General features: G+C 32.1%; 4 protein-coding genes across 6 annotated transcripts in view; 2 read left to right on the top strand and 2 right to left on the bottom strand.

Annotated features, from left to right (window-relative positions):
* Positions 1–5,042, top strand: part of LOC134682097 (uncharacterized) — a 6,427-nt gene extending 1,385 nt beyond the window's left edge. Inside the window, exon 2 of the mRNA XM_063541694.1 lies at positions 2,652–5,042. Coding sequence (XP_063397764.1) covers positions 2,655–4,343 — 1,689 coding nt within the window. The 5' untranslated portion in view covers positions 2,652–2,654 and the 3' untranslated portion in view covers positions 4,344–5,042. The remainder of the gene's footprint in view (positions 1–2,651) is intronic.
* Positions 5,043–15,178: 10,136 nt separating this feature from the next.
* LOC134727935 (uncharacterized protein K02A2.6-like) lies at positions 15,179–16,027 on the bottom strand. Its single transcript, XM_063592331.1, has one exon. The coding sequence runs from the start codon at positions 16,025–16,027 to the stop codon at positions 15,179–15,181; it is 849 nt and encodes a 282-aa protein (XP_063448401.1).
* Positions 16,028–34,531: 18,504 nt separating this feature from the next.
* Positions 34,532–45,510, bottom strand: LOC134681347 (fructose-bisphosphate aldolase-like). Of its 3 annotated transcripts, none has more exons than XM_063540930.1 (8): positions 45,370–45,510; positions 43,736–43,862; positions 41,992–42,258; positions 40,962–41,122; positions 40,409–40,492; positions 38,351–38,525; positions 37,553–37,752; positions 34,532–35,120 (listed from the first exon to the last, which is right to left on the bottom strand). In XM_063540930.1, exons 2-8 carry the CDS (start codon positions 43,845–43,847, stop codon positions 35,028–35,030), a joined length of 1,092 nt encoding a protein of 363 aa, XP_063397000.1. In that variant the 5' UTR covers positions 43,848–43,862; positions 45,370–45,510; the 3' UTR covers positions 34,532–35,027. The 3 variants fall into 3 exon arrangements, with proteins under 3 accessions (XP_063397000.1, XP_063397002.1, XP_063397001.1); XM_063540932.1 differs by lacking the exon at positions 45,370–45,510 and adding an exon at positions 45,143–45,161; XM_063540931.1 differs by lacking the exon at positions 45,370–45,510 and adding an exon at positions 44,388–44,505.
* A 3,577-nt stretch (positions 45,511–49,087) lies between these two features.
* On the top strand, positions 49,088–65,040 carry LOC134681349 (SWI/SNF-related matrix-associated actin-dependent regulator of chromatin subfamily B member 1-A-like). Its single transcript, XM_063540933.1, has 10 exons — positions 49,088–49,215; positions 55,534–55,639; positions 56,323–56,449; positions 57,075–57,215; positions 58,230–58,357; positions 59,037–59,203; positions 59,807–59,915; positions 61,335–61,416; positions 62,181–62,312; positions 63,685–65,040. The coding sequence occupies exons 1-10, from the start codon at positions 49,120–49,122 to the stop codon at positions 63,722–63,724; spliced, it is 1,128 nt and encodes a 375-aa protein (XP_063397003.1). The 5' UTR covers positions 49,088–49,119; the 3' UTR covers positions 63,725–65,040.
* Positions 65,041–72,089: the final 7,049 nt, after the last annotated feature.

The following is a 72,089-nucleotide window of genomic DNA, read 5'->3' on the forward strand; positions in this document are numbered from 1 at the left end:
TTTTAGTCAAACCAATAGTAAGAACAAAAACATACGGAGAGAGACGATTTGATAGGGCGGCTGCCGTTTTATGGAATGACTTGCCGAAAGAATTGCGAAACACTGAATCTGTGAATGCTTTCAAGAAAAACATAAAAACTTATTTATTCAGACAGGCTTTTCCACATAATTAATACTCGGACAGTTGTAGACTTTTATTCGATCTCAGATTATATTTTTATGTATCATATTAACTTTTTATGTATCATATTAACTTTTTATTGCATTTTTATTACCTTTTACACTTTTTAATTATTTTTTTTTTAAAACGTTTAAATAAAAACGAGTCCTTAACCAATCCAAATATCTCAATCCAACTCCTAAGACACAATCTCCTTTTCTTGTTACAAAGTAAATCTTTAGAGATGTTGAAATAAGAACGAGTCCTTAAGCAATTCAAACATCTCAATATTATCTCTAGGACACACTCTTCTATTTTTGTAACAGTATATATCTTCAGAGAATCAGTGACCTATCGTATCATTAAATACATATATAGTTTATTTTCATGTATTTAAATATTTGAAATAGTCGGTCAATATTACTATAAGTTTAGTTTTGAACCAAACTATGTAGGCAAGTATCTATTTATTATTTCTTCAATAGTAAAATCATACACGCATATATACGCATATATATTGGTATGAAATAATTGATTTCATGATGTAATTTCACCTGGTGTTTCGGTTTAGGTTTTATATTACCTAGGCATTATCCTCATCAGGTACCCTAGCCTTACAGCAACATGATAAAAATAAACGAAAATTCTGGGGCACGACACTCAGTGAATCATCTTTCTGTTTTCTTTATATTAAATTGCGAATATTGTGATATAGCTTAATCTCCTACATTCTTTTTAAGTTTAGAAGGTGTTAAATATTCTTTCAAGTTCTTGTGTTTCTGGTATGCAATAATGGGTGATTTCATCACGAGACTTGATGTGTCTGTTTTTCATAGACATTATCTCAAGGTTCTCACGTTAATCAGTTTACGTTTAGTAGTAAGTTCAAAATGACCTTTTAGCAGGCAATATAATGAATAAGTGGATTCTGTATTACTGATCACTGTCTCTGTTGGAGAGATAAGTGTAGCAGTATTTGTTACAATAATTAAACTCTATTGGAGAGATTAATATGTAATTTAGTTGACTGGATAATTAACCCCTATTGGAGAGATTAATGTATAATATGCGAAATATTCAATCTCTATTGGAGAGATTAATGTTTGCATATATATGTTGCAGTTAACAGTTCCGGCTTTAAAAGTATACTGAATGAAATAATTATTAAGAAACAGAATGACATCGAAACCGTCATGCGCAAACACTCTGCATTCTTATTGGTTTTTAATGTTCGGCGACACATTGAACTCCCAAATATATCTGTTAGAACCGCCCTGTAGGTGTAAGATTAGATGTTTATATGTACTTGTTTCATTGTTTTTTATGCATTGTAAAGCGCTTAGAGTAAATGTTTATTTAGATAAGCGCTATATAAGCACTGTAAATAATAATAATAATAATAATAATTTTTTACTCTTTTCTTATCATTATAAAATGTATAAGATTTGAAAGAGTACTTTTTATCCTTTATCCTTTTAATCATTTCTTCCCAACTATAATCTGATTTTGAGACATCTGTCTATGTGTTTCTGTTGTAAACTAAATCTGTCAGCAACTTTCTGATATATTCAAACAAACCCCTTGTTTTTTTTAATATTTTGGCAAAATTAGCATAATGAATCCATGAATATATGTAAATTAGAAATTTTTAAAATGGTAATTTTATTGCCAAAATTGCAAGGAATATATTTGCAAAATGAAACCTGACCAAATTTTTACTGTAGTATGTAATGTAACATGTTCGGTAACTGTAATAATCCATTTCGGATTGATGTTCAAATTCAACATCAAGAATATACTGCTTTATACGTGTTTGCATATTGTCCTACTAATGACCCAGCCAGAATATTTGTTTTGTGCATAATATTACATTGGTCATATATAATATAATGAACTAGTTGCAATTTATGATATATATTTAGTAATTTATGATGTTGAGTTAAACATGTTACAGTGCATAACAATAGACAAACCCTGCTACTTTGACAAAACGACACTAAAGTCGAATGTAGAAATCAGAGATCAATAGTTTTTTTTTTTTTTTTAAACTGGGCATGTCATTTGGAGATTATTTTAAACATAACATGTTTTACACCAGATGAACAAAAACAAGCAATAGAAGATTCCGAGTAAGTATATAAATTGACACTTTTCAACCAAACTCCACATGCTCTTACATCATAGTAACTCATATCAGACCACAATGCATTGTGGTTCTTAAATGTCGAATGGTTTATTCACCTCATAATATCAAAAAGGTGTTGCGTACATAGCTGATTCAAAGTCAAATGATAGGCCAATATTTAGAACACATTTATTATTTTTTAAATTTTGGCATGGATAGTCACTAAAACTTGATAATTAGTTTAAGGTTAACACGTATTATATAAGTCATCAAAACGGACGCTGTTCTACCTTGACAATAATATAAAAAAATAAAAAAAGTTTCAATTTGAGTACATTACTACATTTATTTGATATAACATTACAGAATATGGCCAGTAACTTCAGTGTGTGTGGTGTTTGTGATCATCGTCACGTTACCAAATCATCAGTAGTCTGGTGTTCCGAATGTGATGAAGGACTTTGTGAAGACTGTAAGGAACATCATAGCTTTTCAAAGGCAACAAGAAATCATGAAATAGTTCCCATTGATGAATATATGAAGCTCCCGGTAAAGATTTTGCAAATAGCACAATTTTGCAACAAGCATAAAGAGAAATATGAACTCTTCTGCAGAAAACACGACTGTCCATGCTGTCGGAAATGTGTAGAAGATCACAACGAATGTAAAGATTTAACAGATATAAGAAACATGATCGGCAATGTCAAATCTTCAACTGCTTTCCAGGAAATCGAACGCAGCTTGTCGGAAACTGCCGAAAACATGAAAAGAATCCGTATAAATCGTGAGAAAAACCTTGCATCACTTGCAGAGAAAAGAAAGATTGTTGAATTGGAAGTTCAGCAATTTCGACACAAAATTAATGAACATCTGGATAAACTTCAAGATGAGATATTGAAAGAAATAAAAGTCGAGGAAGATAAAGAAAGTAGCAAAATTCGACAACTTGTGACGTCATTAAGACAGAGAGAAAAAGAGATTTTGCAATGCAAAGACAACATTGAAAATACAAAGCGGTATGGCTCTGACCTGCAATCATTCATTGCAATGAAGCACATTGAAAAAGATATTATTAAAGAAGAGAATTATATTCAAGCGATCAGCAAAAGCGAACAATTGCAACAAATCGATATATCGTGGACGATAGATACAGCATTGCAGGAATTAACCACTACCATGAAGATATTCGGAGAAGTTAATGTGAGTTTTAGTGAATGTGTGATATCCATCCAGAATAAAGGGAATATACAAGCTCAGATCATTGTACCCCCGCAAACAAATAAGTTGGATAATGTTAGTCTCAAGTTAAAACAAACAATACAAACAAAGCTGTCAGGCGTCCGAGGCTGTATCTTCCTCCCTGATGGTAAGATGGTATTAGCGTGTCGAAATCCTAGTAGTCAGATGAAGGTGTTCAATCCAGACGGATCAGAAGATTTCAATCTGAAAGACATTGGATCTGTTTATGACGTAGTGTATATAGGAGATAATTCTGTAGCTGTAACATCAGGTGAATCACGCTTTGGAGGGAAAATCAATATTATTGAGATTCAGAACAAAAAAGTGAAGAAGACATTGAACGTCGGTTCTGATAACTACGGAGTAACATTCAGTGATGGAAAGTTGATTTATAATGCAGGAAAGAATGGACTAATGATGATCAGTCTCAGTGATGAATCTATAACCTGTATCACCTCTAGTAAAATGTTAAGTGGTGATAACGTAGCAACCCATGGTGACAACCTGTTCTACACAAACGCAGCAAATCACAATGTCACCTGTTGTGATATCCATGGTAAAACACTCTGGACATTTAGTGAAAGCAGTGTTCTGAGCTATCCCTTCGGTATATCTGTCGACAACGATGGGAACGTATATGTAGCTGGAAAATGGTCTTACAATGTGGTTGTTATTTCCCCAAATGGCCAACATCATAGACAACTATTATCAAATAAAGATGGACTGGAGTATCCAATAGCTGTGGAGTACGACCGATTACACAATAAACTTTTAGTTGTTAATCATAATGGAAATGCATTTGTGTATGATGTTGTATGACTGTTTGATACATTGAGTGATAGTCAGCTTTCTTTGTAAATTATAGATAGGTTTTGTAAAGTGTATACCATGTCAATTCAGTCGAAAGATTATAAAATAAAATTCTGACAACTTTTTTTATCATCACAAAGACGTAAAGTAATTATAAAGACGTAACATGAAACATGTTTATATATCGTTTTGAAATATGTCGGGGATCTCTTTTTGTATGTTTGTTTATTAAGACATATAAATAAATTAAATGTTATTTGTGCGAGATACAATTAGATGTATCTATGCTTGCAAATTGTTCTTGAAACAATCAATGATTGCATATAAATTGTGCAAAATAAATACTTATTTTATTTGACTCTACGGCAAAATTAAAAATGGTTGAACTTTTTTAAACGTCTTTATTTTGATCTTGAAAATAAAAATAAAAAACTTTATTATATACTTAGACTTAATAACATAAATTTAACCGTATGATAATAGCGTTAAATTTACGTAAATTCCATATTTTTGGCAATGATGTTTAGCGGGCTGATATGAAAAATTTATCACATGCCTTTCCGTAACGTTATCGCATGGCATTCCGGTAATACTCGGCAAAAATACACCTCAATGGTACATTTTCAGTGAAAAACATAACAAGGTAGGGTACAAAACAATTATTTGGATACTGGAAAGTATATTGCGTAAAACATGTTAAATGCAGAGAAAAAACACAAAAAACAAACAGATGATAAAATAAATGCATTTTCTAAAGTTTCAAACATAATTTTGAAAGTTACTTTAAAAATGTCGACATTTCCAAACAGGGAGTGTTTATTATGTATATTGTTGATTTTTTTGTAATCGTCCTTATTAAAATATATATTTACTGCTGTTATTCTTCTTTGTTGCGGCATAATATGTTAGAAAGATTTCATATCGAACATACTACATTTGGGGTGCGACGTCCGTGGACTTTTCACTCTTTGAAATTCTATTTTAGAACCACGTAAAAGGATCAATTAAACATTAATCTGCTATTTTTCTCCATTGTTGAAGAATATGATACATGTTATTTTTCATATACCATATGTACTATCAGCCCTCGATAATATCAGCCCTCGAGCCATGTAATGGTTAATATAATATTATGTCTTCCATTCAGAAATAAATATTTTGTGAGCATATTTGTGTGTCCCTTTCATACCCTTGTGAAATAATGTTTCGTTTATATTTATGTGACATTTAATTGTGGCCTTGGTATAGTCAATGATTTGAACTCTGGTGAATGGTTGTCTCATTTACAATCCTATCTAATGTTCTCATTTTTATTGAATATCCTCGTGTGTTGACTTGATAAATTAATTATAAGTTCTCTTTTTATACGGTCTCTTTTTATAAAATTAGTTTGTTTCATTAATCTTTAAGCCATGGTTTGGTTAGCCATTTAAGCAGGTTCTACGGGGCGCCGAATGGGACTCTTGTGGTTTTGTACTCGAAATTCAATTTTGTACGGACAAAAGTGATTTGTGTTCAACAAAAATGAGTTCAGTTTAACAAAATTTGTAACATACTACAAATTTAATAATTTTTCATACAAAATTATCTTTCAGTGGACAAAACTGTCGTCTTGACAAAATTCATTTTTGTTACACAGACTTGACTTTTGTAACCTAATTTGAAAATTGGGCGACAAAAGTCATTTTTTTATGCAAATTAGTTTAGTTTGGATTCTGTGAACCAGTTTGCATACAAAATCGACTTTTGTTACACAAAATTGACTTTTGTGTTTTAATTTCCATATCAGGTAACAAAAGTCAATGTTGTATGCAAATAAGTTTATATTTGTTTATACAGTAATGAATTGTGTCGTGACAAAATCGAATTTTGTCGTCACAAAATGTTCATTAAACAAGTCTGTATCACATAGTTTTGTAAGACAAAAATGATTTTGTTATGACAGATTGAATTTTGTACAAAACCACAAGAGTACCATTCGGTGCCCCGTAGGTTTAACCCAACATTTTTTTCTGTAAAAGTCTTGTAACTATTCCGTAATATGGCAGTTGCTATCAAATAGATATAGGAAGATGTGGTGTGAGTGCCAATGAGACAACTCTCAATCCAAATAACAATTTGAAAGAAAGTAAACCATTATAGGTCAATGTACGGCCTTCAACACGGAGCCTTGGCTCACACAAACCAACAGGCGATTAAGGGCCCCAAAATCACTAGTGTAAATCCATTCAAACGGGAAAACCAACGGTCTAATCTATTTTTAAAAAAAACGAGAAACGAGAAACACGTATATATAACATAAACAAACGACAACTACTGTACATCAGATTCCTGACTTAGGACAGGTGCAAACATTTGCAGCTGGATTAAACGTTTTAAAGGATCCAAACCTTCTCCCTTTTTCTGAAACAATAGCATAACATCACAACATAGAAAAACACATGATAAAATATCAATTGGCAGACTTAACTCAATCAAAAACGTAAATTCATACATAATGAAACGCCAATATACCCAAAACAAACGCTAACATACATAGTTTTTATGTTGGCGTTTGTTTCTGTTGCACTCCAGTGTTCATTTTGTTCTTTTTTTTTCTAAAAGTTCATGGTTCCTTCGGTTTTAGTTTGCAACCCGTGTTTGTTTTTTCTCATGCAGTCGATTTATATGACTTTTGATAAAGTAGCAATAAACAGTTAGGAAAAAAATACTAAAAATTTACCCTTACGAATTTTACCATCCCCTTTTCATTGCTTTCTTGCAATATCAAGCTTACTGTTTGTGTCATATATGGGCTTATGTATGTAATCAGAATCTTCCATAGATATCCAGTATATAAAATGTTAAAATATAATTTCTTTTTGGTGTATCCATGGCAACAATCACCATTTATTTGTTATAAAATATTGCAAAAGGGGGGAAAGATGTCACAGATTTCGCCAAAATTTGGCTTAAAGTTGAATTTCAATCGCTAGAAGTAATACCTTTTCTGAAACTGTGTACATATATTATTCAGCAAATCCAATGAAAATCATATGTCTTTTATCTCATTTTTTTGTAGAATTGCTTCAAAAACTTCTCGTAGAAAAAGAGTGCTCTTATAAACCATCTCTGAAGGTTAAATTAGCACTCATCTGTCTAAAATGAAAACTCATGAAAAATGCGAAACTAAACTCCTAACTGTGTATTGCTACAGATATACTACTGTTGCCTTCATTTCTAATGCCTTTAATGGCAACTATGGTACGCACGTCTTCTAATATTCCGACATCCTGAGCCTTAATTGTTGGCGGTTTTGGCATTCCCGGATCAGATTCATCGAGAATTTCGCTTCGGTAGTGACTCATTGTCATAAGGTTAATTTCAAAGACTTCAATATTTGGTAAATATCCGCTTCAAGAAGATTTCGAAAAACAAGACAAAAAAAGGCTGGATTTTACGAAAATTAGATATGTATTGTTTACAAAATTTAGAATTTTTGAAATACTAAGTGTTTTTTTTTACCTCAGGCATAGATTACCTTAGCTGGATTTGGTAAAACGTTTAGTAATTCACAGTGGTCCTCAATGCTCTTCAACCTCTTACTTTATTTGGCCTTTTTAACTTTTTTGGATTCGAGCGTCACTGTCTTGGGGAAAATTTTTGAATATGCATTATTAGAAAAAATGCCTGACTTGAATGCTAATCAGACGGAACTCCAATTTGGCTTTACAACACGTCTCTCACCAATCATGGCAGCTCTTATTGTTTCTGAAGGCATACTTCATGCAAAACAACAAAACAAAAACCTATTTCTAGCAACCCTTGACAGTCAAAAGGCCTTTGATGTAGTACATCATATGATCCTGCTAGAAAAATTATACTATGAAGTTCCAGCAGATGTTTGGAAAGTAATTCAAAATCTGTACTCAAATATGTCAACGGAAGTAAAATGGAATAATCACTTCAGTAAAAAATTTCCAATAAAACAGTTATAATATCAATGAATTACCAAAAGAACTAGAAAAAAGAGCCTTAGGACTATCAATAGGACTAGAATACTGTGGCAGCCCATTATGTGCAGATGATATAGTGCTGATGTCTACAGATGAATCAGAGATTCAAGCAATGCTTGATATAGCATATAAATATTCCTGTGAACACAGGTACAATATCCATCCTCAAAAAAGCACTCTTATACAGACAGAAAGAACGAAGTCGAAATATCAACCAGAAATAATCAGATTAGGAAATGAAGCAATACAAACTGATAACCAAGCAACACATTTAGGAATCATAAGAGCATCTAAAAACGAATCAAGAATAAATATACAAGAACATATAAGTATTTCAAGAAAGACTCTGTATTCTCTAATTCCAGTGGGACTAAATGGTAAACGAGGTCTTAACCCCAAAACATCTTACAAGATCTACCAAGCTTACGTACTTCCAAGACTGCTATACGGACTTGAAATACTGCCTCTGAATTTGACACAAATAGGAGAATTAAGGCAATTACACATCAAAACTATCAGATGTTTCCAATCCCTTCCAATAATAACTTCAACAGCTGCTGTATATATGCTTATTGGCGCAATACCAATTGAAGCTGAACTTCACAAGAGGCAACTTAGCCTGCTATATTCTATCCTAGCAAGTGAAAACACCAAACTGAGGAATCTAATGGAAAGACAACTGATTGTTAACTCAGAAAATCCAGATAGTTTCTTTCCAAGGGTGCAAGAAATCTTACAGTACTACAGCTTAACTCCAATTCACGAGCTAAAAGAAAAACTTCCAACAAAATTTCAATGGAAAAAAACAAATTAATATAGCCATAGCCGATAAATGGACAAGTAAGCTACAAACCGATATGAAGGAAAAATCCACTTTGAAATTCTGCAATACAACAGATCTCAAAATACACCAGACTCACCCAGTATGGAACTCTCTACCATCAGTAACATATGAGGTAAAAAAGGCACAAATAAAGCCAGATTACTGACTGGTACATACCTTTTAGAATGTGACATACAGAAATTCAAAAGGGAACAAGAAAAAGCACACTGTACTCTGTGTCAGCTTGAAACAGAAACATTAGAACACTTCCTACTCAAGTGCCCAGCTCTGCACGAAAAAAGGCAAAACATTTTCCCTGATTTGAAAAAAATCATTATACAGTCTGTTGGAGATAACAAATGGAATGATACTTTCAAAGGGAACCAGTCCTTAATAATTCAAATAATTATCGACTGCACAAAAGTAGCCAATGAAATGAACTTTAGTCCAGAGACAACTGTGCAAATTGAAAATATTAGCAGAGATCTATGCTATGGACTTCATACAAACAGAATACTGCTACAAAAGAGGATTAAGACTTTATAAAATGGTAATCACCCAATGGACACAAACTCTAATGGTTGTAAATTTTTTTATATTAAATTTTATATTTTAAATTTTAATGAATTTAAGCATTAAAAGTTTAAATCATGTAATATAAGGCTTGATAAGGACCACAGATTAAGGACACTTACATATATCAAGACCAAACCTGTGGAAGCTTTTATTATTATTTATTTTCTTTTTTGTCTTTTACAACCATTCGTAACCATTTTTAAGGATATAGCCAATTAAAATAAATCACCTTTAACGGACAAGGTATGATAAGGGCTATTTTTGGCCCCCTCTCCAAATAAGTTTAAATTGATATCAATGATGGTCTTAGTGTAGACACTAGAAAAAAACAATGATTTTATTGTGTTCCGGTGAAAGGAAGATTGCCTAGCAACGGTTTTTATGAAGAATGAAAATTATCACATATTAATTGCTTTATCAGTAAAAATTTTAATATTTGCAAATGATATTGTTTGTCCAAGAAGAACTTGAAGTCACAAATGAAAATACCCTTTGATTTTGTTTATTATATGCTTAAAAACAACCTTGGCAACAGTAATGTTGCCTAGCAACGGTTAAAAAATTGGTGCTTGCCCCTCTTAAGTATGAATTAAGCTGTTGTTTGAAGATTTTTTTTCCAGTTGGTGTTTCATTCAATATTTTTTCATATACATCTTTTTTTTATTCTTTACAAATTCCATATTGAGCATAGCAACACAAGTGTTGCTTAGCAACAGCAAACCATGTTTGAATTAAAGCCAACTACAAATCAATAAGTCATTTCATTGAACAAATTAAATTGAATGCAATGCTCATTGTCCTTTTCTAAACATGTTTAGTTAGAAATGAAAACTTAGTTCAACTGTAGGTCACTACACGCTGATCAACAACTAAATCACATAACAAGTGCATATCAACAATGCAATAATAGTTTTTTTTTTATATTTTTTGAAGTATTAGCTAAGTTATTTTTTAAGAATATACTTCTTATACGGTGTTACACTATAATATACACATCTAGATTATCATTATTTTTGGACGAATTCTATATTGAGTATAGAATCCCACATCTTACTAAGCAACATCAAACATTTTGTTTAATTTGTAGACCAGTACAAAATCTTTGTTTCAATGTGAAAGTCTTTTCATGAAAACAAGAATATATAAGATTTAATAATTTGAGATGAGTTTAACAGTTTTTAAAGATATTTAACAGTTAATGGAATAAAAGAGACGTGACTTGTACCGCATACAGACATTTTGCGGAATAAAATGTCTAATCCAGGCAATTACAAATTAATATGATGTACATATGTAGGGGTTGGAATAAATGTGTCCTCTGCATGGGTACAAACCTATGGTGGATTAGAAACGACTCAACAAGGCAAAAAGGGGGGTGTATAAATCATTTTTGGAGTTATTAACGAGGCATTTAACCATGAAAGTTAAAGGTCAATTAATTGGACCTTGAGATCAACGGTAAAAGTCATAATGATATTGAAATTGAGAATAGAAATGGAGAATGTATCAAAGTGACATCAACCCGACCAAAGAAAAAACAACAGCAGCAGGTCACCAACAGGTCTTCAATGTAACGAGAAATTCCCGCACCCGGAGGCGTCCTTCAGCTGGCCCCTAAACAAATATGTACTAGTTCAGTGATGATGAACGCCATACTAATTTCCAAATTGTACACAAGAAACTAAAATTAAAAAAATACAAGACTAACAAAGACCAGAGGTTCCTTATTTGGGACAGGCGCTAAAATGCGGCGGGGTTTAACATGTTTACGAGCTCTCAACCCTCCCCCTATACCTCGAGCCAATGTTGAAAAGTAAACGCATAACAATACGCACATTTAAAATTCAATTCAAGAGAAGTTCGAGTCTGATGTCAGAAGATGTAACCAAAGAAAATAAACAAAATTAGACTGTTATGATATCTGAGTCATGGCTATACACTGTATGCCAAATATCACAAGTCAATGTATAAAAACTAAATAAGTGTAGACCGGGACAAGTGTGTATGAGAATAAAATTCCAAAAAAGAAGAAAAAAGTAATATGTTTAACAAAATTAATCCATTCATTTCATTTGAAGCCTATAATTGTTTACTTTTTACATGTTGTGTCCTGAAAGGAGAGTAGTATCATTGGCACTCATACCACATCTTCTTATTTCTGTAAATGTTGCAAAAGTTATTTCTTTTGGGTGGATGTGTATGTTTAAGCGCGGATTCATATAAGATGGATTCTTACAGTATGCACCCTTTTATTCATTCATTGTACAATTTTATAAATATAATAAATGAATTAAAACGCCTGATATCGTGGGTTCTGACACCGGCCTGGTCAAACTTAAGACTTAAAAATTGGTATTTGCTGATTTCCGTCAATCAATTGGCATTAAGGGGTAAGAACAAAAACTAGTTGGATCGGAGTGTCAAGTTAGGGTAATATGTCTTCCAACGGACTGTAACCTTTTAAGCTATAGCACACTAAAAATTAATGAAACAAACAACCCATTCAGCAACATGATGTCCAAAAGTGAGCACTTTGTGTAAACATGAATTATTATTGAAATAGTAACTTTTATGAATTAACTGTTAACAAAACTTTATATTCTTTGCAAAAACTACGGATAATATATTCAGGAATAAATAACTTTTATTCACAAAATAAAATCGGAATTTTTAGCCTTTTATGGTCCTTTGACATTTTTTTATTCGACCGTCACGGATGAGTCTTTTGTACGCGAAACACACGTCTTACAAGCAAGATATCTTTAATTATGATGCGTTTTTATTCCTTTCATATTCAATACTTGTTTTATTTTCTTCGACGTGTAAATATCTGATTAAAAAATAAAAGAAGCTTTAAATTTATTCTTTTGAATATGTTTAAATTCATAATACATGAAGTGCTGTTATTTTAGAAGATATATGATTGATTGAATGTTGTTTCCTGACCGTCCAGTGACAAATACTTTATGCATGCAAATTTTAACGGAAAGATGTGAAGAGAATGATTTGCAAACAAGAAATACGAAGTAGCACCAAGTTGTCGTCAAGACAGAACAACGGGAAGGCGGGTGACAATTACAAATAATAAGTCCAATAAATTCAACGCCATGACCAAAAAAAATAACCCAAGATACATAATTTAAATCATAAAAGTGTTGGATAGTTTTGTTTAATTTTGATTATTGTTACACTTACACAATTAACTAATTAAAATGGTCACATGTTGTCTTCTTATGTGAGGGTGAGGACAGGGGTACCATTCTCCCTTCTCCCAACCCTCATCTCCTTCCTCCTACTAGGCCTCTTCTCCTTTCTCCTACCCCTCTTCTCCTTATTTTTTTTTTTAATTTACCGGTAAAAAGAGAGATATTTTATTTTTTCATATTTTATTTTTTTCTCCAACTTTTCTCCTTTCTCCCAGCCTTCCTCTCCTTTCTCGTACCCCCTTTCTCCTTTATCCTACCCCTTTCTCCCTGTCTCCCTTACCCCCCCCCCCCCCCCCCCCCTGTCCTCCCCTCTTAAGTAATATGAATTACAGTGTATGTTATTATTCACAGTTCTGTAGTTTATTTTCGCCATCTGTATTTTTATTTAATGATTGTCTAAAATGTTAACTTGGCATGCCATACTTGGTAGAAATGCGGACTTGAAAGAAAGCTCTTTTCACAAAAGTGTCAACGGAGAATAAAACATTCCAGGGCGACGATTTCGTATTATGAAACAAAATACGTATATATGCAAATTTTGAGTATGAACCAGTTATTATATTCATTCACAATTACGTTCCCAGTATTTCTCTGAAGTTTATCACAGTTCCGTTTATTTTTGGGTCAAATTTCGACGGTCTGCTAAAATGTCACTTTAAATTCAAGAATAATGAGTAAAGGAATATCCTGTTTTCCTGTCTCGAATATATGTTTATTTTTCGTCCTAAAGAAACTAGCTATTATCATAGCGTAGCAGGAATACTTTTCCGTCGTCAGATCTAGTAAATACCGGAAATCTTCTCCGGTCCGCAGTTCGGTTAAAAATTACGATGATTCAATGAAAACAACGACGATTTTTTGTCACTTTTTTGAATTTTTAACTATGAGCGTACTTACGACCCACTAAAATATTTGAACTACATCAGCATTAATGTTCAAGGAATGTCTGGTATAAATATGATCGTGGGTCGTAGGTACGCTCATAGTTTAAAATCCAGAAAAAGTTTTGGAAACTGCCATTTTTCTGCCCTTTTCGCGAATATTGAGGTCTTTACAGCAACAGAGCATGAATAATATCAACGGAAGTTGAAAAATCTATTGATGTTAACAAAAATATAGGTTTTAAACTTTAAGAATAATGTATTATAATTAATGGCAAGTCACTTTTAATTTGAACTAAATTAGGGGGCCGTTCTCTAATGCTTATCGTACCTTGTCCTTTTATGAGTTACCATATACATGTAAATAATGCAATAATTATTATTTAAACTTGTAACGTTGGTAGCCTATATATATATTAAGTGAGAGACAAGCCATGTGTACTGATTAACATACTTTAATATAATGCTCGAGCTAACTAATCAACACAAATACATAAAGCAATAAGACGCGACCTTATCTGCTATATAGATATAGGAAGATGTGGTGTGAGTGCCAATGAGACAACTCTCCATCCAAATAACAATTTTAAAATTAAACCATTATAGGTTAAAGTACGGCCTTCGACACGGAGCCTTGGCTCACACCGAACAACAAGCTATAAAGGGCCCCAAAATTACTAGTGTAAAACCATTCAAACGGGAAAACCAATGTCCATCAACACAACACGTGCGTGAACTCTGAACTCTATAGATATTTATGAATGAATGAAAGTTACAATATTACATCTCTTCTTTTCTCAGATTAAAGTTCTACTTTAATTAATTATATTACTGTCTGTGTAGTCATAAAATCTTTAACTGTCTGTGTAAACAAATTAAGTGATAAGAAGCATAAAATTGTATCAATAGAAAATTAGAACTTTATAGTCTGTGATAAATGTAAATTTTTCGGTACGCGTACTGTAATGTCAATATAATAAGTGGATCGTCTGATCAATCTGATTAGGCTATCATTACGAGTGTGAATAGTAAATTCCACAAAATTGATTTGTATCATAAATTCACAAACATATAAATCAACATCAAACATAACTGATACATCAGAAAGAGCACAGGATTATTATGCCTGTAACACAGCTCTTTAACGCACATAATCATCGAGATGTTTCGATCGGTGTTTGTTTTTCTCGTGATGATCTTCTCAATGGTGTGTTTGGTATGTCATCATCAATGATTTCTTCTATTTCCTCATCCGTCACTATTTTAGATTTCCCAACCTTTTTGAAGTGTGACGAATTGCGAGTGATATCTTTTTGTTGTTCGTTCGTTGCCGTAATCATACTACCGTTTTTATTCTTGATTGTTAAGGTTGAGGATTGTACGGGGTAGATAGTATATCTTTCTTTTCCTGTTTAACTAGTACGGTATCTCCTACTGTAAAATCGGGTACTTTTACTGAATGTTTTTTCTCGAAGTATGTTTTCATTTTAATTTTGTTCTTGTGGTCTTCTTTTCGAACTTTACTGTCGGCTTGGTTATTTATTGAAATGTTCGGCATTTTTGTATTGATCTTCCTTCCAAATAAAAGTTCTGCCGGGGACACGTTAGTTGTTGAGTGTGGTGTTGCTCTATAATTGCGAAGAAATGTGTGTATTTCTTGCTTCCAACTGCGATGTTCCGTTTGAGCTGCACGAATTGCTTTCCCTATAGTTCTCATGAATCTTTCACTTTCCGCGTTAGCGCGAGGCCATAACGGAGTTATTTTGCGGTGCTTAAAACCCATGTTATCTGCAAAATTTCGGAACTCTCCTGAATTAAACGGCGGTCCGTTGTCTGTTTTCAGTTCTTTCGGTATTCCAAAAATTGAGAAAGTTTTGTCTAATAGAGGTATGACAGATTTTGCGGTTAAACTGGTTAAGGTTTCTATTACAGGATACCTTGAGTATTCATCAATTATTACCATAACGTAATATCCATTCGGAAATGGTCCACAAAAGTCCATGCTGAGATTCTCCCATACATTATTCGGTATCTCAGACATTTGTAACGGTTCGAAAACATTTTTCGGGGTTGACGCTAAACATGGTATACATGATTTACATGTTTGTTCTACTAGTTTGTCTATTCCAGGGAAGTATACCTTTTCACGTAATAACTGTTTTGTACGTACTATGCCCTGGTGTCCTTCATGAGCAAGGTCAATTACACGCATCTGTAATTCTTTCCAGTTGAACGGCAAACGATTTAATGGCTTCTAAGGTCAAGACATTGGTCACGTGGTAAAAGGTCAGAGTTTACGATTTTTTGGTAAACGTGCACGCCTCGTGGTTTTTGGACTCGTATTGTCTTATTTGTACTCGTACATTAATAAAAACCAAAGAGTTCAATTCTGGATTGAATAAGCTTCCTTATTTTATATAATTATCATTAAAAAGTGTTGTTAAAATGTTATAAATTCACGAGTGAAGTGAAACTTTTTTTCTGAAAATTTGCGTAGGTCCACGGAAAATCATTTATAATTCCTCAAATGGGTTTGGTAACGTGTTGAGGGGTATAAAATATGAAGTAAAACCATTTTTTGCTTCTAATTATACTATATCAGATCACAAAAACCCCGGATACGCAATTGTGTCAGATTATTCGTTGCGAAGCGGAGATCAAAGGGAGATAACTCGGTACGCGCATCGTAGGATATTGCAAGTTCACAACAGTAAATTCGAGTAAAATTAATGATTGCAGATATATTTCGACGATTTCTTCAGTAAATTTTCAATATTCCATGTTCCTCTACTGTTGTAACATTAAAATAGTCATGGAAAGGTTGAATATGACATTTTTTTCAAGTACTTACAGGTTATTGAACACTTCCAAAGAAGAAAATTCTGAACTTGGACTTACTGTATTTTCTCAAACACCCTTTTGGTAGATAGAAGGATACAAGAGGGGTTTATCAGTTGTCAGTAGAACCTGTTTTACAATAGAATTGAACTTTTCATTGCATGAAAGCAAACTGAATATGGAAACCAAGGAAATATAGTCTTTAAAATTGTGAACATTTATACTTTTGAATGAAAATAATATGAATTTGCAGTGGACAGAAGTACATGTACAATGCTTGTTTTATTGTACCTGCTTTAAGATACAGTGGTGGATCCCAGATGTTCTGGTGACCTTCTCTTTTTATGGAAGATTAATGCATTTGAATTCAGGGATCATATAATTAACTCTCCTTTTTATCCTTGGTTGAGAATACCACCACTTATGTTTAAAATTGTCTGGATTCACCCTGAGATAAGAACCTTTATAAGATGTACAAGTTATGTTGCTTGCCTTAATCAAGAGAAAATATCTGAACCCAAAGAACCAGAAAGGGATTTAGAACATAATAATCAACACAAAGATAACTAAGCAAAAGCTGTATTGCAACCTGATATCATGCAGTTCTCACCATAATTCCTATTATATGTATTATTTCAAATTTTGCTTTATTTTTCTATTTTTTTATATATTTGAATTCAAAAGTCCTGTAACCGACTGTTGAGTGCATTCAATTAAATTATTGATTGAATAATAAGCTATAAAGCTGACCAGTAAATAAAGTTTGAAAATGCTTTGTTGAAATACAATAGTGGTATTATATCATAAAATATACTGAATCAACTTCAAATTTAATCCAAATTCATACCTACCTGCTCTAAAATGCATAATCAATTGAAAAATAAAAACCTGAGAATACTACAATGTATAAAATAGAGATTGCATGGACACTTCCCATGTTATAGTAGTCATAGACAAAAAAAAACTGACTTAAATAAAGTATGTTCATGTTTTTATTTGTTAAAAGGACAACAATAAGATATTTATTATTCTGATATCAGAAATAATCTCATAGTATCAAATAAGAATGTCAGTTCTTTTAATTGAGATAATCAATTTAATCACATTATTTACTTTTATAAAAAAGATTAGAACAGTAGTTTGAATTATTTCATATTAAGGTATGGTGGGGAAAATGAACATTTATAAAACACTATTGCTGAAAATTGCATTTAGGTCTTTAGAAAGAAACTTGCTTTTCCAGTATGAGGATAAATGAGCTCAAATCAAATAATATGGTTCTCTAAATTTGCACAATTTTATTTAAACTTCAGTTTATATTTAATCGAAATTATGTTGCTGGTTCTGAACATGTTTCAAAAAAACAAAAAAATGCAAAAATTCTTCTTGTAAATGTTACCAAATATCCTTGTAAGACATAAATTTAGACCAACAGCTAAAAGCTTTAAAGTGCCAACAAAAATAATCTAAAAATTTTGTTTTGGGGCATTTTGTTAGTTGAAACAGAGGTTATATAGCATTGAAAATTAAAAGTTTTAGAATGCCTTTTGATCAAATTTGCATGTATTTTTCAACACAGGGCATTTTCAATTTTATTTTTCAACATAAACTTATCAAAAAAACCAATTTTATTAAAATGTGGAATCTTTCTTGATTGCAAAAATATATTTACTTTTAATAAAAATTCAAATGACTTAAATAGACATAATGATTGATGGAAAATAAACTAATAAACAATGGTTTGTTATAATTAAAAGTTTATGAATTTTAAAACTGTTTCAAGCCAATTCCTGATTAAAAAAAAGTGAACTAATCTAAATTGTTGATTAATTACAGATGATTATTGGAAATTTATCAAGTAAATTATAGGCCATACTTGAATACCTTTTATATATTCATATTCCTATTCATATTTCATTTTTTAAAGATCTTGTTAATCCATTAATCATTTATCTTTCAGATATAATTTACAGAATTACTTTATGTAATGTAGATCAAAAGTAACTGGCAATTAATAAATCTATCATCCTTATAAATATCAAACAAATAATACACACATTTGTGTAATCAATTATGAGGTCAAATACTTGTGTATTAAGAATTAAATGCATATTGGAATGATCTGTATAGTTATGTAAGACTGAGGTTGATAGGTAATGTGGTCAATTTGATTGGCATCTTAGGAGGTGGGGCATTGTAATTAAAGGTCCACCTGGTCTCTGATTGTTTAGTGAAAATGACAGTTGTCAATCATACTAGTTGAATCAATACCCACTTACCTAATCAAAATGTTTTTAAAAAAAGCTTGCACATCAACACACCTTAATGACATACATTCTTAAATGAACTGCTCCAATAATATACCCAGTTTTTTTCAGTTTATTTGTGTATTATGTGCACATACATGAGAACTATAGGGAACTATATTTTAGTGTGAATACATTTAGTAACAGTAGCTAACCTGTCCTGTTGTTAGGGAGGGTGGTGCCTAAGTAAAGATTTAGAACAAGTTCTAATCTTTCCAAAAAAACTCATGATATTATCTGTATTTACAATCATGGACTATATAAAAGCTTGTCAACATCTCACTTACTTCAAATGTTTTTAAAATTAACCTGCTAGTACTAAAATAAAGAGATGTGGTATAAGATAAGATAAGATATTTTATTCTAATTAAAAAAGGCCATGAAGAGCAAAGTAATGTGTTACAATGATTTATATAATTGACACAATAATGTTGATATAAATCAGATAAACATGAATATAACCAACTCCATTCTTAGATTTTAAACCACAGCCAGACCAGGGCCACACATATATTAGAAAAAAAGGGTATAACAATTATATCTTCTGTTATCATGATTATTAAACAGGCAAATATTCTCAAAGTCTTAATTAAATCAATATCTGTACTGTATTTATAGTTTTCTGAGTGCAAAACATTTATTTTAAATTGCAACATTTTTCAATACTTCTAGATTTTCTTGAATAAAATGCCAATTAAATTTTGCACTTGTGCTAAACATTTCAAATTTTTTACAACTTATTATTCTATCATTAAATTCTTTTCTTTAAAAGTTATAAAGGTGAAACTGACATTTAAATATGGTGTATAATTGCCAATAAGATAACAGTCAAGAAACTTATCACCAGAGTCCAAGTGCCTGTTAGCAGTGACAGTTAAATTACAAGTCACTTTACATACATCAACAATGAATAAATTCCATTGTTTTCAGGCAAATGAGGAAAATAAGAGTACCAATAGCTTTTGTCTTGCTACATGTACAAGAGAATATAATAGAAATGATAATATAAATAAGGAAATATCAGAGACAAAAAAGACAGGACTTAGCCATTGGACTATATGTAAAGTATTCCCTTACTAATCCTTGGAGGAGCTGCTGTATACTTTATAGAAAAATATATGATGAGGATTTGGCCCCATCAATCAGGATTTTAGACATTTAATACAGAATAATGTCAATTGCAATCTGTTCTATTTGTTCCAATGTATAATGAGTATAATATTTTATACCTAGGGTGGGAATTAAATGTCTTAAATCCATGCATGATTATTTACTCTATTGTTCTTTGTGTACATAAAATGTACATGTATATGAAATATATCAAATGCAAAAAAAATGCTGTAATGTAAATATGGTAATTTGTAAACATCATATTACACCCTCACTATTTAAAGACCTAGTAAAGGAAGTCCCTGCACCTCGCTAGACCTGTTTCTTAGACAAGATGTATTATATAACTCTTGAAAGTATAACACGATAAAGGTTATTGCTAAGTATATAGTAACATCGACGTGCAATTCAGGTAAAGCAAACGGTCAAACATAAACAATCTACCACGTGTTAGTCGGCTGTACTTGAATTCAAAACGACCCATCAGGCCTTATTTACACGAATTTTTGCTAAAGCAGACAGTTAAAGATGTCTGTTTACCTTATGAGGTCTGTAAAGAATGGATTTGGTGGTATGACTTGTGTATGCATGGAAATATAATGAAGAAAACATTGATTTTTACCGTAACTTTTGAATACACAACATTCCCAAGGTATCCCCACAAAACACATGGCTACTTTGTAACGATGGCTGGTAACGTATAGCCACTTTCTAACGGCAAATCTAATTGGATGATCTCCAAAGATCAATAATAAAATTGCTAATAAATGATTGGATACGAAATTGTGTCAGATTATAAATAGAGGAAAAAATGTAAACATTGAAATCCGCCATTTTGACGTAGGAAACAAACTAATTTTCAATCTTCGATTAAAGGACATTGCGCACATTGCCAGCGTATCATGCATAACCAGTCATCTGCAAATATATCTTTCAATATGTTTTTTACACCTACTTTTCTATGTTTTAGTTAATTTAATGTTTTAATTTACTACAGAACGGGACATCGTTCTCAAAGATGCCGTAGAAAAAAATGTAGGTGGCGCTGTTTGTGGGCGTAAACCTTTTACATACGGGTCCTTTTTCTGTCGACAAATTGACCTTTAACTGTCAGATTCAGGCGTTTGCCTTCCAACTGTTTCGGAATGACAATTCTATTATCATGCAGTATGTATGGCACGCCTGAACCACTTTTATTAATTAATCTTAGATTATCTCAGATAAATTAGGTTTATCTGAGATAATCCCGGTTTATCTCAGATAAACTAAGATTATCTCAGCTTAATTCAAATTCGAAAAAATCCTAGTTTATCTCAGATAATACAGAAAATTCATTATCTGGAGAAAATCCCGGTTTATTTTAAAATATTAAGAAAATCTAGGTTTATTTGACTGATTTTCATATAATCCTAATTTATCTCCAGATAATTAATTATCTGAATTTCAGATAATTCATTATCTCATTTTCCAGATAATCTAGGTTTATTTCGGATTCTAAATATACCAAAGGACGATATAACAAGTGTTTTAATTGGACGGCAATTTTTCGACGTTTTACTTTCGTTTTGAAACCGACAACACTGTTTATGATTGTACGATAGAAAAGGTAAGAATCATTTTTTTATTTAATAAAAGATGTAACAATTTCATCAATGAATTATTATATGGATTAACAGATATTTCAGGTGACAAGTCCTTGTCAAAACAGTTGAAAATTGATTAATGAAATGATTGCATATTCTATTATTCAATTTCAAACAAACAAAAAACCCAACCACACAGTTAATATTAATAATAATGTGTGTACCTATGCACCTGTCATTAACTAAAGTCATTTATTGTAAAGGGTATTGTAAAGGGTCCTCTGCCGACTTGATAATATTGTCATTAAGGATACTAATTAGCAATTATAGCACCTTTGAACGTCCTCTTCCATTGTTTTTAATTGACACTGGTTATTTTGAGTAAAAAGGCCAATAAACAAGTCATTACAGGGGTATGGCTTCATTACCTATATAAAATCCCTGTTATTCCAAATAATCATTAAACAGAAAAAAGCAAGATGAATAGTGGTGAGTTTTTAAAATTTCTTTACCATTTTCAAGAATGTGTATATAGATTTCTTGTTAAAATTTATTTAACACTATATTTTTATAGTCTGATTCAAGTACGGGAATGCTTTCTGTTTTAACTGTTTTCTTGGAGATACTTTAAGTTAACTCATGTTTAAAACTGTATTATTAAAATCAAAAGATCAGTTTGATGTAGAAAATGATATATTTTATAGACTTAATATTAAAACATGTTTACCAGTCAATGGTTGTATGCTCTATGGTTGGGTTGTTGCTGCTTTGACACATTTCCCATTTTCAATTATAACTTTAAAACAATGCCAGGAGGTCTAACTTTGAAAGCAGTTTTAGGTTATTATGGTCAGGACATTTATATAAATTATATATAATTCCTTGCCTTTGCAAAAAACTCATGATTTAAAATTTTGGTCCAAGGTCTTGACTCTGAGCACTCACCTCACTTGCAGTAAAGAAGAATGTGTACCTAATATTATTATTCTGTTCGGCTAATAACCAAGAATTATGGATTTCTTTCTCATAGAATCTAATATGAATTTCTCTTGTTCATATTCATGAGGAAAAGCCTGTTTAAATCATTCCCAGTCTCTTATTTTAGTCACATACCCTCCTTCCTTTCTTTAAGAATTAATGCACCTTTTAAGCAAACAAAAACTTTTATTATAGATTACATAAGTATATATCTTTATTTCTGAAACATAAGCACAATGCTACATTTACAAATTTATAAACATATTTATAACCATTTATTCAACTTGATATATCAAACACTGATTTAACAAATGTAAACCAACCTTTATCTTGTAGTAATATATATATATTCGATAAAATGGTAAACAGACTGAATTATGTCATAGGACAAAAAGTAACAGGACAAGAAGGCACAAATAATTTATTGACAATTGTTTGCACAAATAAGAGAAAGATCTTTAAATATTTTCATTTTATAACATATTCATTTTTATCTTAAGCTTTGATAAATGAACATTTATTAAATTTAAATCATGCAAAGGTTATATTTCTTAGCACCATGAAGCCATTCAAGTACCAAGCTACATTGACATTTTGTTTTCATAACAATTTTTCAATCATTATTGATATTTATTGAAAAAAAATTAAATACAAAGTTGCTTTATATATATAATAGTTCAAGAAAACAGTAAAGTTATATTTCCATAATTATTTTTTTCTTGTCCAAAGGAAGATAATCTAAAAACTGAATTGTGGCTTTTGTCCTGTGACTTTCTGTCAGTCCTATTTTCTAAATAAAATAACAGGGAGTTGAATTTCATTTCTGGTAACAACTTTACCAAAAATTAATATATTTTATTTGATGAAATATACAACGTGTATTTTAACCAAGTTCCACATATCTATATATGTTAGCGGCAATAAGTGAAATTAGACATTAAGCTTAAATCCTAGGCAATAAGCTAACGCCTAGGCAGTAAGTCTAATGCCTAAATGATGTTAGGCATTAGTCTTAAATCCTAAAAAATATGTGCAGGCATTAAGCTTAATGCCTAAAATATAAATGCGAGTAAATAAAAGACATTTATTCATTTAAATGAACGAAAAAATATGTGTTTCACCATAGCATTATGAGAACTGGGGCCTGTTTATCAAAACTGTCCTAAAATCAGTCCCATAATATACTCTGAGAATAGAATTTATAATAAAGTTACAAAAAAAAGTAGGACCTACCGACGACATGTCTCAGCATGCACATTGGATCTATCTTAGGATTATCTTAACTTGGATGTCATAACCGCTGTCAATTGTATTGGCGCGAAAGAAAAATACGAAATGAAAAAAATGAATTAATGTATGAAGTGTCACGGTTTCATACTTGTACTCAAAAGTTCAAAGTCAAATCTCGTGCATTTTTCATATAAATTGTGAGTACTTCAACAATTTTATTTTATTACTGCAAATAACATCAAATAACATACGTGTTAATATGAGCAGAGATCTCCACAAGAGAACGGAAATAAAATCACTAATAAAATATGTTTTTTGAATTAAAACGAATCAAATAATAAATTAAAAAATATGAAAACTTGATAGAAATTTGTGATAAAAAAATTTATTTATCCAATACAAAAATTTGAAATCTGTGTGAACAAAATATCTTATCTTAATTTTGTCTAATTTTTGCCAGCTCAAAACAGCTTGACTTTATTTTCCAATAAATATTTAAATTATTTTATAAAATCTCCCCCTTTTTGAATTAAATACAATAACTTTTTTAAAATCGATTTAATATTTTGTTATACCACAAAAACATGAAAAAAGTATGAGTTAATTCTGTTTTTAAACATTTTAATTGCTAAAATTAATTAATAAATTACTAAACATGCTTAATTTGAAGATCTGTCTAATGGATTTTTTACACATGTAATACAAGAAACTTTTATATCAAGTATAAATCACCTAATATGAATAAATTTCAGAGTTCACTTATTGCCTAAAATAATTTTCAGCAATAGGATGAATAATCATCATCAGAATTCAGGCAATAAGCTTAAGCTTGCAAATCTGTAGAATAGATCCAATATCCAATATTTGAATTATGAAATATTGTACACACTAGCTTTAGCCCCTGTTGCTTTTTATGCTCTTGGCTTTTTTCACTCTTTGGAACTATGTACATTGTACCAATATTATTTTTTTTATCAATCTTTACATTTAGATAAAACTACTTGTTTAAAATTGGACAATTATACAAGTGTCTCAGCTATGACATGTATGAGGTTAGTTTAACCTGTTTTATTGTACAGATTTCAAGATTGTAATATTGTTATAGTTTATTCAAAGTACATGAAGTAGACTGAAATTATTAATTTTACTTCAAAATGTTATTAAGATATTCGACATTAGGTAACTTCCTATTATTTGGTATATGGGGATGTGCCAAAAATAGGGCTCATAATTTTGCGAGATTTTATATAAGAATGACCCTCCTTTTTAATGACATCCTATATTAAAATGCATTTACGCTTGATAACTGTATATTGATTTGGAGTATGATCTACACACCAATCCAACAATCATTGCGTATATATAACGATAAAAGTTATGCACCAAAAGAAAAATTAGTTTTATGGTTCAATAAAATCAAAATAAATTATTGCCATTCATTATAGATAAATTTCTATCAAAAATAAGGCTAAAATTTATTTATATTAACAATAACAACGTACACACATGTTGGCGTATGAATACACAACGTCAGAGTGAGCAAAAATCTAAGTACATGTTTAGATTCAGCATATCAAAGAGGCCCAAGAATTCAATTTTTGTTAAAATCAAACTTAGTTTAATTTTGGACCCTTTGGACTTTAATGTAGACAAATTTTAAAACGGGACCAAAAATTAAGAATCTACATACACAGTAAGATTTGGCATATCAAAGAACCCCAATTATTCAATTTTTGATGAAATCAAACAAAGTTTAATTTGGACCCCGATTTGGGCCAACTTGAAAACTGGGCCAATAATAAAAAATCTAAGTACATTTTTAGATTCAGCATATCAAAGAACCCCAGGGATTCAATTTTTGTTAAAATCAGACTTAGTTTAATTTTGGACCCTTTGGACCTTAATGTAGACCAATTTAAAAACGGGACCAAAAATTAAGAATCTACATACACAGTTAGATTCGATATATCAAAGAACCCCAATTATTCAATTTTTGATGAAATCAAACAAAGTTTAATTTTGGACCCTTTGGGCCCTTTATTCCGAAACTGTTGGGACCAAAACTCCCAAAATCAAAATACCAACCTTTCTTTTATGGTCATAAACTTTATGTTTAAATTTCATAGATTTCATTTCTATTTATAAATACTAAAGTTATGGTGCGAAAACCAAGAAAAATGCTTATTTGGGTCCCTTTTTGGCCCCTAATTCCTAAACTGTTGGAACCAAACCTCCCAAAATCAATCCCAAACTTTCTTTTGTGGTCATAAACCTTGTGTCAACATTTCATAGATTTCTATTAACTTTAACTAAAGTTATAGTGCATAGCCTTGATAACTAATTTTTAATTTAATTAATACATTTTTTATTTACCATGCAAAATCAATGAAACAAGGCTATTAATTAATGGATAAAATTAGCTGTGATAACAAGACTCCGCTATTTAAGGAATGTAACTTATTATATAAAACCCTTGGGAATTAATGCGAATCTTGGTCAGAACATCAGTACATGCTCTGGTCATTATTTCTTACAATAAATTAAAATACACTGTAATTAAGCATGATGTATATCTGAGCAACTGCTTTGAACTGATAACACCCTTAAGTTATTACAGGCATATTTTTTTCTGTAATAACAATTTTTACATATATAGGTGTACCATGCAAAATTGGTAAACAATGAACTGTTATATCTTTCAACAGTAAAGTAAACATATAGACAAAAGTAATATCAATGGAACTTTTATCCATTTTAGCTAAACTAATCATGTATATTGTCCCTTTGAAACATGTATTAAAACATTATACATGTACTCCAGTCAAACTAAGATTTAACCTCAAACTAATTGCATCAGAAAATATTTAGTTCTTATCTGTAGCATTTTTTGCCCTTTATATACACAGAAAAAAGTCCGATAAAATCTAACTTGAGGAAAACTCAAAATCAGCATTTTTAATTTCCTATGGAAATCAATATTGGAAGGGGAGATAAATCTAGCAAAAATGAGTTTTTTTGGTCAATTTTGGGTTGTATTTCTTGAAATTTAAGTGTAGTATGATACTTTGATGGGGTTATAAGTTTGTATTTGACTAAATTATATAATCTTCTGCTCATGAAATGTACAAAACCAAAGTGTTATGGGTTATATTATATTATGTAGATATTATCAATATATACAATGTATCCGGTTATGCAAAAATCCATTACTATAGCCAGAGACATATAATATATGTCTCTGCTATAGCTTGTATAAGAACAAAGGGCATTCAATAGTGTTAACTGCTAAAGCATTATGTATACCAACAAAACTTGTGAACATGATCAAGACATTGTATCAGGATTGCATTCAATAAGGTAGAATCTACATAGATTTCATGACTATTGAATGTGTAGGTTGCCTAGCTGCTAAATAGATATTGATAGCAGCAAGGCTGGCTACTTTTTCAGAAGACAAAAATCTAATGAGCACTATATGGCTGCTACAATATTGAATAAGCCTGATTTTTGAAACAACAGGTGACAAAGTTTTTAGTAAGAGAAGCAAGCATTGTAATATTTATTATAAAACGAAAACAGTAGAAATTTATCACCATGTGAAATTTAACATGAAGCTGTTTCTAAGGTGCAGTATCTGAAGTATGTCATGTATGTATGTATACGTGATTTATACTTGTTGTAAATTATCAAACTATAATAATACTGAATATTCATTGTATGTATGAATGTACTGGAGATGCCGCCAATTTAGACACACCCCCTGATTGTCTGCAAGGGTACAGCAGATCCATGTACACTCCCTAAGGATTAATGGAGATACGCCTTTACAATATTATCCCACAACCAGAACAATCCCCACCCAACACCACCCAAGGGAGCGTGTAGGACACCGGGAAGTCTGTTATTATGGTGGAGGAAGCCCTGGTACTTGGACAGAACCACGGGGTCACTCAGTGGAAACAGACAAACCAGAGAGATATCAGAAGATTGATTTCCAGGTCAGAGAAGGGGACAACTTTGACCATCCGAGCCCCCAAAGTACCCATTCTAGTTTAAACTCCAGTCTAGGTTCCAGAGATGTGTGAGAGGTTGAAAATTACCCTTCTGATGTTCTGGTATTTTTAGCGCCTTGAGTGAGAATCGAACTCGAGACCTTCAGCACTGTAGCCATCGGTCATAACCACTAGACCACGAAATCAAATAACTTAAAGGGGTCTCAGTGGGGTTCTGATCCAGGTCATTGTTTCGTTGGATTCCCGTATCCACCTTTTCACTAAAAAATCACTATTGGGTAAGCAATTCTCCATTTTTTGGAATTTCCCATGTCCCGCTAGTCCGGCTTCATAACCAGATTTCACGGCACAACAATTTAATTTTTACGCTTACAAAAAATCGGAAATCCCGCATCATGCTAGACCCCACTTTAAACACTGAAGCCACTGTGGCACTGACAAATTATCTAAACAATTATTTAACCGACTTACCTCATCTACTTGTCTATGTGCAGCTTCAGGTTCCAATGTGTTGGCAGAATATTGTCTTTTAATACCTCTTAAAGTGTTACTGATACGATCTAAGACACTGCTTACAGTAGGTTGATGAGATCTTTGGAGACGATTCATGGCGACTACAACATGTTTTGGTTTTTTTAAAAATGGCGCTTGTTTACCGATGTGTCGTGTCTTTCTATTGGTCGAATTATTGATTCGGAGTCTCTCTTTTTCCCCCAGATAATCGTTTTTCTCAGTGTTTTCAGATAATCCCGGATTATCTCCAGATAATTATTTATCTAATATTTGGAGAAAAATATTGAATTATCTCAAAAATGCATTAAGCTCAGATAATCCCTGTTTATCTTAAAATTGTGAGAAAAACCGGGATTATTTGAAAAAAATCGAGATAATCCCGGTTTATCTGAGCTTAATGAAAAAAAGTGAGATAAACCGGGATTATCTCAGATAAACCTAATTTATCTGAGATAATCTTAGATTATCTATTAAAGTGGTTCAGGCGTGCCATAAGTATGATCTCCATATCATTAACGGGAACGATTGTTAATTCGTATCTTAATCTTGAGAATGTATCTAGCGTATTAATCTCATACTTGTCCCACCTGTTTGATTTTAATGCAGTAATTACGGTTTGCAGATCTTTATCTTTTTGTGTACTTTCAGCTATCTCATTAAGGGTCATTGCCTTCGGCACAGCGTTGTCAGTTAAATATCGGACATATTCTTCAGCTAATTGAGAATGTTTACATGCGATTGATGTATTCGGTGTCGGATGTCTTGATAAATAATCAGCTGCGTTCACCTTTCCTGGTTTATACTGTACTTTGAAATTATATCCCTGTAATCTTAATCTCCATCTTTCAATGCGTGCTGGTGTTTTTGCCTTTGGACTGTTGAGTATAGTTTCAAGCGGTTGGTGATCGGATACCAATGTAAATGATTGTCCGTACAAATAAAGGTGAAAATGTTCAATTGCCCATACAATTGCTAATGCTTCCTTTTCTGTTTGCGAATAGCGTGTTTCAACGTCTGTCAATGATCGGCTTGCGTATGCGATAATTTTTCCATTTTGTGTTAACAATCCAGCTAATCCAACGGGACTTGCATCTACTATCAACATTGTTTCTTTGTAAGGGTCAAAGTATGACATCACACGGTCAGCAACAAGTTCATTCTTTAGCTTGTCAAATGATTCCTGTTGTTCAGATGTCCATTCCCACTTGGAATTCTGCTTTGTTAATCTGCGGAGCGGTTCAGTAATAGTTGAGTAATTTGGAATGAAACGTCCTACATAATTGGTCATTGCTAAGAAACTACGAATTTCACTTACGTCTTTCGGTATTGTCGTGTTCTTGATAGCGCTTATTTTTCTTGGATCGGCTGATATGCCATCTGCACTGAAAATATGACCATAGAATTCAAGTTTGTTCTTATTAAATTCACATTTTGCCTTATTCAATGTCAAGTTCTTCTCTTTAAGTCGTGCAAATAATTTTTCCAATCGTTTATCATGTTCGTCCTGGTTCCTTCCAAATACGATAATATCATCGGATATATTTCGGACTCCATCTAATCCTTCAAGTGCATTACTCAGTGTGTTTTGGAATAACTCTGCGGCTGATGAAACACCAAAACTGAGTCGTTTATATCTCCGTAATCCTACGTGTGTCGTGAAGGTTGTGATGTTCCGGGATTCCTCGTTTAACTCCAATTGATGATATCCACTTCGAAGGTCCATTTTCGAGAATACTTTAGATCCGTTTAAATCCAAGATCATATCATCGAGTGTTGGTGTAATATGACGTGAACGCAAAATAGCTTTGTTCGGTTCCCTCATATCCACGCATAATCGAATTTCGTTCTTGTTTTTCGGTTTAGGGGCCACAACTATCGGGGACACCCAAGGTGTTGGTCCATCCACCTTTTCAATTATATCCTGTTTTTCGAGTTTCTCGAGTTCTGATTCTACCTGCTTTCGAATGTGAAACGGAATACGCCTATGTGAAAGAATTACAGGTTTGATACTTCCATCAATATGAATTTTCACTTTTTCATCTTTTAATTTTCCAATTCCATGGAACACATCGCTATATTTATTGCATAATATTTCATGTTTATTTGCTACTGCCGAAATGACTGGCACTATGCTTAAGTCAACAGATGTGTCATAGCACAATACATTCCCGTATCTTCCTTTCATCACATACACCGGTGCGGTTGTTATTTTATGGTCACTCTCTATCGTAGCGTGAAATTTTCCCATTAATTTCAAGTTTTTATCTGATCCATATGCGAAGACTTTAGTGTCAGCGTGAGAAAGTTTGGGTTTACACTTGATGTTCTCGAATGTGCTTTCATCAATAACATTAATACTTGATCCTGTATCAATTAAAATATCCACATTAGAATTATTGATTTTCACGTTGATTTTCGGTTGTCCTTTCTGTACTTTATTCACAGTATTTTCTCGTAATCCAAAAACGTAACAATCGTCAGAACTGCTATCACGATCATCATCATGTTCGTAATTGTCAACTTTGTTTATTTTTCTTTTAAAAGTACTAGTTCCGTCCATACGTTTAGATCTACACACAGAAGCGAAATGATTCAACTTTTTACATGAGTTGCAACTTTTTCCAAATGCCGGACACTTGTTTGCATGTGGAAAGTCACCTCCACAGTTTCTGCAAGTACCAGTAGTCCTTTTCTTTACGTTTTGGTCAGTTTGTGTCTGTAGAAATCGTGGTCCGTTTCTACGTTTTCCAACTCCTTTTCTAACAGCATTTGCGGATTGTTTGTCTGATTGTTCAATTTCTGATGCCTGTTTTTCGGAAAGTTCTAACGCTCTGGCTGATGAAATTAATCCTTCAAGGGTCGTGTCTTCCCTAAGAGCCTTTCGTCTTAGTCTAGTTGAATGACAACCTTGGATAATTTGCGATTTTACTTCTTTAGATGTTTCAGTAAATTCACAGTTTACAGCTAGCTGGCGTAATCTTGTATGAAAACTGTCGATAGTTTCATCAGATGTTTGTTTGGCTTGCCTAAATTTGTAGATTTCGTATTCTGTATTCTTTTTCGGAGCAAAGTAAGCGGTTAACTTCTGTTTAGCGGCATCAAAGTCTTCTCCTGTATTATCAAGGGTATCAAAGACTTCGTTGACATCTTCTCCAGCGTAATGCAGCAAGAGTGCTCTTTGTCGTTTGCTGTCCTTTATGTTTAATCCAATGAATAAATTTTCAAGTCTACTTATCCATTTACGCCACCTTATTTCAGCATTGTTTTCATGTACCGGAAAACTCGGAAAATTTGGCAAAGATGCAGCCATGGTTTAGTTATCAGTGTCACTAATTAATAAATCCATAAAAATACATTTTTAACATTTCCAACTTTTGTTTTTATCCTCGTCGCCAATGTAACGTTGGTAGCCTATATATATATTAAGTGAGAGACAAGCCATGTGTACTGATTAACATACTTTAATATAATGCTCGAGCTAACTAATCAACACAAATACATAAAGCAATAAGACGCGACCTTATCTGCTATGTCCATCAACACAACACGTGCGTGAACTCTGAACTCTATAGATATTTATGAATGAATGAAAGTTACAATATTACAAAACTGATGTAAACATTATCACTGTAAATTCTTGAGCACCAATTGTATTCATTTTAAATCTTTTATCTTATCAACATCCTATTTAAAACTCATTTAACATAGCAAATGTTTTGTTTTTTAGTGTTTTAAATTTTAATAAAAAGATAAATAATGGCCTGTAAATATATCCCTTCACCTAATACTCTTTTAACATTAAAATATAGGAACTATTTTTTTTTTTTACTACCGTGTGACACGGGTGCTCCGTTGCGGAGGAATTTACGAAGAAAAGAAGAAAAGATGAGTCTTTTGTAGACGAATCGCGGGTCTGGCGTATATACAAAATTTAGTCCTGATATCTATGATGAGTTTATTTAATTTACAATTAAGGGAATTATTTATTCAAAAGGGCCTAGGTCAAGCGATTCAAATTATATGAATAAAGTACCAAGGATGTAGCCTATATGACGACTTTACATGAACTACATACTTAGAACACCACGTCAAATATCTTTCTATGGTGAATTATGAATTGATAACCTTTAAGTACCAGTTTATTCAAATGACTATCAGTGGCGGATGCAGGAATTTTCGAAAGGGGGGGGGGGTGCAAAACATATGTCCCGATTTAGTCCAAATAATTATGACGTCTAGGACGGCTATTTTTTTTTTTCTGGGACGCCTTCTTGTTGTAGGAAGGCGTCCCAGAAAAAAAATAAAATAGCCTTGCCAGACGTCATAATTATTTGGACTAGTCCCGATTCAAATGCATTGATCGGCCAAAATAAAGGGGGGTGCGCACCCCCGGAACCCCCCCTCTGGATCCGCCACTGACTATATTGAGTTTACTGGATCATATCTACGGGCTCCCTAAACAATATCACAGTAAAAGTTGTCATGTGATATCGATCCCTATCATTGTCACAATAACAACCTTTTATGTCCGTTTAGATTGCTAATCAAATGTTGTCAATATAATAACTGTCATACACGTGGGAGTTCTAGCTTGCTATTATTAAACCAGGTTGAATCCGTCATTTTGTTCAGATAATACCTTGTTAGGAAAAAAACTTAAATATTAAACTCATAATTTTCCCACCCTCTTGCTTTCTTACAAATATGTTTTAATGTTTGTGTTATGCATGTACATATACACATGGAAAAAGTATTGCAACACCAAATTTAAATTGAAATTAAAAAACACTGTTTATATTTTTGTGATATAATTTGTTAAAATAGAACTAGTTAAACATTCTTTAAATATCACATGAGTTTGATCAATAATTATCGACTCGATAAGTTCCTACCTGCACATGCAGCTACTGTACCCGTTAACAGCAAAACATGTGTTTTATCCTCATTGTTTTGAACACTTTAAATAACCAAGTTTATAAAGTAATGTGATTGACACATTGTAATGGGTCCTCCACAACTCTTAACCGCACCAAGACGGCAGATTATCAGCATGAGAGAAGCAGGAATGTCGCTGTGACAACCGCGCATATTGTTGGTCATCATCATTCCACTATTAGTCGTTTTGAGAATAAAAATCAGGCAATAGACCATGTTAGAGATTATCCAAGATCAAAAAGACCCCCTATGACATCTGCTAGGGAAAATATAGCATAAGGAATCTTGAAAGAAACCTATTGCATACAATACAATCCTAAAAAGAGTGCTGGGCATACAGGAGCCTTTTAACAAAAATTGTTCCAGGTCGACTCATCGCTACTGGTTATCTTGCGATCAGACCATTTCGGGTACCTTTGCTTACAAACTGACACACAGTTGTCCGTATCCAATGTAGTGCAGAGCTCGCCAAAGTTGGAAATTAGTATCGTGGAGGAAGATCCATTGTTCCAATGGAATTTGGTTTATCTTCCTTGGCCCGATCGTAGCTCTGATTTGATCCATATCGAGCAGATATGAGATACTTTTGGGCGTAATGTGCACGAAAGGACACCACAGTCCAAACACGTGATGAAATAAACAATGCCATTCATCAGAAATGGTTTCTGCTACCTTAGGTAGCTACCATTTGATTTTTTTTTGGGGGGGGGGGGGGGGGGGGATTTATGGAAGGAATCAGAAGACGTTAAGTGGCGGTTAACCGTTTGAAAGGAAGCTGCGCACAAAGTACTAATTCTTTAGCGTAGAAAGATCAACCATGATGGGAACAATCATCTTAAGATTGAAACTAAATGAGTCTGTATCATAAAAATATATCTTTATTGCATAGATACGTAGTGCATAGTTAATCCATTCAACAATACATGCCATGGAATATTAAAAATAAATTGAAAAATGAAAACAAATGTAACACTGGTTGTTATATTATCATACATGCTGTATAAACACAAAAACAATTCAAAAAATTCATAAAATCTTATTTGTAGAAATAACTGACCAGAATGTCCAAACTCAACTGAATTTAAGTTGATTGATGACAAAAGGATATCAATAGAAAGTTATCACTACATTGGTCCAAATTCATACTGCATTCAAACACTGGAAATGATATTTATAAAGGGATTTCATAAACATATTTTTTATGTACATGATGTACAAGTCAAATAGGCACCTGTTGAATGCACTAGAAAAATTCAAATAGTTACCTATTTAAAGTCATTTCAGTATTTGGTTATTTAACTGAATTATAGTTCATCTTGTTTTCATAAAATACATTTCAAGTTTAATAATCTATAAGAAATCTCACCATAGACATATTTTGACCTAATTGTCTATTTCATGAAGACACACACAATTCTAAGCACCTTTTTACAAAACCAAATTCTAAAGAAAAATACACATCACATATCTCAGCTTTAGTAAGGTACTTTTTCGTATAAGGTTTTAGTTTGTCAGTTGAATATAAAGCTGTACTTAATCTACCTCTAAATACACTTGATAAAAAAAAGCATTTTATCACAAAATATTTTCCCAAAAGAATTATAATCACTGACCCTGGTTTAATATTTAAATAACCCCTTCAAAAGATACGAAAACCACTAATTTTAAAACCCCCATTGAACATGTTAAAAATGTCATATTCCTTTTCAGTATGTGTGTTTTGGAACAAATAATGATTCTCCGGCGGCATCACCAGACACACCACCTTTATACTGTCCAAGGGCAGCTAACCCATTAGCCTGAAAAGAAAAAAAAATTAAATAAATACTGACGGACACGATTTTTCATATCCTATACCTTAGGTTCATACCATATATTCTTACTTTCTTGATGATCTTGTGCAGATATGAAGAGGACTATGGTGTAACCCAGTATACCAAAAAAAAATATCATATAGCAGGTTATTTTTGAGGTTGTAAAATTTCACGATTTTCAGTGAATAAGGTATACAACAAATGGAAGTTTTTAACGACCTTGGCTGGCTATACAGCCCTTGCACGGTAGGTAAGGTATACAAAATATTTTGGCAGCTATTATTTTAGTGGATGCAAAACTTTTATCAATACCTTTTGCATAAGCTGTTTTAAATTGGCAGGAATTAATTTTGGCCATTTTGATCTATCCAGGAAAAGTTTTTACCACCTAAAAATAACCTGCTATACAGTATTCTTTTGTGAATCCCAATAATATTTATTATTAAGTCCTGAGTCCAGAAAGATGTAAATCCTGAATTCCTGATTGAAATAATAATCCAATCCTGAATTCCTGCAAAAAATAAAAGCCTGATCTCGACATCCAAAAAAAAGATCCTTTGGTTCCTCCATGCACTGGTATAATCATGATAATTTTATTTTTGAAAAATTATATTCGAAAGAAGGAGCATGAAATGCTTACAAAAATCCTGCATTTGAACAATAATAAATGTTCATTACTAATAACCAGTAACATGACTTCGTCAGGTAAGCATCAATGTTTCCAATACCTCTGTTAAGGTATCCTTATTTAAAAGACACTACACTGCTACTTATGCTTAGGTACTATTTCTGTACTTAAAATCTGTAGTACTGGAAATTTACTTTTAATATTTAGTACTATTTCTTTACTTCAGAATTATTGTAATATTTAGGAACTTGTATTTTACAGTACTTGATTTGTACTTACAATACCAATAATGATCACAGTATTTTGAAAATCATAATTTTATTAGATTTGCAAAAGACAAACTTTCAAAATGCTGAAAATGTAACCTTGCAACCAAAAAGCTATAGTACTTTACAGGATCTAAATATTAGGCCAAAAATAAATTATGTCTGTTTACAGTTACCCAACCATCCCTATTTTTGAGCACCGATCCTTAGCCAATTTATTTCCGTTGTAAAGTGAAAAATAAATTGAACTTAAGTGTCAAAAGTGAAGTTAGTGTTGCCAATAATATAAATCAATAATTGCCTGATACATCCCAATGTTTACAATTGTGAATACAATAGCTGTTTTAGGGAAATTTGCGACTTGTGAGATAGAGTAATTACTTTGACGCCATTTTTTCCAACCAATAAGAAAGGGAAATAATCCAAACATTAAAAATTCAGGTAAATTCGGCCCATGAACAACTTGGACCATGACAAGACATGCCAGACGAAACTGCATGACACAAAATTATGTCACAAAAAATGAAATGGAAATACCAACCTACACCTACCCTATCTTTTATAGCATGTAATGAGACATATATATTTATTTGTTTGGCCCTACAATAATTTTAAAGTAACAAATTAGTGCTGAATATTAAAAGCAGATTTCCAGTACTAGATTTTTGGTACAGAAATAGTACTGTGAAAGTACTTTTATTCGTGGGGTACCAATTTTCGTGGTTTTCGTGGATGACTTTATCCACGAATTTAAGTGTCCAACGAAATAAAACAACCATTGTCTAAATCAAGACATCGAAAGATCCCCATCGGTAGGTTTGACAACTGATGGTATGATCTAGACAAGGACGTATATTATGTTAGTTATATGTCCTTAGTCTAGAGAATATATTGAATAACGCAAAATCTGAGATTACTTTAAGAGCAGTCACAGAACTACAACCGCATGCAGAATTATACCAATTTAATCTTTAATGACCCTAACTGTACAACTTTTGATCCTGTGTATATCATTAAGAATATTTTTGATCGATGAAAGTCAGATTTCCGGTATTTATATGCTAGTATGATAAAGTGTTCATTTAATATCCTTATAGTTCTCGTACATATGGAAAATAATAATTTTATTCTGGGCTTGATTTTGTTAAGAATTATTTGACAATTCAAGATACATTTATAGCATCTGTTTATGTTACTATTTTCAATAGGTGACATGTTTATGGCCTAATTTACACTTTGATGGTCTTTAATCTGTTGATCACTTTATCATGGGGTTAATTAGTGTAATCACTACGATTTACATGGGTCAATGTTTATTTTGCAATTTCCTTTAATCCAGACTATTTGCAACCTTTGATTCTAAAGATTTTAATTATCAATTTGTTTTTTTAGAAAACTAAAATCCACGAATTTAAAAACCCACGAACATGTAAATATTGCTCAATCCACGAAAATTGATACCCACGAATTAAAGTACTTTCACAGTAACTATGCAAAAGTAGCTGTGCAAGTTTTCTTCATACCTTTGCCCTACTAATGAGCTGTTCCTGGGCAGCCTTAACATTCTCTTCCTTGCCTTGCCATGCCTTTAGGACACTGGCTTGTAAGGCTCTTCCAAAGGAGAAGGTTAGTGCCCATGGTTTTCTACCAGGAAAAACATTAATAGCGTTCAGATTAAGGGTTGCATCTTCTTCAGATTGTCCACCTGACAAAAATGTTATTCCTGGAAAAAAGAGAAATAATGTAGGAGGATATCATTGTGTTTTTAGTTTGAGGCTATCATTGTGTTTTTAGTTTGAGGCTATCATTGTTGGAGACATAGTTTTTCATGTTTTGCTTTTGTTATTCTATAATTCTTTCCTATGAGCATGATAAAAACTCCAAAATATTGAAATTGCAGATGAAAAATTTTTGTTTTGTTTTTGGTTTATTGTGCTTTTGGGTTGCTATCTCAACTTCAAACCACACATTTCCTTTCATTCATAATTTCACCACTGATAATTTCAAGGAGCACAAACATTTATTCGAATTGCCTTTTCAGATTCTAAAGGATTGGGGGTATTTTCATTGGTACCTCAAAATGAATATATCATCCAATTATTAACAAAGTGCTTTTTTATGTTTAATGCAACTTTCAGAACTGCTACTTTATGGCAGCCAGTTTTCCTTGGCAGAGGAAACCAGAGTGCCTGAACAAAATGGATTGGTTGAATTCTAATTATAAAGGAGTTGGCCAATCAGAATATTTGGGTACATGCTTTGAAATTTTACCCAGAATTCAATAGATTCTGACACTGATATCATTGGTCAGTTTTTCCTACCTGGAACTGCTGCTGGAACAGTTCTTGATAAAGCCAGGACTGTAGCTTTAGCATTTTCTTCTGCTGTGAATTTTTTAGAACAACTTTGACCAGCGGTCACCATGTTTGGTTTCAGTAAAGTTCCTTCTAAATATACATGGTGATCTGACAATGCCTTGTATGTAAATGCCAATACCTAAAATTATAAAAGAAAAAAAATCTGTATCTTCTTACCTGAACTAACAAAAATAAACAGCTAGTACAATAACTTTATTAGTTCTGGTAAATTTCTAATAATCACCCCTGGGTTTTTGGTGGGGCTTGTGTTGCTCTGTCTTTGGTTTTCCATGTTATTTGTTATTGCTATACTGTTATTAGTCTTTTGATTGTTTTTAGTTTTAGTCATTGGATTGTAATTTTGTGTTAGACGAATTAGAATGTCCATTTGGTATCTTTCTTCTCTTTTTTCTAAATTTTCCAATCTGATTAAAATACTGATCTGATGTGCACGCTTCATTTACAAAGCTGACAATGTTCTATACTAATTTCTGTTTGATTGGAATTTATTCCTGATGATATATGAATTAATTTTACCTATAATCCTGGTAAATTATACCACGGAATGATTTGATAATCCTTGTGAAATATGATTGAAATTTACCTCTTCCTGAAAAATTATGATTGAAGTTTACCTATATCATTTATATAATTATTATGAATTCTGATTTTATCTTTTTCTAGATTCCTAGTCATGCTAGTGAAATATGATTGAAATTTTTCTCCATTCCTGGCAAACTACGATTTAAATATACCAACAAACTTAGTCTAGCTTACTTATAATTGAAATTTACTTGCAATACTGGTGAATTAAGATTGAAATTTACCTATAATACTGGTGAAATTTGATTGAAAGGAGTAAGTTCGGTAAGTGCCATAGTTGGCCCCAATTATAAAGTACATGGTTACAAGACAATAATTATTTTAAGTTGCCTTAAAGACATGTGAGAAAGTTAAACTGAGCTGTTTTTGTCAAAGTTTAATTCTAAAACGTCGATTTTTACATCCCAAAAAGGTCAAGATAAGGGATTTTGGTGAAATTTGACAAAATCAGCTGGATTTCAACCAAATAAAGGACCAGGAAACATAGAGCGCAGGCTTCGACAAGCTAAATATTCAAATACGACATGTTAAATGTCTTCACAAACATTATTTTAAAAGATCTTTGTTGTTGACGTTTGCGCTCTATGTTTCCTGTCAAATAATCTTTGGAAATTTAGGAGATAACTGTATTGTAATTTAAGCTTGGCCTTCGTAAAACGTAGATTTTACTGTCGCAAATTGAGTTTACCTAGCGACGCGGAGCGGAGATAGGTAAACGGATATTTGCGACAGTAAAATCAAGTTTTACGAAGGCCAAGCTTAAAATACAATACAGTTATCTCCATTCTAATGCCACAGATTAAATTAAATTTCATTTAATAAATATTTTGGCTTAAAAATGCCATAAATGAAAAAGTCCGCGAAACTGTTGCATCGTCTTTAGCATCTAAACAATGTGACGTCATATGTATACTCTGGATGTCAAACATGAATACTTAACGTATTTTTACTTTTCGTACGCTTGAGAATGGTTTCAATATAGACAAAAAGAAGATTTTGAGGCTCAAAATGTGACAATCTTGTTTATTTTTTGAGAAAATATATACCCCAAAAAAATCGGAATTCAAAATGGTGGCTTTCTTAGTTATGGACTTGTAGAACGTGGAATCTAACCCCTCAAAATATTTGTCAACGTCCAATGAAAATTATTGTTACAAACTAATTGCATTAGAATTAACCATTTTCATTGATTTTTTCGTGAAAAATCAATATGAGTACAACTTGTGACGTCATAATGAAACGCAGAAACGTAAAATTTTCAACAAAATGGCTTATATCCTATCTAGTCAATGTATTAGCTATAATTTATCGTGATATTGGTCAATAAATCCAAATTTGAAATTTACCCTAAAATAGGGGGCCATTTTAGGACCTTATCGAACATACTCCTTTAACTGGTGACATATGATTGTAATTTACCTGTTCAGTAACTTTTTGTGCAGTGTATAGATCGTGATCACCATCACATAAAACCTCAGGTTCTACAATAGGTACTAAACCATTCTGTAATATAAAATAAGGACAATTTAACACCAATGTTTATAAATTCTATTTAAAAATTGATGAAGGCCAATTGATTTGTTCATGATGTTCATATTAAATTCAACATCATGCAGATTATAATTTCAAAGGTATCAGATATAAAAAGATGTGGTGTGATACTGTTCAGAAATCCACTGCATCCTGAGGCTCACCTCCATGGTGGAAATTGTTTCTCTAATTATTTTAGACAATATGAAGACAAACTCTATCTTTCTTTCTAAATGATCTGCAAAAGATGTGTTCTATTTATGTGACATAGTCATAGTCATCTAATTTAGCAACTTCATGAAATGAAAGGGAAATTATTAAAATTTCAGTTTTGACCAAAGGAGAAAAAGATCGGGAAAAGTATAAATCCACTTAAAATAAGAGAAAATCTGTTACAATGTCTTTATCTATCTATGCAATAATTAAAGATTTCACTTCTTACTTGTTGACAGATGCTGGCGTATCTGGCTAACACATTGGCATTTTCTAACATAGCTTGGAAAGTTGGAGTTTCTGATCCTATTTTTAGAACACATCGCCATTTTGCAAATTGTGCTCCATCCTTTTTATACTGTGCACATCTTTCTGCTAGACCATCAAGACCTAAACAAGAATAATGAATTGGTAAATCTTTTAACTCTCATATGATTTTACCTCGATAGTCTTTATAACAGTGGTTACGTCTCGTTCATGTCTCTATTGAATATGATTTTCAGGTCAACAATACAAATTTCAAAGTTTAATTTGCAACAATATAACCATCATGACCATGATAACATTGTATTTTTATATTTTGACATGAGTTTAGTTCTGTTAATCTCTAATAGACTGGAAAATACCCTTTTTCATAAACTTTGAAGATGTGTGTAAGTTACAAATAAACACACGAGACATCTTGTTAAATATTCTGGCCTACTTAAAGTTCAAGGAGCATGTACATCATGTACATGATGGATGTATGCATATATATCAGCTGTACCTGAAGGAAATATCTTCCTTGAATTAATATGTTAGTACCTTGCAATCCCAACACTTGTGTCTGAGTTACATGATAGGAGAGGAAAATACAGCTTTACAAAATGGATAGCAACAATCCATCATTTTCTGTACAAAACTTCCCATCTCAGATACCCCAAAATCTACAGTAAATGTGTGTAACTGATATTAAATCAATATTCTAGTCCTTTCTTAAAAACTTCTTTGCTTGATGCTGCCTACTAATGCCAATACCAATACCCATAAGTAGGTAGAATAGGATTTTTAATTTTTTTGGCCAACAACTTAGTTACATGTTTAAGGCAAGAAATTGCTGTAAAAGCAGACAAATTTTTGAAATGATTTGTTCCATAATATTTTTTGGTTAAGGCCTAGCTGCTTTTAAAATAGGTAGGAAATGTCATCAAGCAATTTAAATCTTATTTTTGGCCCATCACTTATATATCCTTCAATAATCATGATAATATAGTAATTACCCTGTGTTGTTGATTCTCCATCAGTTCCAGCAAGGGGGACAACTCCCTTATCTACTTTGATACCGGGAATAATTCCCTTTTCTTTCAATACTTTAACAAAGGGTACTCCAGCTTTTGTTGACTGGTACAATGTCTCGTGGAACAAAATTACACCGCTAATGTTCTCCGCAATAACTTTATCAGAGGCAAACAATAGTTCTCTGTATCTCCGACGGTTTTCTTCACTGTTCTCAGCTTTTATTGATGCAAATCTCTTTCCAATAGTACCTGTACAAAAAAATGATAAAATTATTCAACCTCATCAGAGACTATACATCAGTTGTAGATGTACTTCTTTCCTTTTTAAAAAAAATCTTATTTTGAATTACTTAATTGGTCTTTTTTTGGGGTGGTTAATGTTACTTTTATCAAAATTTACAAATTAAATTCAGTGAAATTCAAAAATATGAAAAATTAAAGAACCTATTCACAACTTTATTATACCCTACACATATACAGTTGTGTGGGGTCTAAAATTGAAGCCAAAAGTTATGAAGGTAAAATCATTAAATTCCCCTATATCAGTGTTTAATGTTTCTTTTTTCTTTCTTATAGTTAATTCAAAGTGAAGACGTTTATATGAAGTAAAATGAACAGCAGTTAATTATACACAAACACACACTTTTAGTAGAGTTTAGTATGACGTCCATTATCACTGTACTATTATGCATATTTTTAGGGGCCAGCTGAAGAACACCTATGGGTGCTGTAATTCTTGCTACATTGAAGACCCATTGGTTGCCTTCGGCTGTTGTCTGCTCTATGTTCAGGTGGTTGTCGCTTTGACATATTCACCATTTCCTTTCTCAATTTTACTTCACTATTTTTCATGAAAAATATTATAACACCATGTAAATGAGGTACATCTTTTAAAATACTGAATGATGACATTCAGACATATAATTGGTTCATTACAAATCTATTGTTTATAACAGAGGTCAGCAAAATAAATGACAGCACTACATGTATCTGTGTTTTAAACATGTTAAATGATCCATGTACATGATGTAGTTGTTTAATCTTAAAACTATTTAAATATTCAAATAATCAAAACAGTTTGTTAGACAGATTGAACACAGTTTGTTAGGACATTGACATCCAATAAATCAAGAACAGGTCACTTGTAGTTCAAGGTCCTACATCTTAAATGTCTGAAATGAAATATAAACAATCTTGGTGACAAGTACAGTACATGTGAACTTGTCCAATGTTTACACATTTCTAGACAGATGGAAGAAGGTTCCATAAGTACAGAGGTTGGACATGGTGGAGAGATTCAATGAGTCCTACAAATGTAGCTGGGCTCATGAAAATTAGCTATCTAGGCTCATCATTTTCAAAACTGCCCAAAGATGCATCAAGATTATAAAATGCTGTATCAACAGTACTGAGAACAAATATCATTTCATAACAAAATTTTAAAAAAAATCAAAACTTGACCTTCATGTCATTTCATAGCTGTATTATGTCAACTAGGAGACTGACCAAAAAAAATGATATACAATAATATTTCATCTACTATAAACTGTCATGACTGTTGGACTTGCCATAGACAAAAAAGATGAGTCCCTGACTCTCTAGCCTTGCCTTCAACAAATCTTTAGTTAGAACAAGGCTTTTTTGTCACTGTAATCTTAATCAGTTATATAATTTTCATTCAGCCAAAAGACCACCAGGAGCATGAGTAGCTAATCTCTATATTTACCTGTAGACTCATCAGCTGCCAAGATACCTTTACCAGGGGCCACAATAGCGTTTGCAACCAATCGTAACTCCTCCTCCTGTTCTGGAGTAAGGTATTGTGGGAAGTTAGGCATGGTTTTGTTCTAGTTCTGAAAAAACATCAATACATGATCAATATAAATACATTTATGATACATCAGCATCTGATTACATGTTTTACACTACAATTAGAATAGTGTAATAAAAAATTACCCTAAAGCGTTTCGGAAATATGGAGAAACCTTGGTGATTCGGTATAAAAATCACTCCTGATAGTGAAATTTGGGTGATTAGAGTTCTGACCAGAGTAGGGACAATCTAGTGCATATGTACCAAGCATGAGTTCATTTCATAGGTAATTAAATAGGCCGCAATGACCATTCGATCCCTTTTAAATTTTTGGTGATCCCAAGTGATATCTAGAATAAAACAGATATTAAAACATGTAAAAGGCAAGTTGCAAGAATCACTGGAGTGTGTGGCATACTCCTTAGTACATTAAAACTGACCATCATCATATAAATGGATTAGATTTTATGTCCTAAATATTAACCTTATATGTTGTACATGATCAGGTCAAAAAAATAAAAATTATATTCATATGAAGAATATGAAGTAATGTTGAATTACTATACCTGAAGTTTAGCAAGACAAATGTCCTATAAGAAAATAATGAATATATATCTCTGTAAAACAAAAGTAAATATATCCTAAACCAGAACAAATACCCTTAACTTGCAAAATCTGGTCCTTAAACAACCTTGAAGTTAACCCAGATAGATAAGATAAATATATCATACTATCTACACTAATGTATTAAACATCATGTACATGTATACATATACATGATATATATACCTGCACATGTCAATTTATTAAACATAAAAAAAAAGTTTAACAGATAGGCCATCATAGGGTAAGGTTAGGGGAAACATGAAATGGAAGGGGGAATGGTCACTGTATTTTGAAGTGGTGGAAAATAATGTCCACTGGAAATGATTATAAAAAAACACTCAAGAACCTCATATTAGCTGGGATACATCATACTACAGGGTTCAGAACTATTTGTCACTATTATCAAATGATATTAGAACAAATCATACTTGACTGAGTTATAAACACTTACATTTCATCAGGGTTCAAAGTCCAAGTTTCAGTTCATTCTAAAAATGCTATTTTTGTTTTGTGTAACTTCAAGTGTATTTTTGTATGGTAATTACTTAGTGTGTTAATTTCCATACAGAGGAGTCATAACATTAGGTAAATAATACTATAAAATAAATTTTGAAAAAATAGATGAAGATGAATTATTTCAACTACACCATCCCCCTTTTTTCTAAATAATTTTATCAGCTGCTAGAGCTCTTCACAAGATTATAATAATGCATACTTATTATTTTCTGAAATAATTCAAACGACAAGCTCCTTAATATTTCCGATTAAAATGTTTTGCGAATCTTTCAAATCTTTTTGAACTATTTTGTTTTGACAAAAATTTTGTAGACGTCGATCAGTAATCTTCTTCCTGATTCTCGACAGATAAGTTTTTATCCGCCATGACACGCATTATCTTTTAAAGAGACAGATTCGTTTGTATTTTATCAAATAGTTACTTACAAACTGAGACAACAGCTAATCCGCAAAAGTTGTTTTATCCTAGTATAGGTTCTTCAAATGTTGAAAAGTGTTTACGGACGCAACAAAAAGAAGGTGTGTGGTGATGTCAAAATTTGATTGGTTAACTTTTATCCTTGACATTGGACGTGTATAATATTGCATTGCAAAATTGAGGGTCTATACAAATGTTGTTTCAAAGTTCAAACTCTCCTTAATCAATGTTAATAGCTTAAACCAATTTAATATTCGAGGCGGAAAGCGCCAAAGCAAGAATAAATAAATACCCTTTACAAGATCATGATGTAATATTTTTATAAAGACAAATAAATAGAAATGAGGAAACTGAAGTAAAATAACAAAAATAGGCTGAACTCCGCGGAAAATTCAAAACGGAAAGTCCCTAATCAGAGGGCAAAATCAAAACGATGGATAACAACTGTCATATTCCTGACTTGGTATAGGCATTTTCTCAGAAAATGGTGGATTGAACTTGGTCTTACAACTAGCTTAATCTCTCACTTGTATGACAGCTACGTAAAAGAATATCAAAGTAACTTATTCATGTTACTCAGTCCAGCCTTACAGTAACACATTTACACTTGACGTACACAGGCACTTGTCTCAGATTTTTTTTTTACCTATATACCTTAATATAACATTAAGGTATATAGGTACAAAAAATTCTGAGACAATTGCCTGTGAGTTTGTCATACTGAAATACCAACACATTTTTTTGATATAAATAAGGCCGAAAGTATTCTCGTTTGAATTGTTTTACAGTTGTCTTACGGGGCCTTTTATAGCTGACTATGCGGTATAGGCTGTGCTCATTATTGAAGGCCGTACGGTGACCTATAGTTGTAAATGTTTATGTCATTTTTGTCTTTTGTGGATAGTTGTCTCATTGGCAATCATACCACATCTTCTTTTTCATACAGTTCGGCCGGGGAATATATGTCACTATTTCTTTGACCAGATACGTTACCAACTTTAAAAAGACAATAGACAATATTTTTAGAACAAAAATATTAACATGAAATGGTCATGACATACAGTATTGAGACAATAAACTGACAATATTTAAATTGACAATAAATTATACTCTAGTGACAAAAAGTATTAATTGAATTGATTGTATCTTTTTCATAAAATTCTACAGGTACAGCCAAACGTTCTAACCAAATATTTGTATCTATGAAAAATTATATTATGAGTTTTATAATGTATAAATAGAGGTTTTGTTCAAGTGCGTCACGGCTTTTTTACCAGTCCCGATAAGGTGGTGTTATACAACAAACAAACAAACAAAACAAAACTCTTTAAACTAAACTTGACTAAATCATCATTACACTCAATGCCTCTTACCATAATTATATCCAACATTGCTCATATTATCCATATTATTATTTATTATTCGATGAAATTTACAATACGACTTACACGAGTTAAAAAAGACAAACAAGACGTTATTATCAAAATATTTGATTGATATGTTTCACCCGACATAACTTAAGAAGGAAACCGAAGTGAGGGGTTCCAAATCCATCAAAGACTACAAAAATGTCTGAAATGACAACGCAGTTGTGAATGACGGTCGACAAATGGAGACGTAAAGGCAACACCTATTAGGCAGGTCTGGTCTTGAAAAAACGTATTCAATATCTATAAGTCCGGCGAAACAAACATTCCAGTCAGACATGCAAACCCCGGCCACAAAAAATACGCCCGTTGTTATTCATGTTCATTTGATGTTAAATAATTTTGTTGGAAATTTTCGTTTTTAATAGCAAAAAAAGTGGACAAGACTATTGTTTTCAATCCAAATACGGCCAGAATTTTTGGTTAAGCCAAGAATCAGGTCATTTTTTTTTCTCTCAAATACCTCACACTGCCTCCTCAAATCAAATAGTTCGTACCTGAGACTTGAAATCTTTCTGGAATTTATACTGAGTGGGGATCATTATTCAACTTTATTATATATAAAATAGGCTGGGGCATTTGGGGTTAAACATGTTTTCGTAGGTAAATAATATTGTGGAACTTTTTTTTCATGAGGGGTAATAGTCTATAGAGTATTTACTATTACTTTCTGTTTGGTGGAATAGTGAAATAGAAGTCAATACGTGTTTGCTCAATTCTGTGTCGCTTTAAAGGTTCCCTGATTGTCATCCTCAGCCTAAGCAATGTGTATTACTGTAATTTGAATTTCAAAATGACCGAGTGCCGTTTTTTTCAACGCACTGGTCAACTCCACCATAGCAAATCACACGACTTTGAAAATTAGTAAATACCAGCGAAAACTGAAAATCTTTATAAGTAAAGAATTATCGTATAAAATTAAATACTGTGAAAATGGCAAAGTTCACGAAGTCTAGTCTGATAAATCATTTTACCAAAACGCCCCCCTCTGAATCCGCCACTGGTAAACATTAAAAATCTTAGCCTAGCTCAAATATTCTATTTTTCAACCTGATTCCAAACGAAACCTAACCAACATGTGATAATTAAGGTAACATTTCTACCTAGTGACACATATATACTAACGGTAAAAAGGTATACATTTTTAAGATCTGGATTGAAACACAGGGACTCGGTTAGCAGATTCAAATTTTGTAAATCAATGTTTTTAATTTATTTTTTATTATTTCCTGTCTATTTGCATTACTATATTAACGTATTTAAAGTTGCCATCACTATTTCTTTGTTTTCTGGCAATGTGCAGTTTACTATCCATATCCATATACTGAAATTTTTTCAGTTTATGGATATGGATAGTAATTTTTTCAGTATATGGATATGGATAAATAAATTAAAAACATTGATTTACAAAATTTTAATCTGCTAACCGAGTCTAGGTTTTTTCAGTATATGGATATGGATAGTAAACTGCACATTGACAGAAAACAAAGAAATAGTGATGGCAACTTTAAATACGTTAATATAGTAATGCAAATAGACAGGAAATAATAAAAAATAAATTAAAAACATTGATTTACAAAATTTTAATCTGCTAACCGAGTCCCTGTGGATTGAAAAGCCGGGGTAGGATAATAGAACTCTAACGGCACCCCTATCAATTAAGTAGTCAAGTGCCCCCCCCCCCCCCCCTTTAGATGAAAGCCCAACAGGGAACACCAAACAATTTAGATGGCAAACTATGAAGTTATTGGAACTTAATTTATTGATTCTTTGCTTTACCCGAAGTTGACCTCGTATATTTCTGATAGTTTTCCCGAGCTAAACACATATTTGGAAGCTTGAAAAGGTGACTTATTCCAGCGGCATGATTATGCCTATTAAACGGAGGTTATACATGCTTTGTATTACCTAAAAGGGAGTATGATGGCATACACAAATGTGGCCGAAATATGTTATAAGGAGTAAAAACTAATGCAGTCACGGCAAAGGTAAGTAGAAGACAATGTAAGTGTAAAAATTAAAAGAATTGGGTACACTCAATTAATACAATACTACACAGAGAATAACGTTATTTTAAAAAGTTTTAAACTTTAAAAGGGTAAATGTCCTTATTTTTTTTAAGAATACATAAATTATGAATGAGGTTACCAGGAAAGGAATTAAAAAAATGGTGAAAAACATTTGATTACGAAATCAACAACAGTTTTTAGTAACCATTTAGAAATTGTCACTGACAAATCATGTAAAAATGTTGCAGTTGGGTTTTAGACACAGCTCTGGTTTTTGTTCAGACTGACTAAAAAAATCTAAACCGAGTAGTCTCCCTTTGCCATGGCGTCAAATATGTTTGGGACAAAGACATTTGGTGAAAAACCACAAAAATTTCAGATAGAAGAAGGCGAAGAATATTATTATGTCGGATCAGAAGTATGAAATTACATATTCCTAAAGCACTCAGTCAAGAAAATTCCAGATTTAGTGTGAAAAATCGGTTTTCTATCGTACATTTGTAGAGAACCCAAACTGTTTCTAAAAGTAAAATTGTGGCGGCCTTCATTAATATTTAGATTTAAGGTTCATTTGTGGATAGAGTTCATTTCTGGATAGTGATTTTGTCAGGGTTACAATATGGGTTATATTTAGTGCTTAGATCTTGGCTGCCAAATCATACAGTTGAAGTCTTAGCCTGAAGTATAGAAATGCTATAGATTTTATTTTTTGCTTTGACGTCTTACTCATGTTCCTGTGTGGCAATTAAGGGTTGAACAATTGGGACCGGATTACAAACTTATTTGTTTATTTTATTTAAATTTCCAGTGTATTATTGGCCATGTTGAAGGTGTAGTTTTTGACAAAAAATGTGACAGATAGGTATTTTCTGAAATCATGTCTTAAACTGGAAAGATCATCAATTTCGCATGCCATTGTGACAGTATCAGGTCCGTTCACGCCCAATATACTTTCGCACCCTTCACGTTCGCACCCAAGGTCCGTTCGCACTCTACACGTTTGCGTCCAATTTTAATTCAAATTCCAGTTGAATAATTGGAAAATCATGATTTTTGTTTCAAATTGCTTTCATGTAAATACTGAATGTATTTATAGCTTGGAATGAATAAAAGATCGAAGATTTTAAATGAAAAACACAAAAGATAATTGTTTTTAACAGCTTGGACCCTATGATCTGAAACAATGAAACAATAAAATATAGCAATACAATATTATAACCAAAACATGATCAAACATGATAAAATTTGTTCAACACAAAAAAAAAAAACATAGTCAGAATCTCGCTCCATTTTGAAACAAGTCAATGAAACAAAGTTATAGCAATACACTAACCAAAACATGATTAAGAGTTATTCAACACAAAATAAAACGTTGACAGAATCCCACTTTATTTAGAAAGGAATATTTTTTTTTTAAACAATTACACTATCTAAAACATAATTAAGATTTATTCAACACAATAAAAAAATGCTGTTTCACTTTATTTTGAGACAACGAAAACAATTATACTTATAAGAGTTCTATACTTGCCAAAACTTTATTGCAAAGGTTTTGAACCCAAAACCAATTAAAATTGGGCGCGAACATGTAGGGTGCGAAAGGACTTTGGGTGCGAACATGTAGGGTGCGAAAGTGAAAGGGGGCGAACATGAGTGGGTGCAAACATGAATGGGTGCGAACATGAATGGGCGCGAACGGACCCGGATTCCATTGTGACGCCATTTACTAGATAGATCATAGAAGGCATTCCTGTATCCCTGCTCTATTTAAAGTTTCAAGCACTTTCATAATCATTATTCTTTAGTGTACATGTACATGTAGTAAAAAAATAATTAATGTTCAGTAAGTACATGTACATGTATATAATCGTGATCACCGTATGACATCTGAGGGAGAGTGACCATCCTTTAAGACTTTTATTTCCCAAATATTGTGTGCAGTTTAAAATAAAACTTTTTCACCCATTTGCTCAATATGTGTTGGAAATTTCTATTTCATTGTCAACCCATGGTCAAGTGGTGATGCATTTAATGTCATGACAGATAGTCTGAAAACTATCTTAGAACTGGCCTATCATGGCAGATAACATACATTTTGTACATATACATGATGTATCTCAGAGATGATCTGAATTTCTTAATTTCAATTAATTCATTAAAAATTTACTGAAAAGGACATCACAGTCTCACTGGGGTAAAGCTGATGACCGTAACTGCATTCACGGTCATCCCAAGATGTCGGACAAAAAATTAGGTCAGTTTCTGTATTGTTTGTGTAAGTGTTTCTATATCCTTTTCTTTACAAATCATACATTGAAACGATGCAAATTTATAAAAGAATCACTCGGAAATCACTAATTACTTCCGAGAATTGTGCATGAAACGGGAAATTCGATTTGAAAAAATCGTTAAGATGACCGTAAATCATAATCAAAATATTTTCCAGATGACCGTAACATAAAACAAGGATGACCATAATTGGTAAAAAGATGACCGTACCTTGTAAAGGATGACCGTAATTTGTAAAGACTGACTGTAATTTATAAAGGACGACCGTAATTTTTATAGGATGATCATCAATTCTAAGAAATATCCGTATTGTATTCAAAGCTTTTTTGTTGAGGTTGTCGATCTCAATTGGGACTCGGTTAGCGGATACAAATATGTTTCATAAATTTCTTTTTTTAAACTATAATATAATTGGCCGTATTTTGAATTTATGACAATGATAGTTAATTTGCATATTTCTCGTAAACAATGAAATATTTATTGAAAACGACGTTAAAATTTTAACACAAATTGACAGCGATACGACGAAAATTTGAAGAAATATGAATTTGTCCCTAGTACACGGATGCCTCATCTACCCTATCATTTTCTATGTTTAGTGGACTGTGAAAATGGGATAAAACTGTAATTTGGCATTAGAATTAAAAAGATCATACCATAAGTAAATTGTGTACTAAGTTTCATTTTTATTTAACTCTAAGCTGGACAAACGGACAAACAAACAGACGAACGGACGAATGTACGCACATACCAGAAAAACTTAATGCCAATAAATGGAGCATTAAAAACATTAATAATACATACGAATATTTGGTAATCAGTCAGAGCTCAGACATAAACAAGTCGTTTTTTGTTTTTGACTTAAATAAGTCAAAACATGTATTTATTATAAAAATGTAGTTTCAAATTTAGACTTATCTAAGTCAGAAAATGACAGACTTGTTTAGGTCTTTTTATGTTGGTGAAAAAACTTAATGTTACTTTGTGGCCAAACTACACCACCTATGACAGCAAAAACCTGTATGAGAGTTCACAAGGACTTGAGCTTTCTATATTTAATTATCTAATTGAATATCCTTACTAAACACAGATGTTTTACCTCATTAAGTGTGAATCCAGGTGGTAGCATTGTAAGGTTAATTAACATTATCTCCGATTTTTTAGACTCTCATTCATATTTTTCTTTAGAAGACAAAGCATTGGCTTTCAATGTTGTCATTATTTGATTTAGATGCGTGACCTCCTTATAAGTATGCGTGGGTCTTGAAGTTAACCAATTTTGATCACTCATCGACTTGTAGGAGTCGATATTTGCAACTTTTTGATTCTGGTCAAATATTTCTTGTTTCACAAAATTGGACTTATTCAAGTCGTATTTTGTCTTATATTAAAGGGAGACAAATCCTAAAACTTACAAACTTAGACCTCTATGAGTCAAAAGCAGATTCAGACTTATTTATGTCTGAGCTCTGACTGGTAATCGAGCCCATGTGTATGGTTTCAGAGGAAGCAGATTAAAATCTTAATTTGTCTTGATATATACAGGCGGAGACACTTTTGAAATAGAACAAAAGAATCGAAGCTCTTTGTTTATCGAGAAAGCGATAAATATTTACTGTAATGTTTGATATAGTAACAAAATTTTAAAAAGTTAATAGAAACAAATAAAAAGACAATTTTCTTCTCAATTACGAAGTGTTTTATTTTAAAAACACCATTTGCATAAGTTTTCAATGTATCTATTACATAGTAATGCAAAACATTTAGATAACAAGCCGACGACATGGGTATCTATAAATTGGATGTAGAAAATGCATAATCTGATTTTTTTTTACCACGGACGGAGAACATATCAATAATTTAGTTAAAAAAAATTCGTGTCTGACCTTCCATTATGTGAATCATGAAAAATATCCCCAAAATAGGTAACCGTATTGTATCGGAAAGAGAAAGTCGAGTGCACCTTTTTTATGTTTGGGCATGTTTGGTGTATATTTTATCTTACAAAGCAAGAGTATTTGATATAGCATCTCACTTCAGATTCTATCATTTTTATATATCAAAGCTACAGGTTGATTTTATAACGTCAAAAAATCACAGTGCGATAAGATGAAATATAAAGGTCAAGTGAAATACCTATCTAATGAATCACAAAAACAAAGTAGGTGTGTTCGAATAGCTATTTTTTTCTAAACGTACTTGACGTCAGTCTTTTAATTTGGATGATGAAAATGGATATCTTCGAACAAATATGACTTTCTTGTGTGTGATAACTAGGGTTTATAATCTTCAACCACTGAAAATGTTTAGTCAGCCCTTCCACGGCACGAAATATTTAATTATATTTTTTTTAAATGCTTAAGAATTTTCCAAAATTTCACCTGACATCCGAACAGACAATATTTTTAAGTTGAATCAATGCAGACAAGATCATTAACTGATGCTCATTAGCTAGTAGATACATTTGTCTTTTAAGATTTAACTGATATAACGATCGATCGTAATGGTACTATGTGGATAAATTTATCAGTTTTCAAGAGCAAAATGGGCAGAGCGTCATCCCTACAATGGCTTCCATTTCTACGATTGTGAGCATGAACTGGCGCAACGGGGAGACAATTTTGAAGAAGTAGAATCCTGACTGTATGAATAACATTTCTGTTTATATACAAATTGAAAACGTTCCGCCTTGTGATACGCTATTCGTACAAGATTATTTTAAGGATTTACTTTGCTGGAGCTCACCTTCACTAGTTTAATTGTATAATATTTTCAAAATATTTCTGTTATTTTATTTGCACGACCAAATGGAAGACGATATAATATTAATGGGTTTACATGCATTGAAACTTTTAAAAATGTGTATTTATTATATGTCATTAAAAGGAATCCCAGAAATAAAAAAAAAATCTTTTGTCTAGCAGTTGGAGGCTGTGCACCGCATTTTTTTCATTATACTTGTGAGGTGTCAATTTATCAGGCTTTTGTAGCATGTCATTTTGCAAAGTCATTTTAAAAATGAAACCCTCTACTGTAAAAAAGATATATAAGGTAATCTTTGCATTTGAAGCACGACTTATTTTCTTCTACCTATAGGATAATACTCTCATATTAATATGTTTATACCAACACGATTAATCATTTGATACAAAAAGGTAGTTATATAAATACGGAAATTTCTTAGAATTGAGGGTCATCCTTTAAAAGTTACGGTCATCATTTACAAATTACGGTCATCTTAAAAGCAATTACGGTCACCCTTGTTATGAATCGCTAATTCTGTTACGGTCATCTCGATTGTGATTTACGGTCATCTGAGCGATTTTTTCAAATCGAATTTCCCGTTTCATGCACATTTCTCGGAAGTAATTAGTGATTTCCGAGTGATTCTTTTATACATTTGCATCGTTTCAATGTATGATTTGTAAAGAAAATGATATAGAAACACTTACACAGACAATACAGAAACTGACCTAATTTTTTGTCCGACATCTTGGGATGACCGTGAATGCAGTTACGGTCATCAGCTTTACCCCAGTGAGTCTAAAGACTAAAAGAGCTTTTTTTATATGATTTTTTTTCTTCAAATGCCATTTTCAACTGACCTGACTAGAATATCGCTTATTGAAATTCCTAGTTATTTTACTAGCAATTGCTATTGATTTCACAGCTCATTTAGTTTTGGGTCAAAATATGGCTGTTGTAGAATAGAACATTAATCTGACTCCTAAAATGGGATTTACATTTTCTACTGCCATTTTCTATCACTTCTATATACATGATATAATCTGAAGAATGTTCCTGTGCTTTTTATTTGATAGTTATTTTGGAAGCAAAATCCTTCATTGTAAAAAATCATTGGCAAGATCTGCTTTTAAAATAAGTTGCTGATTTATCACAGGTTCAAAGTTATACATGATATTTTTATCATATTCATTATCATTAAAATTAATTTTGTAATGTCAGAAACTTAAATAACCTCAGCAAGAAGAATTACATGTATAAATGTATGATATGAGACATGTCTTACATATTTCTAGTGAGATCTAAAGTTTATTGATTTTAAAGATGTGGATTTTGCATTTTTGCTTCACTCCTCACTTTCAAATTTACTTGACTAACAGTGTGTTCACCACTCGCTTCAGTGAGAAAGGGGTAGAAACTTTGCCTTGCAAAAGATCAAAAACAGACTCCCTAAGGAGTTGATTGCAAGGGTTAATTTTCTGTTTATGTAACGGACGCAGGGATGAACAGATGACGGACAAATGGAGGCATAGACCAGAAAACATAATACTCCTACTATCGTAGGTGAGGCATAAAAGCGCAACTCCTCTGATGGATAGATACGAAACATATGTTAAATATGCAGAAAGATAATTAACGCTCTCCAAACACAGACTTCATATTCAGCAAGAATTTAAATGACAAAATTTTATACTTTTTACAGGTTGGAAACTATTTGCGTATGTTCCGTGGCTCCCTTTATAAACGCTATCCCTCGTTATGGAGAAGACTTATGACAGTAGAAGAAAGGAAGAAAGTCTCCACCTTAGGTAATTATCCCTTACATGCATGATATGCCTTTATTATATGGATATGTCTTTGGCCAAGTCTAGTAAATATGTTGTCAAAGCTGTAAGTTCATGAAAAGAGATCTTACAATACAAACCATACAAGGAATCTGATGTACAGTAGTTGTCGTTTGTTTATGTAATATATACGTGTTTCTCGTTTCTCGTTTTGTTTATATAGATTAGACCTTTGGTTTTCCCGTTTGAATGGTTTTACACTAGTAATTTTGGGGCCCTTTATAGCTTGTTGTTCGGTGTGAGCCAAGGCTCCGTGTTGAAGACCGTACTTTAACCTATAATGGTTTAATTTTTAAATTGTTATTTGGATGGAGAGTTGTCTCATTGGCACTCACACCACATCTTCCTATATCTACATACAAGTTTACCATGTTTACAGAAATTTCATGCACTAATGAGACTAATATTCACTAAACATCTTTAAAAAGGTGTTTGGTTTTTTTTACTCGTCAAGACTGTAAAAAAAAATAACTGTGATGACTGTCCTGAATAAATTTTGCATTTGTGTTTGAAACTTTTAAAAATACCAACACATATTTTTACAAATTAATTTATCTTTATATTGTGACTTTTTTTTTTTTTTTAAATTAAATCATAAGTATATATGTTGACCATATAGACTGTCGTTTTCTTTTCTTGACTTTTAGGGAGTGGACAGCCTGCCTTAGCTACAAATATAACACTGTTGAAGGGGTCAGAAGTAGACCAGATATTTGAAGGCAATGACGAAAAATATAAAACCTTGTCAATCAACAGTGACACTGCTTTTAATACGTAAGTAACAGTTAAAAAGCTAGATGATTACCTACCAAAATGAAGGTGTTTAACATTTTAAAAACATTGAAAATATTTTCAAAGATATTGACGGCACAAAACAACACATTTACAAAAACAAATTAGTTGTCTATTTTTTACACAATTGCAAGTGAAGCTAAAAAAAAAAAATTTGGCATGGTTTCATGTAGAATTTGAGTTTTTCCCAGCAAGAGATATCAGTTGATAAAAAAATGCATTTGTTGTCAAAGTTGTTTAAGGACAGACAAAAGTCTGTCAATCTTCAGACCCACATTATCGAATTTTCATATCAATTCTTATTGGTGTTATAATTATTCATAATCAAGGAATTGAAATAAAACATACTATTCTATGTGACTTACAGAAAAAAAGAGCCTGAAGTATTTGATTGGGCAATCAAAAACAATAATCAACAATAATTGAAAGAAAAACAAAACCGTTAAATTGCAAAATGGAAAATTGATGAAAAGACAACTAACAGTCCATAAAATATTACACATAAACCTTATTACCTAGCAACACAAAACCCACCAAAAATGGATGCTCTGGAAGAGAGAACATATAACTTCATGTCATACTCAATTTTTGAATTATTTAATTTCAGAAGTGGGCTGAAACAGAAAAGGGGAAGTAACTGGGTTCCAACAGTACCAAGTAGTTCCCATCATCTTGATGCTGTTCCCTGTTCCACTCCTATAAATAGAAACAGACTCGGAAAATCTAAAGTACGGACATTCCCTACATGGTAAGTATTGTCCTATAAATAGAAACAGACTTGAAAAATCTAAAGTACGGACATTCCCTACATGGTAAGTATTGTCCTATAAATAGAAACAGACTTGAAAAATCGAGAAAGTACGGACATTCCCTACATGGTAAGTTTGTCTTATAAATAGAAACAGACTGGGAAAATCTAAAGTACGCACATTCCCTACATGGTAAGTTTGTCTATAAATAGAAAATTGAAGTATGTACATTTCCGACAATACATGTAGTTATATGAAGAAATTTGTTTTGTGTTTGTGCTTTAAAAAAAGAAATCGGAAGCTGATATACAAGATCTGTTTAGAACAAATGTTTTATTATTTAGTCAAAATCTTGGGTAAAAAATAGTCACAAGATTGCAGTTGTTCATACTGTAGGTCAGTTTATAATAATAATCTGTCAGTATAGGAAAACATCAATATACTCCTAAAAACAAATTTATATTTGTGGATATTTTTTTCATGTTAGAACATATTCATTCCAATTTATAATAACATTTTTTTTTCTGCTTGCTAAAGAAACGTAAATAAATCCTAGAAGAAAAAAATAAGACAACTTTTGAGTTCGATGCATTTCCGTCAAAAACTCTGGTTTTAGTGATTCATTTGTGCGTTTAGGGGTGTCGTCACTTCCATTTCAATGTTGGGTGAGTGGTTGGAAAACTATAATTCTATATTGTAAGAATCATTCGGCCAATTGAATTCTCAAAAGTCAAAATTGACAATCAACACTGCTGTCATTAGGGAATGTCATTAAGTACAGAACAACTATTATTTCTAGTTTATCCAGCACATTGACGATCACTAAGACGCTTGGTGAACGTTAATAGTGCAGGGATACAGGCGAGCCCCTCTATCTGGTTAATGACGTCATAAAGGCACGCATAATTGACGAGTTTTTTCTGGAGACGGATGAACTCGAAAGTGGTCTATTGGTTTATAGTAATTAGGTAAGTGTTAAATCAAATTTACTAATAATTTTGAATTGATTTTAGTTTTGACGACTCTGATCCTGCTCAGATACATGATAATTCTAATCAACCAGAACAGCTGATACCAATCAGACTTGACATGGAAATAGATGGACAGAAACTTAGAGATTGCTTCACTTGGAATAAAAATGGTAGGTTACTATGAGAAGAAAGAGAAATTGTGTGGTTTAATCATAAGGATAAAAAGAAACATTCTAATTTAAAGTTAATTAAGAATTACATGCACTTTTGTATATTGTACAGAAAAAGTAGACAAAATTGATGTTTGTATATTTTCTGATTATAATCTTGCCCCTTTAGACATTTAATTTATGACTAGTAAGTCTAACTGTGTATAAAGGCAGAAAATGGTTGGAAAGTTTAAATCCCATATTATACAAACAACTGTTACAAGATAAAAAAGAAGATGTGGTATGTCACTATGATTGCCAATGAAACAACTATCCACAAAAGACCAAAATGACACAGACATTAACAACTATAGGTCACTGTACAGCCTTAAACAATGAGCAAAGTCCATACCAGATACTGAATAGATTACATAACAATACAAATGTGTACCAAATCAGGATTGACATTGAATTGAAATATTTGTAAAATATATATAATTAACAAAGTGCTAGTCAAAAATTTATTGAGTTATGGGATGGTAGGCAATTGTGGGTGGTTGAATTCTCCTTAGATATTAAGTAAGAATTAAGTTCTGTAATTTCTACTTTTATTTTATATTTTTACTTAATATAGAAATTCTGACTTGGAAATTTAAAACTAGAAAACTTAAATACTGATTAATTATATTGTCTTTTTCAGAGGGTTTGGTATCACCTGAACAGTTTGCTGAGATTCTATGTGATGATTTAGATTTGAACCCTATTAATTTTGTGCCTGCTATATCCCAAGCTATCAGACAACAGATTGATGCCTATCCCACAGATAACTTGTTAGATCAGCAGTGTGACCAGAGAGTTATATTAAAGGTATAATATCAATTTCTCTAATTTTGTGCAATTTTCACATTTCTCCTCACTAGTGGCCTTGGAGAAATATCGTAACACACTTGTTGTAGTTATGGAATCTTTATTTCAAATAATTGTATTGCATTATTCTGTAAATATGTGTGTCATTAAAAATTCATAACAAATTCTCCGTTAAAGTTTGAAAATAGTCATCCCAAATTATAAGTTTCAGTTAATGTAGGAAATACAAAACACTACGTTTATACATTTTATCACAAATATTTTAAATGTTGTATGGTTTCAGAGGAGTTGCCTCTCAATGAAGTCATTGTCAATCCTTTAGTAGTATAGATTTCGATACCTAACCAGGCACAAAGACTTGTATTATTTAAGAAGGGAAAAAAATAATATATCATATAGACTCTTTTATGGTTTCAATAAACTCAACAAAAAAAATTCAGGGCGAGTGAAGACCAATTTGGATAAATTCAAATAGCATAATTTTCGTATATTTACAAAATAGTATTAATAGATTTCACGCTTTTGTCTCTATTTGACTATTCTTAGCAATGAATGCACATAACCATTTCTGAATTAACAGTAAAAAGCTTTAATTATTTTCAGCTAAATATCCATGTAGGTAATATATCGCTGGTAGATCAATTTGAATGGGATATGTCTGAACCAGACAACTCACCAGAAGAATTTGCCAATAAATTATGTGCTGAATTAGGTAAGATATTAGAACAGCTGAATCGGATCTGGGATTTTCAGAACGGTTTCTAGGAGTACCTAACAAAAAAGACAGTAAAAAATCAAAGTTGTACCCAAAATATTTTTAACAAATTGGGGGCTGGGCCTCTTCCTCCAGAACAGTATACATCTATAATTAAAAAGAAAGAAACCACCAAACAACACAACTATGACTAGAACAAGAGAAAAAGGAATACATCATCAGTCAAAGTTCATGGTCTGTTTTCACATATGTAATATAAATGGTTTTTTTTTATTATTAGAGTACCAAAATTATGAAGTTTTCTAAAAATGTGTGATAGTAGTGCTATTGTGTGACTTTAAAGAGGGAAAATTCTAAAATTTGTTAAAAAATTTAGTACTAAGAATGCAGAAATCTGTGAAACCTTTTATGTAGGTCTCATTGGGGTCGAAGCATTACGCGGGATTGCCGATTTTTTGTAAGTGTGACATGTGAAAGTCAAATTATTGTGTCGTGAAAAAGGGAAATGAGGTCTTGCGGGACCCGGGAAATAACAAAAAAATGAGAATTGCTTACATATATAGTGTAAGCGGGATACGGGAATCTGACAAAACAGTAAGCGGATCCGGGATCGGAACCCCCCAATGAGACCCCCTTTTATTGCAAATAAAGATAGAATTATTGTCACACAAATTAGTTATATATAAATAACACATAGCTGAGAGGGTTATAATGCAGATTGTTACCCTGAGACATTGTGAAACCAAGGTCTTATTAAGGGGTAACAATCTGTTCTATCACCCTCTCAGCTATGTGTTATTTAATTTGTGATTCTGAATGATCAGTTATTCCTGTCAATCAAATTTCTAATTCAAAGTAATAAACTATGAAGTCTGGTAATATATACAACCATCCATATTTAATGAATCACACACTTGATCAAGCATCTCCGTGAAAGTTAATAGAAATTTGCCTGGGATAGAGTTAATTATCTCCCTTGTATTAACCAATCAAAATCTTGCATTCTTACAGTAAGTATAACAAAACTAGATGTTAAATTCTAACAATCAATGCAGAATTTCATATGGTGGTACATAAAACAACTGGGAGATAACTCTGTAAAATCAGCTGAATGTTTTTATCATTTTCTATTGTTAAGAAAATATGAATTAAGCTTCTCAATGATCAAAATTAGTGTTTGTCAAACTGCTATACATCCAACCATTTTTTCTGATAATGTGTCTGGTATAAAGTTTATTGAAATTTTGTCAAAGGGTCAAAGTAAAGTTTTTGTCAAAATTGTTACGAAAAATTACATGAGCCTAATTAATTTTAGTCAAGGTGTTAGGAACCACCTTAAATGTCATTAAAAGGATAATTTGAAAAATAATGTTAAACTATCGGTATATCATTTTAACCATACACTTTTGGTTTTAGGTCTAGGCGGTGAATTTGTTACAGCAATCTCATATAGTATAAGAGGACAGTTAAGTTGGCATCAAAGAACTTATGCTTTCAGGTAATTTTAAAACAAATTCTAGTATTGTGCTATACTATTTCTTTATTTGATAGATGTTAAAAGAATGACTGTAATATTTTTTCTGTCTATTCGAAATAACATAAAAAATGTGGTGCACACTGAATAACGCGTGTAGCGGGTTATTTAACAGTGTGCACCACATTTTTTATGTTATTTCGAATAGACAGAAAAAATGTTACAGTCATTTCTTATAATTTAATTCTAAATTCCATCTTAAACCGTAGTAAAACCATGAAAAGACCTTGATGACGTCACGGTCACATGACTTAATTATGTCTATGGTCTGATAACAAAATAACGTCAGCCAATCAGAAGACATGTTACATTCAAAATTAAATTATAAGAAGATGTGTAATGAGTGCCAATGAGATAACTCTCCATCAAATAGATATGGGTGTTTTGAATTTTTATCGTGTCCAACATCATGACTGTATATACTACATGACAGTGTTTTAACAGTAGGGTACAACTATTAAAAGAAATGAAGAGTAGCTTTATTTAATTCTATACATGGAAAATATTTCTTATTTCAAGCAAAGACATTGAACATGCATACATTTATGGTACATATATAAGGAATTTTATGCTTCATTTAAAAAAGTCAAATGAAAAAAGAGTTATTGAATTCTTTAAACTGTCAATATTGGAACACAGTAAAATGAATTTTATTTGAATTAAAATGTATATGTATCGTTCATCATCAGTAATATGATTATTTTATAATTTTATTTTTCTTATTTCAGTGAAGCACCATTACCAACAGTGGAAGTAGCCATTAGAAACCAGAATGAGGCTGATTCTTGGTGTCCATTCCTAGAAACATTAACTGATGCTGAGATGGAGAAGAAGATCAGAGATCAAGACAGAAATACAAGGTCAATAAACATCTTTGATATATTAAAACCCTTTCCTCCAAGGATATTTTTAGGGGCATACGGTACTTGATTCGCATAGGATTTTTTTTCAATAATTTTTTTTTATCAGGTTTAAAGTTATAATGCATTGTGAAAAATGAATATTTCACCAATGAAAATCAAGTCAGATATTCTCATGAATATCCTTTTCATATTGGATACAAACTTTTTTAAGTCTGATGCAGACATTTTGTAGTCAAAGTGTTTCCACTGAGGTACTACACAGGCGTCAAAAGGTGTCATTATGGAGTAAAGGGGGTGGCGTCAAAAAGGGTCATTATGGAGGGAAGGGCTAAGGGCTGTTCCATTAAAACATACATGGTTCCGAGGGGAGGCACTTTAAAAATTGGGTAACAACCTATAGAGGCAAATTAGTATTTCGCTTACAATACCACTATGCAAAAACATAGATGACACCCACCCATAATTAAGTTTGGAAGTGCCTTCTCTGGCTCCCATGTATGTTTTTATGGAACAGCCCTAAATAGGGGTCATGTACATGAGACAAAATGTAATAAATAACACAACAGAATTGTTTCCCAAACGAACATTATTCTATTCTTTCCTAAATCAAAAATAGCATTGTTAATAGATTCAAATACTTGTTCATAAGGCCAACTTAGCTCTAGTTTAGTGCCAATATTTCTTTTGGGTTTCTGGGTTGTGATTGCTATCTCATTAAGGTGGTACCCAACACTTTCACTAAAATTAATTTGGCTCGTTTAATTTTAATAAAATTTTGACAAAGTATTTACTTTGACCCTTGAACAACAATATAAAAATTTCAAAAATTTGGAAACAACCATTTTATCAGAAAAATTACACTGGTTATATAGCAGTTTGACAAACAACAATTTTGATCACTGAGAAGCTTAATATTCCCTTTACAGCACAATGTTATTAAAATGGTACCACCTTAACTTGTACGATCTATCTCCCTTTGTTAACTTAGAAACATTTTTTTAAGGGTCAAAATTTTGTGCTTTTGTCATAAATATTTGATAACTTGATATATTATTTGATTATTTGTATACTGTAGACACATCACAAAATTTTATTTGTACAGTTGTGTATGCATATTGAAACGTCTGGTTTTAAGATAAATTGTTCAGAATACTGTTTGTGTTTTGGTGGAGATAATTTTACTAGTCAATGTCAGCAGTATTAAAATTGAGAATGGAAATAGGGAACGAGTCAAAAAGACAATAACCTGACCATAGAGCAGTGGTGACTTACTTGATGTTAAACCTCACAAAAAGTTAGCAAATAGAAGGTAAATGCAAAGTACAAAAATAATTAACAATATACTTCATTGTTTCTTTTTTGATTGCAGGAGAATGAGGAGATTAGCCAACACAGCTCCAGCATGGTAGAGAGAGCATTGAACAAAGAAGTGTTTATCATCATCATTATCACCACTACACAATAGCTTCTGCTACCCACCGAATGTGTTTGACATTGTACATTAGGAATTAATGTGTGGATGCATATTTGAACAATACTGTGGATTCATTATTATTCGTTGATACCAATTTTCGTGGGTTTTGTGGGTATGGGTTAACCACGAAATCAAATGTTCAATGAAATACATATTTACAATAGGATTAATATACAGAGATTGTCAAAACCAGGAAATCAAATATCCACGAATATGCAAGTTTTCAGCAATCCACGAAAATTGATACCCAAGAAAATAAATGAATCCACAGTATGTTTCATAGATGTCAGATTTGATTCAAATTCATGTGTATAAGGGCTGTTCCAGAAAATACTATGTCCCCCCCAGGGACGGCACTTTTTTTTAACCCCCACCACCCACAGAAATAAAATTTAATTAGAACAGCACTCTCTTTGCATTTTGGTATTTCAAATACAACCACCCACATAATATTTAAAAAAATTGCCTTCCCTGGGGGGGACATAGTATTTTCTGGAACAGCCCTAAGTGTGTTTGAGAATAGTATGAAGAGGTCCTTTTTACATATGTATGTAAATATAGTTAGATATTTGAATATCTTAACTCTGATTTCTCAGAATCTACAGACAGTAATGTTATATTTTTTGTGGTGTAATAGGTCAACAGTTAAATAATTCACATCAAATATCTATAATTTTTTTTCGTTCACTGCTTCACTATTTGAAGGCATTAAATTTTCATCTGTGTTATAAACAAGTCCTTAACTCAAAATATCATAATATTGTCCAGGAAACTCATGATATATAATATTTAAGATTTTTAAATAAAATTTGAAAGATCTGCAGAACCTCATGGAATTTTCTAGCCATAAAACCTATAGCTATTATTTGTAAAGACTTGGAAAAGTATGTTCAATAAAATAAATAATTTTATGTCAATATGTAATGGATTATCTCCCTTACACTGGTATGTTTTAAATTTTCATGAACATCAAATATTTGTATGCATGTACCAGAGTAAATATCAAATATATATATAGGAATTTAAAACTTATAAGATATACAGAATCACATTGAATTTTAATAGCTATATAACATTGACAATTATTATTTGTAATGACTTGGAAAAAAAGGTTCAATAAAAACATAAAATTTCAGTAAATATATAATGGATTACCTCACTTACACTGTAATGTGTTCTGGTCACTGGAATGAGTGTTGAATGTTATGCTTTGTCTGTATTATAATGTGCAATAAAACTATTAATATCTCATTTGACTTAACTTTTTATTTAAGTTGGGTGAGCAACACACTAATTGAAACATTCGAGTGGGTTTAAAAGAGGTTTTTCATTTCTGCATTTTGTCTCGCCTTGACGAGTCAAAAAGCGAGACATAGGTATACTGTTTATGGCACAAGCATTAACAATGTATTAGTTTGTATAAGTTCTAGTTTATGGTGAACCACTAGTGGTAGGTCAATGATATTTGATATGTAGTTGTATTAGAACTGGCACATCTCATTACCATGGAGATTATGTGGTCCCAACCCCTCAGTCATGGCATGGTCTATTGACTTTGAAACTGTTGCTTATTTTACAAGTATTAGTTGATGATTAGATAAGTGTATGGGGAACCACTTGTGTTAGGTCAATGATATTTTGTATGCAGTTGTATAAGCACTGGCATATATCATTTCCATGGAGATTATATGGCTCTGCCCCTTAGTCATGGTTCTATTGTTTTTATAAATTTTGCATGAAATAGCCAATAGTTGTTAAAGTGGTGTTCAACACTGAATAATCATTCAACATGGAGCTGTATCCCCTCCCTGTGATATACATCTGTGGGGTTGCTCTTGAAAAAGGTATTGACTTTAGTTATGAAAGTTCAAGATATCAGACACCTGATCAACATTCCTTTCCAGTTGCACTTGATCATTACTGACACGTGCAATAAATAAATTTGTGGGTAAACTGTAAAAATGAAACAGGAATTTATTTTTTTTCAAATGCAAATTTTCCAAATTCTAGTCCTAGTAGGCTGAATTTTTGAAAAACAGAAAAAAAACATATTCACAGTATAGATACAATCCAAAACAACTGGCCTAATAATAAATTTAAATTATCTCAATTTAGATATAAACTAATTGTATCTATACATCAGTTATGAATTCAACAGTATAAACACATACAACAGGATGGAATAGAATATTTTATTCACCAAATGAGGACCCATAGCATACAAACAATATAATACATTTTGTAATAAACAATAACATATATATTACATGTACCTCTGTACATGTTCATTGTATAATGTAAAGGAAATAGAGCATCGCCACAACGTGACAAATGACATTGAACAATTACAGTTTATTTGTTTACGCCAAATGTGATGCTATCCTAAATTTCTGGGGAGAACACTGTATAAACTGAATGTGATAATGATTTTTAGGTACCATGTACATGTATAATGTATTTCTAACTCACTTTGTAACACAATGAACGTTTATCTCTAGACTACAAAGAAAATCATAGAATGCAAGACAGGAATACCATTAGTGGGCAGCATAAACTTCTAATATAAAGGTTATATTTCAGAAGGTTAAATACATTAATTTAATGATTCAAACCTTTTATGCAGATTCAAATCAAATTTAGTTGTTCTGTTTTACTCATTTTTCTTAGGTAATCAGAAAATTATATTTGAAATATGGGATCGTTGCAAGGTGTATATGTCTGTCCAAATAGGTTCACTTAACCTTGACCTCAATTCAGTAATCAGTGACCGCAAAATATTTTTTTTGTTCGTATAATGCTATGCTATGATGTCGTCGTCCAAAGATTCATTTGGTTTCTGGACAATAACATAAGTTTATGAAAATAAATCTCGATGATATTTTTTAAAAAGGTTCAATACCACAAAAGGAAGGTTGGGATTGATTTTGGGGATGATGGTCCCAACTGTTAAGTAATAAGGGGCCCAAAACAAGCATTTTTCTAGTATCAAGATAAAAACTTTTGTATAAGTCTTTCGATTGCTATGAAATTGTACCAATGTTAAAACCACAAGTAGAAGGTTAAGATTCAATTGGAGGGTTATGGGGCCAACAGTTTAGGATTTAAGGGTCAAAAACAAGTATTTTTATAAGACAGCAACATTTTTGTAGTCGTTCATGGCTTTTACATTGACGTCGTCTGAAAATACTTTGTTTCCGGACAATATGCATGACAAGCTTAAATTTTGGGGGTTGTGGTCCTAACAGTTTATGAATATGGTGTCAAATAAGCACTTTTCGAGTTTCCAGAAAATATTTTATGGAGCAGTGTATGGACTCAGTCTCTCTGAAATTATACCACAAGGTTCCATATCAGAAAGGGATGGTTATGATTGTCTTTGTGGGCTTATGGCTCAAACTGTTTAGGAATAAGGGGCAAAAAAGGAGGGAATACAAGGGTAATGGACAATTTCTTTTTAAAATTTGGATTACCTCCCTTACACTGCTTTTAAATTATTAAATGGATAACTAGGGTTGCAAATTCCATTGGATATTTGAATTGAGATTTGACCAAATCTTGAGGGAAACAATTGTTTTTTTGGAAAAAGGGTCGGGGAGGGAGTGAAAAGAAATTGGAAAGGGGGGAGCTTAAAAAAGAAAGTGTGAGGGGGACAATTCTTTCTTAGGATTTCAAAAATTAAAAAGAAAAATTCTTTTGTAAAAAAAAAAGATATGGTTAGGGGGGGGGGGGGGGGGTAAACGTTTTTTTTTGTGTGGGGGTGTCAATTCTCAACAGCTAAGTGTATTGCACAAAATAAAAAAAGGGGGTTAAAAAAATTAACTTTGCTTTTGGGGGGTCATTTCACAGCAGCATGGTGTATTGCACATTAGCAAAAAAAAAATAATATCAATTCAAATCATTTAACCAATTTTAAGTGCTTAGACTACAGTTATTCTTTGTCAGAAACCTATTATGTGTCAAAAATTTAATTACAATCCAAATTCAGACCTGTATCAAGCTCGAATATTATGTCCAGTTTTGGCCCAACTGTTTAGGGTTGGATTACTGCGGTCGTATCCAGCTGCTCTCGGCGAAGCAATTTATTGTAGTTTCCGAACAATAACTTGTGTGTTAGTGTATGAATCTCTCTGACATTGAACGACATGGTTCCATCCATGTCACAAAGGGAAGGCTGGGATTTAGTTTGGGAGTAGTTGCCCCAAACATGGAATCAGGGGCAAAAAAGGGCAAAAAACAAGCATTTGTCTCGACAATAACTTGTGTTTAAGTGTATGGATCTCTCTAAAATTGTACCGCAAGGTTTCATACTAAAAAGAAAAGACTGGGGCTGAGTTTGGTGGTTACTGCTCCAAGAGGGGGGTCAAAAAGTGTGGGTCCATTTTTCTTAAGGGGTTCAGATTTTATTTAAGAAGAAATCTTCAATTGCACAGTATTTCGCATTAGATTTTTAAGATTTTTGAACACATTTATTTTGTATCATAAACCTATATCATGTCAAAATTTGATCACACTACAAATTTAGACAGTATCAAGCTTAAATACTAGTATTGTGTCCAAATTTGACCCAACTGTTCAGGGTTCGACCTCTGCGGTCGTATCAGGTTGCGCTCAGCGAAGGATTTTTATTGTGGTCAAGTCTGTATCTCAGATGCTATAAGCAATAGGTCAATTAAATTTGATGTATGAAATTATTGTAAGGTGTACATATCAGATTGGCATTTTCCTCCGACAGTGACCTCATTGTGATTCGCATGGTTCATAAGTTCTATTGGTCGAGATAAGTCGTGGCTTTGACTCTTTAAATTAACTAAGTCATATGAATGCTAGTAATGTTGTTTAGGTATACTTTAACAGTGCGGTTGGTATTTTACAGAATTACTTGATCAAAAGACAGTCTCAAGGTTTTAATTTAGGCTTCTGTCATGCATATTTCTTGGCAATTGTTAAGGTGGAATCAGACGATCTTCCTTTGTCACAGCAACTTTCTCATTTACTACTGGTAGTTGGGTTTCACAAGATCGTTTGAAGCGTAAGCCATGCTGTAATTGGTAGAGAACTTGGTGGCGATTTGCATGGTTCATGATATTGCGATTATGTGCAGGATTACAGACCAACATATGGTATTTTTCGCGTCGTGAACATGCATGAAATATTTGCCACTGAACATTAAGCAATCCTGTTTAAATTCAAAGTTTGCTTAACATTATCCAATTTTTAGTTATGGGTAAAGATTCGATAATTTATTAATTAAAGATCAGAGATAGAAAGTCATGATGTGGATTCAGGATTTTGATAAAAAGGCGGCGCACGGCTCCCCAAAGTAGATAAAGTTTGGAGGGGAACAGGTAAACAGTCTAGATTAACCATAAATGTAGTTCTATAAGGGGCGGGCATTTTTGTCCCTAAAATCTTCATATATGATCTCGACTGACATCATGACTAGTATAGTGAATTTGGAAACGTAGACCGTGCATCCAATCTTTATCAAAGCTATAAATGATTTTTATGCCCCACCTACGATAGTAGAGGGGCATTATATTTTCTGGTCTGTGCGTCCTTCCGTACGTTCGTCTATTCGTCCGTTCGTCTGTCCGTCCGTCCGTCTGTTCGTCCGTCTTTCCCGCTTCAGGTTAAAGTTTTTGGTCAAGGTATTTTTTGATGAAGTTGAAGTCCAATCGACTTCAAACTTGGTACACATGTTCCCTTTGATATGATCTTTCTAATTTTAATGCCAAATTAGAGATTTGATCCCAATTTCACGGTTCACTGAACAAAGAAATGATAGTGCGAGTGGGGCATTCGTGTACTGAGGACACATTCTTGTTTCCCCAATTTCACGGTCCATTGAACATGGCAAATGATAATGCGAGTGGGGCATCCGTGTACTTTGGACACATTCTTGTTTTTTCTAAATTCAAGATAACAAGAGGTCAACCTTTAGGTGTTGTAAAGCGCAGTTTAATACAAGATTTCATATATATATGGAGGATTAAGTTTACATACCCAGTTCAGACCAATTGTAATATTCTTTACCATAGGAACAGTCTGAATCCCCTTTATTTCAAGGACGTACGGACATTTTCTCCAATTTTGAAATCATGAAAACAGCTTCTTAAGATCTTTGAAAAACATATGTTCACGTGTTCTTAGTTTTGTCAAAGTTGACAGAAAACTGTTATCGGTATTTGAAGCTATACGTTTTTTTTTTTTTTTTTTAGAAATGTTTGTAAAATTTAAAAAAAAAAACACAATATAGTTTCGTTTAATAATGATGCATATGATATACTTGGAACATACCAATGTTTTCTCCTCCCCCTTTTTTTCTAAAATCGGCTATTTTCTTTTAAATTTCAATGATTTTCGATTTTTTTTCTGTTAGTAAGACTTTTTTTTTCTTTCTATGGAATGTTAGTTAATTATCAGCAGCGGTATATTATATTTATGTCAGTCTCGCAAAAATAATTAAAAGAAAATTTTAAAAAGAAGAAAATATACGGGTTTTTGACCCAAAAAAAAAAGGAATTGCGGGTTAAAGTTGACCTGTCTCCCAGCTATCTTTGCAGTGAAGTTGTTGTTCCGTCGCTTGGATCATCTTAAGAGTTTCACTCTTCACATCTGTAATGCAGTTTACTGAACACACGCAAAAAAATCACTTTTTTCACTTATCAAAAGAACTAGAAAGAATTTGCACAATTAATCTTTATTTATATTTTTTAAAGAATTTGCACAATTAATCTTTATTTACACTTTAAATCCAAGAGAGTAAGAGGGGGATTAAAACAAACTCTTCGCATCGTATAACTGACAATCACTGACATCAATTTCCTGTGCCAATTTCAGATGTGAAATCGAACAGATCAAAAGTACATTTAACCTTTTTAAAAGTGCATGAAAAGTACATCATAAACAAAACATCTGATTGGTCATTTAATGTGTAAAGATCTCAGAAACAAAGGTCAAGTTTCATTCATATTTTTTGGACAATAATTACATGCGGCATTAATTCTACCTGTTCAAAGGTACGAAAAACTTGTCGATTTCATGCTTATCTTTTGCTTTGAAGATGACCGAAAATTACATCAATTTATTTGAAAGATTGTCGAACACGGAAAATGACAATTTTATTGAAATTGTCCCGTTACTTGGAGAAGTTGCCTCTACGCTGATACTAAATTGTCTTTTTGATGAATTTGGTCAAATTCTGATGAATTTAGATGCATCGAAATTAAATATTTTGAAAGATAATGAGAAGTTTCTTCGTGCAATGATAGCATTCTACTATGAAAAGAAAAGTTATAGACAAGTCTTCGAAATGTTGGCGGTAAGTACAATAACAAAACTACATTTCAGTTATTAGATTTTTTTTCAAATGTGAAAATGATTTGAAACATTTTGCGGAAACGGTATTTTTAATTATACCAATACGCATTGCGGTGGTCACTTATTTAAGATTCAATATTGTAGACTTTTTCTTGTCATTCGAGAAAATGTAAATAATTATTTATTTCGTTCGTTTTTTTATAGTACGTTATTTTGTTGAAAGAAAAGAAGATAATTTATATTATTTCAAGAAATCAAAATTTACATACGGCTATGTAAAAAAAAACATACTGTCTCATTTTGTTTTCAGAATTGTATTTGCGATCAAAATATATAATTATTTGTATTTTGAGGGACGATATTAAAAGTTGAATATAGGATAAAAAGAAAACTGAACTTTATTTGTTTCACTGCCCCTCCTCTTTTATGGGAAAAATTGATTGACCAATATGGATATTAATAAAAATCGATGCCAATTAATCAAAACTTGCAGCAATTTTCACTCCCCCCTAACTATTTGAAGCAATTGTTTTTTATCCTTCTAAATTACATTTTTGAAGCAAAATGTTCCTTTTACTCTTTTTTAAATAATATTTAAAAACACATATAATATTAATTTTACAAAGTCAAAGGGAAACAATATAATCTGAGTGGTTGTTAGCAATTGTATATATTCTTTAGAACTAAAAAAAAAATGGTTAATTTTTAAAATCATTTATACCAAGTGGCGTTTTTAAAAACAAATTCGGACCCTTAACCTAATTTTTGAATTTTGATCTTTTATTTTGTTTTGATGAATTTCATCTGATAGTCTTCAAATTTTGATTTCAACGGTAGCCAAAATATATGGCTGAATATCATTATTTGATAATTTTATCTACATATAGTAATATATATTCTTTTCTCTCTTTTTGAGGGGAAGGGGTTTAATATATAATGGCATGGAAATAAATGTTTTACAATGATATTTAGTGCTGCTT

This window comes from Mytilus trossulus, chromosome 8 (assembly GCF_036588685.1).
Source record: "Mytilus trossulus isolate FHL-02 chromosome 8, PNRI_Mtr1.1.1.hap1, whole genome shotgun sequence".
Taxonomy (NCBI): domain Eukaryota; kingdom Metazoa; phylum Mollusca; class Bivalvia; order Mytilida; family Mytilidae; genus Mytilus; species Mytilus trossulus.

Bases quoted from the DNA above. Each gene is read 5' to 3' on its own strand.
- LOC134727935 (XM_063592331.1), bottom strand. From the start codon at position 16,027: ATGCGTGTAATTGACCTTGCTCATGAAGGACACCAGGGCATAGTACGT.
- LOC134681347 (XM_063540930.1), bottom strand. From the start codon at position 43,847: ATGCCTAACTTCCCACAATACCTTACTCCAGAACAGGAGGAGGAGTTA. The intron at 41,123-41,991 runs GTAATTACTATA...ATTCTTGTTTAG, and splicing joins TGGAGAATCAACAACACAGG to GTCTTGATGGTCTAGCAGAA. The intron at 35,121-37,552 runs GTATGAAGAAAA...TTTTCTTTTCAG, and splicing joins AGCTCATTAGTAGGGCAAAG to GCTAATGGGTTAGCTGCCCT.
- LOC134681349 (XM_063540933.1), top strand. From the start codon at position 49,120: ATGGCGTCAAATATGTTTGGGACAAAGACATTTGGTGAAAAACCACAA. The intron at 58,358-59,036 runs GTAGGTTACTAT...TGTCTTTTTCAG, and splicing joins CTTCACTTGGAATAAAAATG to AGGGTTTGGTATCACCTGAA. The intron at 59,204-59,806 runs GTATAATATCAA...AATTATTTTCAG, and splicing joins ACCAGAGAGTTATATTAAAG to CTAAATATCCATGTAGGTAA.